Below are 72089 nucleotides of genomic sequence, written 5' to 3' on the forward strand. Positions count from 1 at the left end.
CAAACTCAACAATCCCCGGCAACGGCGCCAAAAACTTGGTGCACGAAATTGCAATCACACTTTTGCAATCCGCACAACTAACCAACAAGTGCACTGGGTCGTCCAAGTAATACCTTACGTGAGTAAGGGTTGATCCCACGGAGATTATTGGTTTGAAGCAATCTATGTTTATTTTATTATTCTTAGTCAGGATATCAATTAAAATTATCAGTAGGAATTATTAGAAAAATAAAAGAGCGTGAAATAAATAATTGTTACTTTAATTATGGAGAATATGTTGGAGTTTTGGAGATGCTTTGTCCTCTGAATTTCAACTCTTCCTTGAAATCCTTTTTCCACACGCAAGGCTCCTTCCATGGCAAGCTATATGTAGTGTGTCACCGTTGTCAATGGCTACTTCCCATCCTCTCAGTGAAAACGGTCCAAATGCTCTGTCACAGCACGACTAATCAGCTGTTGGTTCTCGATCATGTCGGAATAGAATCCATTGATTCTTTTGCGTTTGTCATCACGCCCAACACTCACGAGTTTGAAGCTCGTCACAGTCATCCAATCCCAGAATCCTACTCAGAATACCACAGACAAGGTTTAGACTTTCCGAATTCTCATGAATGCCGCCATCAATTCCAGCTTATACCACGAAGATTCTGATTAAGGAATCTAAGAGATACTCATTCAATCTGATGTAGAACGGAGGTGGTTGTCAGGCACACGTTCATGGATTGAGGAAGGTGGTGAGTGTCACGGATCATCACCTTCTTCATGTTTAAGCGCGAATGAACATCTTAGATAAGAACAAGCGTGTTTGAATGAAAAACAAAAATAATTGCATTAATTCATCGAGACGCTGCAGAGCTCCTCACCCCGAACAATGGAGTTTAGAGACTCATGCCATCAAAGAGTATGTAGTTCAGATCTGAAAAATGTCATGAGGTACAAAATAAGTCTCTAAAAGTTGTTTAAATAGTAAACTAGTAACCTAGGTTTACAAAATATGAGTAAACTAAGATAATTGGTGCATAAATCCACTTCTGGGGCCCACTTGGTGTGTGCTGGGGCTGAGACTTAAGCCTCTCACGTGCTTGGGCTGTTTCTGGGGTTGAACGCCAGGTTGTAACGTGTTTTGGGCATTGAACTCCAACTTGTAACCTGTTTCCGGCGCTGGACGCCAGACTATAACATGGAACTGGCGTTGAATGCCAGTTTACGTCATCTATCTTTGCGTAAAGTATGGACTATTATATATTGCTGGAAAGCCCTGGATGTCTACTTTTCAACCCAATTGAGATCGCGCCAATTGGACTCCTGCAGCTCCAGAAAATCCATTCCGAGTGTAGGGAGGTCAGGATCCAACAGCATCAGCAGTCCTTTTTCAGCCTAAATCAGATTTTTGCTCAACTCCCTCAATTTCAGCCAGAAAATACCTGAAATCACAGAAAAACACACAAACTCATAGTAAAGTCCAGAAATATGATTTTTTCCTAAAAACTAATAATATTCTACCAAAAACTAATTAAAACATACTAAAATCTACATGAAATTACCCCCAAAAAGCGTATAAAATATCCGCTCATCAGATTTCCTTGTTCTTATCTTTTTGTTTTTCAGTTTTTATGCTTTATGTGTTATATATGTTTGTGTCTTCACTACATGATCATTAGTGTCTAGTATCTATGTCTTAAAGCTATGAATAATTCCATGAATCATTCACCTTTCTTAATTGAAAAATGTGCCTAATTACAAAAGAACAAGAAGTACTTAAATTTCAAATTTTATCCTGAAATTAGTTCAATTATTTTGATGTGGTGGTAATACTTTTTGTTTTCTGAATTAATGCTTGAACAGTGCATATTTTTTTGATAGTGAAGTTTATGAATGTTAAAATTGTTGGCTCTTGAAAGAATGATAAACAAAGAGAAATGTTATTGATAATCTGAAAAATTATGAAATCGATTCTTGAAGCAAGAAAAAGCAGTGAAAAAGAAAAAGCTTGCGAAAAAAATGGCGAAAAAAAAGAAAGAAAAAGAAAAAGCAAGTAGAAAAAGCCAATAGCCCTTTAAATCAAAAGGCAAGGATAAAAGGGATCCAAGGCTTTGAGCATTAATGGAAAGGAGGGCCCAAGGGAATAAAATCCTGGACTAAGCGGCTAAATCAAGCTGTCCCTAATCATGTGCTTGTGTCATGAAGGTCCAAGTGAAAAGCTTGAGACTGAGTGGTTAAAGTCATGATCCAAAGCAGAAAGAGTATGCTTAAGAACTCTGGATACCTCTAACTGGGAATTTAGCAAAGCTGAGTCACAATCTGAAAAGGTTTACCCAGTTATGTATCTGTGGCATTTATGTATCCGATGGTAATACTGGAAAACAAAGTGCTTAGGGTCACGGCCAAGACTCATACAGTAGCTGTATTCAAGAATCAATATACTGAACTAGGAGAATCAATAACACTATCTAAATTCTGAGTTCCTATAGATGCCAATCATTCTGAATTTCAAAGGATAAAGTGAGATGCGAAAACTGTTCAGAAGCAAAAAGCTACTAGCTCCGCTCATCTAATTGGGACTAAGTGTCATTGATATTCTGAGATTCATTGTATATTCTCTTCTTTTTATCCTATTTTGTTTTTAGTTGCTTGGGGACAAGCAACAATTTAAGTTTGGTGTTGTGATGAGCGGATAATTTATACGCTTTTTGGCATTATTTTTAGGTAGTTTTTAGTATGATTTAGTTAGTTTTTAGTACATAATTATTAGTTTTTATGCAAAAATCATATTTTTGGACTTTACTATGAGTTTGTGTGTTTTTCTGTGATTTTTAGGTATTTTCTGGCTGAAATTGAGAGACCTGAGCAAAAATCTGATTCAGAGGCTGAAAAAGAACTGCAGATGCTGTTGGATTCTGACCTCCCTGCACTCGAAATGGATTTTTTGGAACTACAAAAGCCCAATTGGCGCACTCTTAATTGCATTGAAAAGTAGACATCTTGGGCTTTCCAACAATGTATAATAGTCTATACTTACATGGTCCTTTGTAAGGAGATCCGGAGAAAGGCAGCAGGAAGAGGAGGATGACAAGCACGACCAACAGACTGTCGAACCTAGCCCCTCTACTCCCGAGAAAAGTCAAGAAGCTGAGAACGCAAGAAGGATAGAAGTGGAAATGCCAGGATCCTGTGTTGATCAATACCACTCCGTTTCACTCTTCCATCCTCAAGGTCTGCCTACCCAAAAACTTTGATAAACCGACGGACATGGGGTATGATGGCACCAAAGATCCACAAGAGCACATCACAACTTGTAAGACTAGGATGAACATGGAAGGCATAGGAGATATGGTGAGATGATGGGCATTCCCCGTAACTCTGGTTGGGCCAGTAATTCGTTGGTTCAATTTCCTCCCACAAGGCTCCATAACCACCTTATTGGATTTTCTCTAAAGTTCTAGCCCATTTCATTACTCGCATCGCCAAGACAAAGCACTCGATTAACCTCTTTGGCATAACACAATGGGTTGGTGAACCCACTAGAAAATACTTAGATTGTTTCAATGATGAATGCTTAGAGATTGACGGTTTCACAGACTCTGTGGCCAGCTTGTGCCTTACTAACGGCCGAGTGAACGACGACTTCTAGAAACACTTGACCACCAAACTTGTTTGGATAATGCAGGAAATACAGGATGTGGCAAAGAAGTACATAAATGATTAAGAGGTTAGCCAGGTGGTAGCTGCCAACAAACGGTAACTAGCCATTCCACCTACCTGTCAGGCCATCAACACAAAGAAGGAAAGAGAGAGAGCATTTTGAAGAGGATCGAAGTCGGACGATCAAGCTGAGGCAAGACCCTCCCGAGAATCCGGACACAACCCCAAAGTCAAGATCTGCAACAAAGAAAGATACCAAGGTACTTGCCGTGATGTCGGGAGACAACAAACTATCTCCCAAAGAGGTTCTCGAAATATCGTTTGGCTTTGGAGACCACTGGTGTGACGACCTCTAGGAAGACCCACCTATGGTGATTATAAGGAGAATCAGGATCGGTCTGGTCAAACGAATCTTTGTTGACACAGGGTCCGACTCAAACATCATGTTTTAAAAATTTTTTGACGCCCTAGGTTTCAAAGAAAGAAATCTCAAGGACCACCATCATGGAGTCATAGGATTGGGTGACAACTACATCAAGCCCGAAAGTTCCATCGTCCTACTGATCTGTGTGGGTTCCGGGACGAGCAAGAAGTACTCCATGGCTGAGTTTGTAGTTCTAAGAGACTCAATGGTGTACAACGTCATCCTTGGAAGGATAATTATCAATGAACTGTTGGTGTTCATTTACACGAAGTTCCTGACAATAAAGTTCGTAGCAGACGACGGGTTGGTAGGGACGATCTGGGGTGACTTGGAAATGGTTGTCGCTTACAATAACGCTAGTTTGTTCCTCTAAAAAAGGTCCAAGGAGGCAGCCAAGGTGTTCTTAGCAAATCTGGACAACAAGATTAACGAGCACCCTAGTCCAGAAACCCAGGGCGACCTGGAAAAGTTCTAGGTTAGAAAAATGAACGACAAGTTTACATTCGTGAATTGACACCTCCACATGAGTTGAAAGGACCTCTGATTGAAGCCATCCGAGCTAATGGAGACCTCTTTGCATGGATCCCGGTCGACATTCTAGGGATAGATACGGACTTCATGTCTCACCGGCTGACTGTGAGAGCGGATGCGCATCCTGTCGGACAGAGGAGGAGGAAGATGTCGTTAGAAAGGACAAACAAAGTGGCAGAGCAAATGACTAGTCTGTTGGAAGCCAATTTTATCAGAGAACTTGACTATTCCACATGGTTATCAAATGTGGTTCTTGTGAAGAAGGCAAATGGAAAACGAAAAATGCGCGTGCATTACTCGGATCTTAATAAGGCATGCCCAAAAAATGCATTCTCCCTTCCTAACATTGATGCCTTAGTGTAGGAATGGCAAAAATCCCTGGCGGACCTGGTACCCGCGGGGATTTACCAGCCGGGGGGAAAGTATGGGGGGTAATTTCTACCCGCGGGGATGGGGGACGGGGCCCCGTATAATAAACGGGGTGGGGCCGGGGTAAAGGTCCTCGCCCCGTGGAGACCCGTTAAATCACCGTGTATATAAAAAGACAAAAATGACCTTGGTATATATATAATTTGTGATTCATTGTTGGAGAAACCCTAGCCGTCACATTATACTCACACATGCTTTACTGCTTCAGAGACATACTCCTCTCCTCTTCACTCCTCACTGTGAAACCATCAGTCTCGTCTCCTCTCCTCTCCTTCTCGAACATCGCCGACCGCCGACCGCTAACCGCTGACCGCCGCGTCTCCTCTTCTCTCCTTCTCGAACATCGCCGACCGCCGACCGCTGACCGTCTCCTTTCCTCTCCTTCTCGTCTCCTCTCCTCAATGCCGCCTCCCAATCCCTGAGTGGCTCGGTCGTTCACTGCAGGTCTCGATCTCACTATCACAGCCACATCGTCCTCTCCTCATTGCTGGTCTTTGGCTCTTCACTGGTCTGCCCCCTTTTCTCCGTCAAGTAAGTCAGTCTTATGGCTTTGGAATTTATGTTTCTGAGTTCTGAATTTTCTAATTTTGATTTCTATTTAGGATTGATTTGATTCTAAATTTCTGATTTAGGGTAATCAGGTTTAGAGTTCTGAATTTTCTGATTATGATTTCTATTTAGGGTTGATTTGATTCTGAATTTTTTATTTAAGGTAATTAGGTTTAGAGTTTTGAATTTTCTGATTCTGATTTCTATTTAGGGTTGATTTGATTCTGAATTTTTGAATTAGGGTAATTTGGTTCTGAGTTTTAAATTTTCTAATTCTAATTTTTAATTAGGGTTGATTTGATTATGAATTTCTTATTTAGGGTAATTAGGTTCTAAGTTCTAAATTTTCTAAATCTGATTTCTATTTAGGGTTATTTGATTCTGAATTTCTGAATTTGGGTAATTTGGTTCTGAGTTCTGAATTTTTTTATTCTGATTTCTATTTAGGGTTATTTGATTCTGAATTTCTATATTTGGGTAATTAGGTTTTGAGTTTTGAATTTCTGATTCTAATTTCTATTTTGGTAATTTGACTTTTTTATAATGTTCTGGTGATTATTACCGGGTCAATGTGATTTTTGAATCTAAAAAGTTTGCAACATTCATCTTGGGTTTGATGTCAACATGCAATATTTTCTGTTTAAAAAATATTTAAAAAATTTATGAATTCCAAAAATGTTGTTTACCACTGAAACGATCACAGACAAGATTTTATTAAGATAAAAACAAAAATTTGTTGTACATTATCTAACATCTTCAATTTTTCAATGAGCCATAAAATTGGTCCCTGATTATTACTTAATAATAACATATATATTTATTGATTTTCTAATTCCATTGATTTCCTTTGAAGCATGCTTAAAGAATATTCATCCATCTCTTTAGTTACATGAATAGCAATTGTTAATTTCAGGTATCAATTTTAAATTTTAGCATTAGGCTTTTAATCTATGTGTCTTCAAAAACATTTATAATATAGGTAACGTAATTGACAATTGTAACTCACGATTTTATTTTATTTGATTTTGGATTAAAGTAATTTTGATTGATGATTTATATTTCATGATTTATAGAATATCTTCTTCGGATGCATTGAGTAATACTCTTGAGAAGAGTACTCTATCGAAAGAACTTATAGGCATTAATATTCAAACTACACAAGAGGCTCCTCAATCTCAACCTCAAGAATCCCAACGGATACCGCAACTACTAATGAAGGAACGACAAACTCTACAAGTGGTGTTTGAAAGAGAAAGTTAACCTCCGAAGTGTGGAATCACTTCAAGATTGTGGAAATCAAGGAAAAATTAAAGGTTGAATGCAATTATTGCAAATCGAAGCTAATTGGTGACCCAAAACAATGCACTTTGCACTTACGTGATCACTTCAAAAGCTGCAAGCTCCGCACCACTAGAAATATAAGACAATGTATGATGAAGACAACTCCAACAACTAGTGGGGAAATAGTTGTGGTTGGTGCATATAACTTCGACCAAGAAAATGCAAGGAAAGAGTTATATGTTATGGTTTGTCTTCACGAGTATCCGCTATCTATTGTGGATCACATTGGGTTTCGACGATTTTGCAATGCTTTGCAACCTCTCTTCAAGGTGATTACTCGCAACACTTTAAAGAGTGACATCTTGAAGCTCTAAAATGATGAGAGATCGAAAACAATGAATGTCCTTGAGCGTAATAAAAGTCGAGTTGCAATTACAACTGATATGTGGATAGCAAGCAACCAAAACAAAGGTTATATGGCTATCTTGGCTTATTATATTGATGATTCTTGGAAATTACAAAGTCGTTTTGTGAGGTAATAATATTATCATTATAGGTTCTTCCGAATGTTTATAAGATTACAAAGCTGTCTTGTTTATAATTGCAAAGCTGTCTTGTTTATAATTGTACTAAATTATCATTACAGGTTTATATATGTGCCGGCTCCCCACACGGCTGAGGTACTTCAGAGGTTCTTGTGGATTATTTGATGGATTAGAATCTTGATAGGAAGGCATCCACTTTGGCTGTTGATAATTGCAGTACTAATGACGTTGAGAATATTTTGACTAAAATGTCAAATAAAAACTTTATCTTGGGTGGTAAATTATTTCACATGCGATGTTTTACGCATATATTAAATTTGATTGTCAAGGATGGGTTACAACTTATTTCACATGCTATTGAAAGGGTGAGGGATAGTGTTCATTATTGGACTGCAACACCTAAAAGAGAAGAAAATTTTAAGAAACATGTGCGCAACTTAAAATACCCTACACAAAAAATCTTTGTCTTGATTGTAAAACTAGGTGGAATTCAACATTTTTTATGCTTGAAGTTTCAATTATATATAGAGATGTGTTTGAAAGATTGTCATTGCGTGAGAGTCAATATAAATCTTTGTCTAGTGAGAAGGATTGGGATATGGCGGATGAGATTTTTCAAAGATTGAGGGTATTTTTTTATGTGACTGAATTGTTTTCTGGAACAACTTATCCTACATAAAATCTTTATTTTCCTAAGATTTGTGTGATTAAGTTGCCTTTAATGGAGTGAAAAAATTGTGGAAATGAGATAATTGAAATGATGGCTACTAGTATGATAACTAAGTTTGAAAAGTATTGGAGTGTGATTAATACAGTTATGGCTATTGGGACTCTTTTGAATCCTAGGTACAAGATGTATTTATTAAATTTCTTTTTCGTAAAATATATGGTGAGATGGAGGCATATGTTTTAATTGGTCAAGTGAAAAGGGTAGTGCAAGATTTAGTTTTAGAATATGCAACAAAAGGAAGAGAGAGAGACCAAGCTGCTCAATTAGATATGCCGTCACCACCATCAATTCCTTCAAGTTCAAAGGGGAGGAAGTTCAGTCATGAAGACTGGCAAGCTGATTTTGCTGCACATGTAAGTGAGGAATCCACATTTATTGATACAAAGAGTAAGTTGGATTATTATCTTGAAGAGAGACCGGTACTATAAACTGAACATGATTTTGATATCTTAAATTGGTGGAAGTCAAATGGAGCGAAGTTTCCTACTTTGCAAGCTATTGCTAGGGATTTTTTGGCGATTCTTATCTCTATCGTTGCCTCTAAATCTTCATTTAGTATGGGTGGTCAATTTGTTACACCACATCGTAGTAGGTTGCGTCCGGACACATTAGAGGCTCTAATGTGTAATCAAGATTGGCTTTGGAATGAATTTGGCACCACAACTAATATAGGATTTGAGTGCTACACAATTCATAAAATTGAAGGAGATGCTGATGTAAGTAAACTATTAAATTACATATAACACACAATGTTTTTATATTATTGACTTATTGAGTTATTATATGATTTTAACTTTAAATTGTTTTCTTGTCAATGTAGGATTCAAGTAAGTCGGAATATACCATCACTACCATTACGGGATGAAAGGAAGATTGAGATGGTGGAATTATGTTTTTATGATGTCATGAACTTTATTTGGTTGTTTATGAATATGGTTGGTTGTTTATGTAATATTTGGTTGTTTATGGATATGTTGGATGTTTATATTTGTTGTTATTACTATTTAAGTCTTTAAAGACTATGGATATTATGTTTGTAATGGAAATTGAGGATTACCTTTGATTTTCTCTAATTTTTTTCATTTTTTTCAATTTTTATTAATTTTTACAAAAATTTGCGGATATCCGCGGAGATCCAGGTCCCTGGCGGATACGGGGTTCCCGTTACCTATCATGGGGATGGGGACAGATATTGGGGGCGGCATGGGGACCCGTTGCCATCCCTACCTTAGTGGATGCAGTGGCGGGATACAAGTTTTTAAGTTTCATGGACGTTTACTCAGGATACAACCAGATCCCAATGCACCAACTTGATGAGGAAAAAATAGCGTTCATAACGCAGAAGGGATATATTGTTACAAAGTAATATGGTTCGATCTGAAGAATGCGAGAGAAATCTACCAAATGTTATTGAATAAGGTCTTCAAGGACCACATAAGCAGGTCGGTAGAAGTCTACAGTGACGATATGCTAGTTAAAATGGCTAAGCCGAGCAGCTTGGTAGTTGACTTGCAAGTGATGTTTGACTCTCTTTAGAAACACACATGAGAATGAATCCCTTGAAATGTGCTTTCACCGTAGAAGCAGAAAAGTTTCTGGGATTCATGATAACCCAAAAAGGGGTAGAGGCAAACCCGGACAAATGTGAAGCCATGCTTCGCATGGCAAGCCCCGAATACGTGAAGGATGTGCAAAGACTAGCAGGAAGATTGACATCCCTATCTTATTCCCTCGGTGCATCGGTAGCTAAAGCATTACTTTTCTTCAACTTAATGAAAAAGGGAATGGCTTTTGGGTGGACTCTGTCTTGCGACGAGGCTTTTAACCATTTCAAGAAGATTTTTTCAGAGCCACCCATTCTCGGAAAATCGAAAGAGAGGAAACCTTTGTACCTATACGTAGCAGTGACGGATGAGGCCTTGGCAGCTGCTTTAATGCGAGAGGAAGGCAAGCAACAACAATCCATGTACTTCATAAGTAAGGTGCTCCAAGAGGCGAAGCTAAGATATACGAGGCTGGAAAAATGGCTTTTGCTTTGTTGGTCTCCTCTTGAAGGCTGAGGCAGTATTTCCAAGGGCACTCGATCTTAGTGAGAACCGACCAAGCGATCAAGCAGATCTTGCAGAAGCTTGACCTATCCGAGCCGATGATGGCCTGGGTAATAGACCTGTCTCAGTACATCATTCAATATGAACCCTGCCATGCCATTAAAGCCCAGGCAAAGGTCAATTTCTTGGTCGAAGTGGCTAGCAAAACTTTTAAGTCCCCAAGCACACGGTAGAAGTTTCATGTTGACAGAGCATCCAACCAAGCATTCCGTGGGGTAGAGATCATATTAGAAATCTCAGAGGGAGTGACTTATGAGCAATCCATCAAGTTCCAATTCTCGGTCTCTAATAATCAGGCAGAGTATAAAGCCATGATTAAAGGTTTGATACTAGCAAAAGAGGTTGGTGTAACAAAGCTCGAAGTCAACAGTGATTCCCAGATCATGACGGCCCAAGTAAAAGGGACGTACTAAGCTCGGGACCCACAACTGTAAAAGTACTTGGAAAAAATCAAACAATTATGCAATGGCTATGAGGAGGTGATCTTGAGAAAAATCAAATAATTATGTCAACGATCTTGCCATCTTGGATCATCTTAAAGGCACCAACAGCTGAGGTGTCGAATCCAGGGACAAATAGCGAGGCTTGGGCTTTGATCGCCTCCTCGGTAGCAGCTATTGCGTCGCGAGCATCTTTGATAATATCTTTGTTCTTTTTCTTCATATTTGTGGCCTCGAGGTGAGCTGTATCTGCTAATCTCATGGCCTCCACTAGCTCCTTTTCCAGTTCCTTCACCTTACTCTCAGCTGCCTCGACCCGACCTTGAGTGGCGCTGAGCTGTTTTGAAAGGGAAAGGTCCCGATCAACAAGGAGCGGGATCTCGTCGCCTACCTCCTTTATTTTCTTCTTGACTTTGCCCAGTTTGGCCTCTAAGGTCTCTCCTTTAGCTTTAAACTTTGCAGTTTCACGCTGAGCGGCTCTACCTTCCTCTCATTGGCAGCATCTCAAAGAAGGCTCTGGTACGTCCACCTCGCTTGGGTGGCCAGGTCCTCATCCAGGAAGAAATTCTCAGCGCTTGGAAACATCTAGAAATCAATAAAGAAGCCCGCGTTGAAGTTCTTTTCCAACAAGGAGAGCACCTGACCCGGGCTAGAGCTGGATTTTCTTTTCTTGGGGTTGGGGATCACGATTACCTCGGGTTCCTTAACCTGAGCACCCAAAGACTGAGCAATCCCCGCCGTTTGGCCATGGTCGACCTCACCACCAGCACTGAGCCTGGAAGGTGGCCTAGGTGGAGGCTGAGATTAAACGTCTGGCTCGTCGGCTTGAGGGACCTCGACTTGGGGAGTGGAAGGATCAAAGTTGTTATCATCCTTAGGGAAGAAGTGGGTCATCAAACGGCTAATCGAAGTATTCCCAGCAATCATTTCAACTACAAAAGAAAAAAAACCAAGTTACAAAATCAGCAATAAAGTAGCAATCTACAAATCGAAAAAATGGAGGAATAACAGTAGTAAGCATGAATTTAGCTAACACATTCCTGACTGGCTTTCCGGTCACCCATTAGAAGGTGGGGTTAATGTTGTTAGATACCAAAGATTGCCAATAAGACATCGGCAATTCAATGGTTCTGCCAACCTATAACATCATAAGTGACCTTAATCATATAATTAGAGCCATCATCAAAGCTCCAGTAGGTTGGGATACACATTTTTTCTTCAAGGGTGAGTCAGAAGGGGTGACAATCTCAAGCCAGTCTCACCTTAAAGAAAGTTTCCTTAAAGTCATGGAAAGAGTCTTCGAAGAGATTGAAAATTCTCTAATTTTGCACGGCTTAGAAAGAGAGGTATCCCTTCTTGTGTTTACCCTCCCGAGAAGGATTTGTAAGGAGGAAGAAATAGAGAAAAACCTCCACTGTGGCCTGGAGGTCCAAGTAGTTACAAAACATCTCGAAAATAGCGGATGGCGGCCCAATTATTTGGGTGGAGCTGCGAAGGAGCGACCTCGTATATGTTCAAAAGCGCCATGATAAAAGGGGAGAAGGGAAGCCAAACACCCAATGAAGTGAACATGGGTTTATACCCCCACATCTAGTCCAAGACATCAGGAGCCTCCAGGTTAAGCTGGCAAACGTGTTCCTAGGGGCTCCGTACTAAGACCTCGTAATTTGCCTCCTCAGCGCCATTGCTGCGCAATGCTTCTAAATCACGGAGCTCTTGTAACTCCTCCGCGGTCACTTTGGAGCACGTGCTTGTGACTTCGGTAGTACACCAGGCATAACGATTCATGGAGGATCGCTGCAGCACACCTACAGTGAAGGTATTGCTTAAACCGTGAGGCTGGGAGAAGGTCCTAAGCCAGAAACTAAGTTATCCTACACCTAAACTAATATCATTCTGTACTAAACCATTCTAATCTAAACCGCAAGAAAAGGAACTTACGGCACCCCCTTAGAAACTATCTAACAAAGCCAGTTTTCAAACTCAAAAGCCAAAAGCAATGGATAAATCATGATTGCAATGGAAAAAAATGAAGCAAAATAACGAAAACAAGATTACTTATCAGAAAAAATGAATGAAAAAAGTTGCGGGAGAACACGTGATGGTACTACCATGGCAGAGTGAATCCGGCAACAAAGAAGAAGGCAAGGAAGGAATGATAAAGTTAGTAAGCGAAATGAGGAAAGCTAAGGTGGTGGCAGTTATGAAGGAGAAAAGGGAATGGAGAAAATGAGATGGTAACCGTAACTGAGGAAGAAGAAGTGCGAAAGGCCTAGGGGCAAAATGGACTTTTCTATGCCTTTCAAATCACCCATAAAGAGCATTGAATGCTCTTGGCACGAAAACCGAAGCGACTTTTCCAAATAACAGTTGGGGGCAACTCACGTGCACGGAAAAAGCGCGAGAAGCGCGAGTCCTGCCGACGAGGTTGCAATCAAAAAAAGACAACTACACACAAAGACACGAGTCAGGTTAATGCACCAACCGCAATTCTTATTACTTGTCATACTGGGGGTACTGTTCCGGCTCAGCCTAATAAGAGTCAGAGGTTCATCCGACGGCCTCACAGCCCGATGGATTCCCGATCTACTTAAGTCAAGGTGTCCCTCGCATAACACAATTCCCTAGCAGAGGTTTGGACAGTTGGCGGAAGCTTCCAGACAAATAGGCCTAAACAGACAACCTAAAAACCAAGAATAAAAGAAAGAGTCCTACCCTTTTCCAGGTACATCATTTTTACCTTAATTAGTTGTCTCTTTGTACAGACAGTTACTTTGACATCGAAGTGTCCTTATAAATGACTCTATCTGCCGACCCACCAACAGTTCTTGGCTCCTCTCAACTCCCACATTTAGGTTTCGCTACTCACCTTCAACAATTCACACTCCACCAATCCCACGAACAACCAAATATAATTCAATAATTGACATTAATTAGCTTACATTTTCAAAATTATATTTTACGTCAATATAAAATAGCGTGATGAATAGCAAATTGCTTCTAAGTTTTATGAAAGTTAACAATCTAATTAAAATATATTAGTTGAATGTCCTAATTCAACGGTTCGAAAGTTAAAAATCTATAACAAGTTATTATTATTATTATTATTATTATTATTATTATTATTATTATTATTATTATTATTATTATTATTATTATTATTATTATTATATAGTACGAACGGATATTTTTAGTGAAAATTAATTGTATCGACGGAAGGTACACTCATTTTACCATTTATACTAAAAAGACTTCAAATTGATAGACATTTTTTCCGGGTAATTTCATTCGAGTAGTTTCGGCTACCAAACTTGGTTTTGTCTTTTCTTATTTTTTTATTGGTATTTGTTATGATATTTAAAAGAGGTTGTCTATTTATTAAAATAGGTTAAATAATTAATTTTAAATTTAAAATATAAAAATTAAAAAATTTTAAATATTTTAAAATTATTATAAAAAATAATTTAAATAAAAATTAGATATCAAACAAAAACACTATAAAATTAGCCTTTTTTTTTTATTTCATGGTTTTTCGTTAGGCACTACTCTTCTCGTACGAACTATTTTTAACTCGACGAAATGCAGCGTACATATGCATATGCATATATATAACATCACATGCACGTATTTTATTAAAGAGTTATATTACTTATATATTAAAATTAGCCATGAAAATTAACTATCAGTGTAAAATATATGCTAAAATATAAATATTTATTAAAAATAAATTAAACTACATATGTATTTATATACAGATATATTAGTGACTGATTTTAATAATTAATTTTAGTCTACAAATAACATTTTTTATTATGAAAATCCCAAAACGGTCCTAACAACCTGAATTTGAATTAAGCCACACCAAATAAATTTATTCCTTGAGAAGAAAAGAATATAAAATGCCAACTTGGCGTGTTGACCAGAAAATGAAGTAAAGCCACCATGCTTATAAATAGTTGGAAGTAGAATCACTCATTCATGCATCTCAAAATATAACTAATTAGTTCATAGTTATTGCTTTCTCTCATTTTCTTTTATCTCCATTAGGGCTAAAAAATGGCACCCTGTACTGAAACCCAGATATGGAACTCTTATTCAGCTTTTGATGATGAGATACCCACTGTTGATTACGCTCTCCTGTTTTCTCATGACCCTGCTCAACGATTCATGGCCCTCGAATTCCTTCGCCATGCCTGCGAAGAATTTGGCTTCTTTTATGTAAAATACTTTCTCTTGAACTCTTCTCTTGTATCTACAAGCATTACACCATTTCTCATGCATTCTCTTTTTATCTTTTCTAAATTTATTCTGATAACCGTTAGCGCGTGCGGGTATATATATATATATATATATTGACTTTAGTTTTGGTGAGTAAGGCTAAATAATGAGACATAGTAAGAAAATCAAATCTAACACTAAAATAATTCTCTCTTTTTCTTATAATTTTTTATAATTATTTTTATCAAAATAATTTAAAAAAAAATAACACCAAAATAATTTTTTAATTATATTTATAATTATTATTTTATTATTATTTTTATTTTTTAATTATTTTTTATCATTATTATTTTTAATAATTTTTTATAATTATTATTTTTATCAAAATGATTTTTTTATAATGATTTTTTTTGCAATTTCAAAAAACTAACACTAAAATGATTCTCTCTTGTCATTTCTTATGATTTTTATCAAAATAATTTTTTATAATTATTTTTATAAAATAAATTCAAAAAACTAACACTAACATGATCCTCTCTTTTATTATTTTTTATAATTATTTTAATCTAAATAATTTATTATGCTTTCTACTTGTCTAATTTTAACGAGGGTTGTGATTTCATAAATTTGTCTAAATATTTTTAATTTTATATTCAAAATGACAAATCATGGAGACAAAATTGTGAAATCACAACTTTCATTAAGATTGGACAAGTGAAAAGTATAAAAATTTATTTTGATAAAAATAATTATAAAAAATTATGAGGGAGAGAATTATTTTGGTGTTAGTTTTTTGAAATTATTTTATAAAAATAATTATAAAAAATTATTTTGATAAAAATAATCATAAGAAATTATAAGAGTGGGAAAATTTTATTTTAATGTTAGTTTTTTGAAATTATAAAAATATAAAAAAATAATTTTGGTAAAAATAATTAAAAAAATTTTGATTTTATTTTTAGAAATTATTAAAAATAATAATAAAAAATAAAAATAATTATAAAACATCATTTTAATAAAAATAATTATAAAAAATCATTTTAATAAAAATAATTACAAAAAAATATTTTAAAAAAATAATAATTATAAATATAATTAAAAAAATATTTTGGTGTTATTTTTTAAAAATTATTTTGATAAAAATAGTTATAAAAAATTATAAGAGAAAAAGAGAATCATTTTAGTGTTAGATTTGATTTTCTTGTTATGTGTCAATATTTTACTTGTAAATCAAATTCATGCCACCCTTAATCACCAAAACTAAGGCCACAAAAAAACTCTCATATATATATAATTGTTGACTTTTGCTAGAGAATCAACTAGGGATGAAGTCAACTCTAACCAATTAATTGAAAAATAGATCTATTACAACAAAAAAAAAAAACTTTTCACTATCCTAAGTTTTTGAATTTCAAAATCAAAAATAAAAAAGAATTAACTTAGTTGGTTTATATTGTAGTTGATTTTCTAAACTTTTTCATAATCGCTACAGAAAATTATATTTTAAAGTATAATATATTAGAAATATAATCATTCATATACTTATTTAAAATTTTTATAATCTAAAAATTTAGATTTTCATCCTTATTAGTACAAAAAATAGTATAAAATAAATAAAAAAATAAAAAAAATTGCGCAATTTTACGTAAATTCAAAAAAAAATCTATGTAAAAAAATATACCAAAAATATAATTACTAATATATCTTTACTCTTTCGTTTAAACTTAAAAAAAAAAAAGTAATTTCATATTTTATAAACTGTAGAATTAATTTTACACAACTAATTGGTGAGTTGAAATTAACGTGGGTGGACAATACTTTCTTTGTTATCAAATAATTGCCTATTTTTAAATTTTTTATTTTTTATTTTTTAACAAATTATTAATCGTTCATTTAAGAGTCTGAGTAACATCAATATTTTTCTATCGCCGTTATTTATTGTGCTTTTATTCTATTTCAAACAACTATATTATTGTAAATTACTTTTATAGATGTTTTACTATTTTAATATCTCAATCATTTTCCTTAATGTGGGAGGGAGTACTAATTAATGTAATTTCCTTTATATAAAAAATGACCATATGCATGCAGCTAGTAAATCATACAATCCCAGACGCGGTTTTCGACGGCATTTTGAAGGGAATATCTAATTACTTTGATCCAACAACTTTAAATGAAAGAAATATCTACAGAAAAAAGGGGCCATTAGATACAATCCGATGGGACCAAAACTCCTCTTCCGGTGAAAACAGGGAATATCTCAAGTTGTTTGCGCACCCCAAATTCCATGCTCCGGCCAAGGCATCAGGTTTTAGGTGTGTACATGAATCAAGTTAAACACATTTACTTACGATAAATATAGTTTCCATTTTGTTAAAACAGTTTTGATTTGTTTACACTACAATATTTTTTAATTAGCCTTTTAAACACTGTGACTATAGATATAAAAAACTGTAACCTTTGATTTATAGTAATTTTTTTAGTAAAATCGATCACAGTTTTCCCTGTGATTAATACCTCTGGCTATAACTCAATGGTAACGGAATTTTAAAAAAAAGTCATGATCATTTCTTTAAAAACTAAAAAACATGATTATAGATCAAATATCACGTTTTACAACCGTAATTTTAGTATTTTTATAGTCACTATTTTAACTATTCTTTTAACCCTTCTATAATCATGTTCTTATATAGAGATGTTCATGAATCGGATCTAATCCGCATATCTGCAGCATTTATCCGAATATATATGATTCAAAAATTGCGTATATAGATCCGATCTGCAATATTATCGGATCAGATCTGATCCGCACACTAATAATTATCATATATATTATATTATTTTATTTATTATTTTAAAAAAATATTTAATATTATTTTAAGAATAAATATATTTAAAAGAATAAAAAAATAATTTTATTGAGATATTTTTTAATAATTTTTTTTAAAAGAAAAAAGCTCAACACGTTGTGAAGCATAAAAAGACAACAAATAGAATAACCTAAAATAAATAAAGAAAAACAACCAACGCAAAGAACAATAATAAATATCCCCTTATCATCTTAGACATTGTTATAAACAACAAAAATGATCTACACTTAATCACTCCTTATAGTTCATAAAGGACAAATGGATAATATCGTCAATCCCTTTTTCTCTATTTTGAAAAACTCTTCTATTCCTTTTTTAACCAAATGTTCTAAATAATCGTACAAAAACATATTATTCATCTCTTGCGCTTCTCTTTACTAATTGATAAAATTGTTGTGGGTTAGTAATTTTTAGTATTTTATATTTTATAAACTGTAAATAAAAAAAAGTAATTTCATATTTTAAAAAAGTAAATGTGCGGATCAGATCGAATCAGATCCAAATTTAAAAACTGCGGATATTGGATCCAATCCAATCCGATGATTTTAGTACAGATTGGATCGAAATTTTGACCATATCCGATCTAATTTGATCCGCGTTTACCCCTATTCGTATATGGATATCATCATGTTATTTGTATAGGACTAAATAAATCACAAGGTAAAAGTATTAACAATAAAATTAATCTACTCTTTCATTTTTTGATAAGTAATATTATACTTCATGTATATTTAATTTAATTTTTCTATTTTGTTTATCAGCAAAATTATAGAAGAATACTCCAAAGAAATGAGAAAATTAGTGGATGGATTAGCAAAGGCTATTTCTAAAACCTTAGGGTTTGAAGAACACTACATAGAAAAGGCATTCAACTTGAAGTCAGGGTTTGATGTGATGGCCATGAATCTTTATCCACCAAATTCAACATCAAAGGGGCCTGTTGGTCTTCCTGAACACACTGACCCTGGATTTATGATCACACTCATCCAAGATGTAAATGGTGGTCTCCAAATCCTGTCACATAAAGGAAAATGGATTAACTCTTATATTCCACATCATGGTATCCTCATTCAGCTTGGTGATCATCTTGAGGTACGCTTTTAATCAATTCCATTTAATTTCTATCTAGATTATATGAGTGAGATCGATCTATCGAGTGTATAAATTTACACTGTCAAATAACCTTTTATACAGATCCAAATTAGTTTTTAAAAAATTCTAGATTGGATATTTTGGTTCGTAACAAATTTTTATTTTTTTAAAAGAAATAAAAAATTAATTCTATTAATCATATTATTGATCTCTTCGTGGTTTTGATTGAGGAGTAATTTGTCTTAGAGTAATATGTTTTAGAATCTAATTATTTTATATATAATAAAATTTGTTTAGAATTTATTTGCTCAACACCCATATTAAAATTTCGATTAAAAAACGACTAAGGAATCAATTTATTGTTCGATGAAAATAATGTTTAAAATTTTTTTAAAAATAAAAATTTATTAAAAACCAAAATGTCCAACCTAAAATTTTTTAATTTAAAGATCAATTTGGACATTTACTAATTTATATATTGATAATTTCATCGATTGAATTGTTGAATCATGCATATTATAAGATCTTGATAATTATGTTCATCAAATTTTAAAAAATTTTAAAATAGATATATTATCCAATTTTAAATACATAATATATGTCATCAGTATAAAGTGGTGCCATTATAAAATATCAAATTGATTTCAAATTTTATGAAATTTTGGTTAATTATCAACGTTAGTTTTCTTGAACTTCTTTATATTTTTCAAAAATTTTAAATGTGACTCAGTATTTTCTTCACAGTTAACAACGTCAATAATTAAGCAGAAGTGATGAGATATACAATAAATATTGTATTGAATAAACTCTTATAATATACACGTTGTGAAAAATTTTAAAAATTTTTAGTATCTTTTATTATTATTTAATCAACATAAATACTAAATTATTAACAAATAAATTTTACTAATTTATGTGTATAAAATTTTTATAAATATGAATATAAATTATTGTTCGTTAAATACTAACAAAAAATAATAATATTTACCAATCATATAATATTATTTAAATTTTATTATATATAAAACATCATTCAAATTTCACTCTCTAGTTATTTCAACAATGGTTTTCTACCTTATATTTAACTTTTTTTTTTTCTTTTCAACCATAAATTGTAGATATTGACGAATGGGAAGTACAAGAGTCATATCCATCGAGTGATTGTTGACAACAACAAGGTTAAGAGGATCTCCGTGGTGAGCCTTCATGGACCATCCTTGGACAAAGTCATTAGCCCAGGGAAAGAGTTTGTTGATGATGAACACCCAAAGGAATACCATGGGACCACCTACAAGGCTTCATTGGAAGCCAATGGATGTCATCTCATAGATGTGCAATCATCACTTCAAGATCTGAGAATACTGAAACCCTAGACTATGTTATTTGCCATATTTGCCAGCGGTACTACTTTTGGTGGCAGCGGTTCTGCTGGTGGCGTACGGACATCACCACCTTTTGCGCCGCCTATTCAGGGCCACGGGACCGATGACAACAACGATAATGACGACTACCTGGATCTATAGTTATTAGTTTTCGTTTTATTGTTTGATTCTATTTATTTGATGTATTTAAATTTTAATTTATTTGAACATCGTATTATTTATTTTAAATAAATATTTTTCTTTATTTACGAATGGACCACTAATTTTGTAAAAAAATAAATTTAAAATTAAAATTAACCATTTATTTTAAATTTAAAAAAATTGACATTACCGTCGGAGTAGTCCGACAATAATAGTGTGTGAAAAAACATTCTTTGGCACCAACAATACCGTCAGAAGAATCTGATAGTAACTAATTGATTTTCTGAGTTGATAATCCATCGTAAAATCTAATGGTAAGTAACGTCAGATGAAAAAATTTCGACAGTAAACATTTACCGATGAGGTTTATGCCATCTGGTTATTTCTGACGATAATTAAATTACCATCAGATTTTATTCATTTTTTTAACGATGAATTCAATAATACTCAGTATTTTTCTTGTAGTGAATGTTAAACAAGGATAACATGTACACTTAAAGATTTTCAAGAAAGAATAATCTGGTTTATGATTATTAAAAAATTCATAGGGTGATAAATTGTGAGTATTAGGAGAGGGAAATTTGTTTATCAAATAAGTGGTTGAGAGGAATGCTTTATCCCAGTAAAGGAGAGGAAGTGAGACACTGGCCAACATGGCTAAACCCATTTCAGCTACATGTCTATGCTTTCTTTCAGCCTTTCCATTTTGTTGATGGTATAGTTGCAAGAAAAATGGTGAATAATGCCATTAATGATAACCAAGAATCCAATGAATTTAGATGACAAATATTTATCTCATGATATGTTTGGAGAGCTTTTTTTAAACCTGTATGAGTTTCAATTGTAGCTTCAAATTGTACATGCAACAATGAATGAAATGTAATAACCAAAGTCACGGTAAGATGTAATACGTGTAGGGTCTCAAATGTCTAAGTATATCAAAGTTATAGTCATCATGTTTGAAAGGTAAATTATGTATTTTAGCCTCACAACAGAATTGACAAAGAGATTTATTTAATACATTTTCTAAAAAAAAATACATTGATTCATCACTGCATACACAACTTTAGATGCAAAGTGACCTAATCTCCTATGTCATAGAGAGTTAAAATCTGAAATAGCATTACAAAGAAGAGGTACAGTAATATGTGTAGAATCAATAGGCATCTGATGAGCGGATATTTTATACGCTTTTTGGGGGTAATTTCATGTAGATTTTAGCATGTTTTAATTAGTTTTTAGTTAAATATTATTAGTTTTTAGGCAAAAATCATATTTCTGGACTTTACTATGAGTGTGTGTATTTTTCTGTGATTTCAGGTATTTTCTGGCTGAAATTGAAGGAGCTGAGCAAAAATCTGACTTAGGCTGAAAAAGGACTGCTGATGCTGTTGGATCCTGACCTCCCTGCACTCGAAATGGATTTTCTGGAGCTACAGGAGTCCAATTGGGGCGCTCTCAACGGCGTTGGAAAGTAGACATCCAGGGCTTTCCAGCAATATATAATAGTTCTTACTTTGCGTCTTGAACGCCGAGTTCATGCTGCTGTCTGGAGTTAAACGCCAGAAAAACGTCATGATCCGGAGTTGAACGCCCAAAACACGTCATAACTTGGAGTTTAACTCCAAGAAAAGCCTCTACTCGTGGATAGCTTTAGTCTCAGCCCCAGCACACACCAAGTGGGCCCCTGAAGTGGATTTCTGCACCAATTACCTTAGTTTATTCATATTCTGTAAACCTAGGTTACTAGTTTACTATTTAAACAACTTTTAGAGACTTATCTTGTACCTCATGACATTTTCAGATCTGAATTACATACTTTTTGACGGCATGAGTCTCTAAACTCCATTGTTGGGGGTGAGGAGCTCTGCAGCATCTCGATGAATTAATACAATTCCGTTATTTTCCATTCAAACACGCTTGTTCTTATCTAAGATGTTCATTCGCGCTTAATTATGGAGAAGGTGATGATCCGTGACACTCATCACCTTCCCCAACCATGAACGTGTGCCTGACAATCACCTCCGTTCTACATCAGATTGAATGAGTATCTCTTGGATTCATTCGCAGAATCTTCGTGGTATAAGCCGGATTGATGGCGGCATTCATGAGAATCCGGAAGGTCTAAACCTTGTCTGTGGCATTCCGAGTAGGATTCTGGGATTGAATGACTGTGACGAGCTTCAAACTCCTGAAGGCTGGGCGTTGGTGACAGACGCAAAAGAATCAATGGATTCTATTCCAACCCGATTGAGAACCGACAGATGATTAGCCGTGCTGTGACAGAGCATAGGAACGTTTTCACTGAGAGGATGGGAGGTAGCCATTGACAACGGTGACACCCTACATAGAGCTTGCCATGGAAGGGACTTTTCGTGTGTTGAAGGATTTTAAGGAAGAGTTGAAGTTCGAAGGACAAAGCATCTCCAAAACTCCAACATATTTCTCATTACTGCACAACAAGTAACGCTGTTATTCTCTTTTATTTTTCTAATCAAATCTAGTAATTTCACTTATAATCCTATTGGCCTCCTGACTAAGATTAATAAAATAAATATAGCTTGCTTCAAAATGTTTTTGGATTTTTAATAATCAAAATGCAACAAGAATCAATAACAATGCATGCAAGACACCAAACTTAGCAGTTTGTATACTACTGACACTATATGAGACACATAAACACTCAAGCCAAAAGAATTCAAAGATCAGAGTAAGAAATCATCAAGAATTACTTGAAGATCCTTAAGACACATGAATGAATGCATGCAATTGACACCAAACTTAAGATGAGACACTAGACTTTAAGCAAGAAACATCAATTATTTTTTTGGTTTTTATGATTTTGTGATTTTTTTGTGTTTTTCGAAAATTAGGTGGAAAAAGGTATCAAAATTCTTAATGAGAATTCCAGGAATCAGTGCAATGTTAGTCTAAGACTCCGGTCCAGGAATTAGACATGGCTTCACAGCCAGCCAAGCTTTCAAAGAAAGCTTCGGTCCAAAACACTAGACATGACCAAAGGTCAGCCAAGCCTTAGCAGATCACTGCTCCAAAAGCAAAATTGATGAAAATCAACAAGCTTTTGTGGTGATGAGTTGAAACCTCGGTCCAATCAGATTAGACATGGCTTCTCAGCCAGCCAGATTTCAACAAATCATCATGAAACTCTAGAATTCATCTTCAAGAATTTCGAAAAAAAAAATAAATACCTAATCTAAGCAACAAGATGAACCGTCAGTTGTCCAAACTAGAACAATCCCCGGCAACGGCGCCAAAAACTTGGTAGCGCGAAATTGTGATCACTACAACTTCACACAACTAACCAGCAAGTGCACTGGGTCGTCCAAGTAATACCTTACGTGAGTAAGGGTCGATCCCACGGAGATTGTTAGTATTGAAGCAAGCTATGGTCATCTTGTAAATCTTAGTCAGGCAGACTCAAATGTATGATGGTGATGAACGAAAATAACATAAAAGATAAAGATAGAGATACTTATGTAATTCATTGGTAGGAACTTCAGATAAGCGCATGAAGATGCCTTCCCTTCCGTCTCTCTGCTTTCCTACTGCCTTCATCCAATCCTTCTTACTCCTTTCCATGGCAAGCTCGTGTAGGGTTTCACCGTTGTCAATGGCTACCTCCCATCCTCGCAGTGAAAGCTAATGCTCACGCACTCTGTCACAGTACGGCCAATCACCGGTTGGTTCCCGCTCCTACTGGAATAGAACCCATTGATTCTTTTGCGTTGTCACTACACCCAGCAGGTTACAAGTTTGAAGCACGTCACAGTCATTCAGTCATTGAATCCTACTCAGAACACCACAGACAAGGTTAGACCTTCCGGATTCTCTTGAATGCTGCCATCAGTTCTCGCCTATACCACGAAGACTCTGATCTCACGGAATGGCTGGCTCGTTTGTCAGGCGAGCACTCGGTTGTCAGGCGATCAACCATGCATCGTGTATCAGAAATCCAAGAGATATTCACTAAGCCTCAGATGCGTGTAGAACAAGAGTGGTTGTCAGTCACTTTGTTCATGAGTGAGAATGGTGATGGGCGTCAATCATCACCTTCATCATGTTGAAGAACAAGTGATATCTTGGACAAAGAACAAGCGGAATTGAATAGAAGAACAATAGTAATTGCATTAATACTCGAGGTACAGCAGAGCTCCACACCTTAATCTATGGTGTGTAGAAACTCCACCGTTGAAAATACATAAGAACAAGGTCTAGGCATGGCCGAATGGCCAGCCTCCCAAATGATCTAAGATAGCATAAAACGAAGATAGCTACCAAAGTCTCCTCATACAATAGTAAAAGGTCCTACTTATAGATAACTAGTAGCCTAAGGTGTACAGAAATGAGTAAATGACATAAAAATCCACTTCCGGGCTCACTTGGTGTGTGCTTGGGCTGAGCAATGAAGGAATTTCGTGTAGAGACCTTTTCTGGAGTTAAACGCCAGCTTTCATGCCAGTTTGGGCGTTTAACTCCAAATTTTATGCCAGTTCCGGCGTTTAACGCTGGAATTTCTGTAGGTGACTTTGAGCGCCGATTTGGGCCATCAAATCTTGGGCAAAGTATGAACTATTATATATTTCTGGAAAGCCCAGGATGTCTACTTTCCAACGCCGTTGAGAGCGCGCCAATTGGGCTTCTGTAGCTCCAGAAAATCCACTTCGAGTGCAGGGAGGTCAGAATCCAACAGCATCTGCAGTCCTTTTTGGTCTCTGAATCAGATTTTTGCTCAGGTCCCTCAATTTCAGCCAGAAAATACCTGAAATCACAGAAAAACACACAAACTCATAGTAAAGTCCAGAAAAGTGAATTTTAACTAAAAACTAATAAAAATATACTAAAAACTAACTAGATCATACCAAAAACATACTAAAAACAATGCCAAAAAGTGTACAAATTATCCGCTCATCACCCACCACTGGCATTCAAATGCCAGTGGGGAATCAGTCACATACAAGTGCTGATAACAACCCTTCTAAAAAGGCATCCCAACCCACTTCTGTAGGTAATAAACCTTCAGCAACTAAAGTTGAGGAATACAAAGCCAAAATGCCTTATCCTCAAAAACTCCGCCAAGCGGAACAGGATAAGCAATTTGCCCACTTTGCAGACTATCTCAGGACTCTTGAAATAAAGATTCCGTTTGCAGAAGCACTTGAGCAAATACCCTCTTATGCTAAGTTCATGAAAGAGATCTTAAGTCATAAGAAGGATTGGAGGGAAACTGAAAAAGTTTACCTCACTGAAGAATGCAGTGCAGTCATTCTGAAAAGCTTACCTGAGAAGCTTAAAGATCCTGGGAGCTTTATGATACCATGCACATTAGAGGGCAGTTGCACCAAGCAAGCTTTATGTGATCTTGGGGCAAGTATCAACCTAATACCTGCATCTACTATCAAAAAGCTTGGTTTAACTGAAGAAATCAAACCAACCAGGATATATCTTCAACTTGCTGATGGCTCCATTAAATACCCATCAGGCGTGATTGAGGACATGATTGTCAAGGTTGGGCCATTTGCCTTTCCTACTGACTTTGTGGTGCTGGAAATGGAGGAGCACAAGAGTGCAACTCTCATTCTAGGAAGACCTTTCCTAGCAACTGGCCGAACCCTCATTGACGTCCAAAAAGGGGAAGTAACCTTGAGAGTCAATGAGGAGGAGTTCAAGTTGAATGTTGTCAAAGCCATGCAACATCCAGACACCCCAAATGACTGCATGAGTGTTGATATTATTGACTCTCTGGTAAGAGAGGTCAATATGGCTGAGAGTCTCGAATCAGAGCTAGAGGACATCTTTAAAGACGTTCAGCCTGATCTGGAGGAGTCAGAGAAAATAGTAGAACCTCTGAAAATCCCTCAGGAAGAGGAGAAACCTCCTAAACCCGAGCTCAAACCATTACCACCTTCCCTAAAATATGCATTCTTGGGAGAAGGTGATACCTTTCCTGTAATCATAAGCTCTACCTTAGAGCCACAGGAAGAGGAAGCACTAATTCAAGTGCTAAGGACACACAAGACAGCTCTTGGGTGGTCCATCAGTGATCTTAAGGGCATTAGCCCAGCTAGATGCATGCACAAGATCTTGCTGGAAGGTGACGCCAAGCCAGTGGTTCAACCACAAAGGCGGCTGAACCCAGCTATGAAGGAAGTAGTGCATAAAGAGGTCTACTAGAGGCTGGGATTATTTATCCTATTTCTGACAGCCCCTGGGTGAGCCCTGTCCAAGTCGTCCCTAAGAAAGGTGGCATGACCGTGGTTCATAATGAAAAAAATGAACTGGTTCCTACAAGAACAGTTACTGGGTGGCGTATGTGTATTGATTACAGAAGGCTCAATACAGCGACCAGAAAGGATCATTTTCCTTTACCATTCATAGACCAGATGCTAGAAAGACTAGCAGGTCATGAGTACTACTGCTTTCTGGATGGATATTCAGGTTATAATCAAATTGCAGTAGATCCTCAGGATCAGGAGAAAACGGCATTCACATGCCCATCTGGAGTATTTGCATACAGAAGGATGCCATTTGGCCTTTGCAATGCACCTGCAACCTTTCAGAGGTGCATGCTCTCAATTTTCTCTGATATAGTGGAAAAATTTCTGGAAGTCTTCATGGATGACTCTTCAGTGTTTGGAGACTCATTCAGCTCCTACCTTAACCATTTAGCACTTATTCTAAAGAGATGCCAAGAGACTAACCTGGTTTTAAACTGGGAAAAGTGTCACTTTATGGTGACTGAAGGAATTGTCCTTGGGCACAAAATCTCGAACAAGGGAATAGAGGTGGATCAAGCTAAAGTTGAAGTAATTGAAAAATTACCACCACCCACCAATGTTAAGGCAATCAGAAGCTTTCTGGGGCATGCAGGATTCTATAGGAGGTTCATAAAGGATTTTTCAAAAATCGCCAAACCTCTAAGCAACCTGCTAGCTGCTGACACGCCATTTATCTTTGATAAAGAGTGTCTGCAGGCATTTGAAACCCTGAAAGCTAAATTGGTCTCAGCACCAATCATCTCTGCACCAAACTGGGCATTGCCATTTGAATTAATGTGTGATGCCAGTGACCATGCCATTGGTGCAGTGTTGGGACAAAGGCATGACAAGCTTCTACACGTCATTTACTATGCCAGCCGTGTTTTAAATGACGCTCAGAAGAATTACACAACCACAGAAAAAGAGCTACTTGCAGTGGTTTACGCCATTGACAAATTCAGATCCTATTTAGTAGGATCAAAAGTGATTGTGTACACTGATCATGCTGCTCTTAAATATCTACTCACAAAGCAGGATTCAAAACCCAGACTTATAAGATGGGTATTGCTTCTGCAAGAGTTTGATATAGAAATAAGAGACAGAAAAGGGACAGAGAATCAGGTAGCAGACCACCTGTCCCGAATAGAACCAGTAGAAGGGGCATCCCTCCCTCTCATTGAGATCTCTGAAACCTTTCCGGATGAGCAACTCTTTGCCATCCAGGAAGTGCCATGGTTTGCAGACATTGCAAACTACAAGGCAGTGAGATTTATACCCAAAGAGTACAGTAGACAGCAAATAAAGAAGCTGATCACGGATGCAAAGTATTATCTTTGGGATGAGCCATATCTCTTTAAGAGATGCGCGGACGGAGTAATCCGTAGATGTGTGCCTAAGGAAGAAGCACAGAAGATCCTATGGCACTGCCATGGATCACAGTATGTTGGATATTTTGGAAGTGAGCGAACAGCCACAAGAGTCCTCCAAAGTGGCTTCTACTGGCCTACTCTCTATAAAGACTCCCGAGTGTATGTACTTAATTGTGACAGTTGCCAAAGATTTGGCAATCTACCTCACAGTTACGCCATGCCTCAGCAAGGGATCTTGGAGATTGAGTTGTTTGATGTATGGGGCATTGACTTCATGGGACCCTTCCCACCATCATACTCAAACACTTATATTCTGGTGGCAGTGGATTATGTATCCAAATGGGTAGAGGCTATTGCAACACCCACCAATGACACTAAAACAGTGTTAAAATTCCTCCAGAAATACATCTTCAGCAGATTTGGTATCCCTAGAGTGTTAATTAGCGATGGGGGCACTCATTTCTGCAATAAACAGCTTTATGCTGCTCTGGTTCGTTATGGAGTTAGCCACAGGGTAGCTACTCCATATCATCCACAAACTAATGGGCAAGCTGAAGTCTCAAATAGAGAACTCAAAAGAATCCTGGAACGGACTGTAATTAACCGTAGAAGGGATTGGGCAAGAAGCTTGGATGATGCTCTGTGGGCATACAGAACAGCATTCAAGACCCCTATAGGGACCTCTCCATACCAGCTTGTGTATGGAAAGGCATGTCACTTGCCAGTGGAACTGGAACACAAGGCCTATTGGGCAACCAGATTCCTAAACCTTGATGCCAAGTTAGCCGGAGAAAAACGATTGCTCCAGTTAAACGAGCTAGAGGAATTTAGACTCAACGCTTTCGAAAATGCAAAGATTTACAAAGAGAAAGCGAAAAGATGGCATGATAAGAAATTGTCATCCAGAGTCTTTGAGCCGGGGCAGAAAGTTTTGCTATTTAATTCTAGGCTCAAATTATTCCCCGGGAAATTAAAATCCCGGTGGAGAGGTCCATATGTCATTACAAACGTATCACCATATGGATACATAGAGCTTCAGAATAATGACTCTAACAAAAAGTTCATTGTTAATGGACAAAGAGTCAAACATTATCTTGAAGGAAATTGTGAGCAAGAATGCTCAAAGATGAGACTTGATTAAAACTCAGTAATAGTCCAGCTAATGACATTAAAGAAGCGCTTGCTGGGAGGCAACCCACCCAATCACAAAATTTAATTTTATTCGTATTGATTAATTAATTGAATTTTTTCAGGTATATGTCAAGGTATCTTCAAGGTAAAATAGCAATTGGTTGGATTCACAGAGTTATAAGGGAAATTGGAAGCTCACTGACGTGAAAAAGCCAGTAAGAAACATTTTGGGCGTTGAACGCCCAAAAGAAGCACCCACTGGGCGTTCAACGCCAGTAAGGGTAGCTTTCTGGGCATTAAACGCCAGAAAGGAGCATCTTCTGGGCGTTAAACGCCAGAAAGAAGCACCTTCTGGGCGTTTAACGCCAGATTGACAGCATCCTGGGCGTTTAGAAAAACGCCCAGTAACAAAGGACTTCCTGGCGTTCAACGCCAGAAAGATGCATCAGCTGGGCGTTGAACGCCCAGGAGAAGCAACATTTGGGCGTTAAACGCCCAAACCATGCAGCAGTTGGGCGTTTAACGCCAGGATGGTGGGGAGGAGGTAAAATTCGTTTTTCCTTACAAATTTTCTAATTTTTTATGTTTCAATTCATGATTTCTTGCATAAACATATTTCAAATTATCATCCCTCAAATCAAATTAGTGTTCTAAAAATCCTAATTTCTAAAATCCCTTTTTCAAAAATATCAAATGTATCTTAATCCATAAAAGACAAATTATTTTTCAATCCAATCAAACTCTTTTAAAATTTGTTTTCAAAACTCAATTATCTCTTTAAAAATCTTTTTCAAAATTAAAAATTCAAATCTATCTTTTTAAATATTATTCATATCTTTCTCTTTTTAAACTATATCTTTTTCTTATCATATCTATCTTTTATAAATCATATCTTCTATCTTATCCTCTTCTTATTTTCGAAATTTCCCACCCCCTCCCCATATATTGAGTTCGGCGCCCCACTCTTCATCACCTTGCCACCCTTGCTCTCTTCCTACCCCTCTTCTTTCTTCTCTTTTGCTTGAGGACAAGCAAAGCTCTAAGTTTGGTGTGGTTATCCGTGATCACAAAAACATACTCATTAAATTCATGGCCCCTAAAGGAAAGCAACCCACCCCAAGGGGCAAGAAAGAGAGTGCTCCAAAGCCCCTTTGGAATCAAGGGAAGTTCTTAACTAAAGAACATTCAGATCATTACTACAAAATAATGAGTCACAGATCAGTGATCCCGGAAGTCAAATTTGATCTGAAAGAAGATGAATATCAAGAGATTCAAGAGCAAATTCGAATCAGGAATTGGGAAATTCTGACCAATCCTGAAACGAAAGTGGGAAGAAACATGGTTCAGGAGTTCTATGCTAATTTATGGCAGACAGACAGGCAGAGAATAATTGGAGCTGCTCTCTATGACCATCGGACCTTAGTCAGAGGAAAGATTGTTCATACTCATCCTGACAAGATCAGGGAAATATTTAAGATTCCTCAACTAAAAGATGACCCAGACTCCTTTAACAGGAGAATGATGAGGGTAAACAAAGGTCTAGACAAGATTCTAGAGGACATATGCATCCCTGAAGCCAGGTGGACTACCAGCACCACTGGCACCCCAATTCAACTCAAAAGAGAAGATCTAAAACCAGTAGCCAGAGGCTGGCTGGATTTCATTGGGCGTTCCATATTGCCCACCAGCAACCGTTCTGAAGTAACCATCAAAAGAGCTGTCATGATTCACTGCATCATGTTGGGAAAAGAGGTAGAAGTCCATCAATTGATCTCATGTGAGCTATATAAAATAGCAAACAGGAATTCCAAGGACGCTAAATTGGCCTATCCAAGCTTAATTTCTATGCTCTGCAAAGATGCCGGAGTGAAGATGGGAATAACAGAGTATATTCCAGTTGAGAGGCCAATCACTGGAATATCAATGGTCAGACAACAGCAACAAGATGATTCTGCCAAGAGGAGAGCACAGGAAGCCCTCCCAGAACTACCTCAATTCGAATACTGGGAACATCTTGAGGCTTCTATTTCCAGATTGCAAGAAGCTATGGACCAAATAAAGGAAGAACAGAACAATCAAAGTAGCATGCTTTGCAAACTGCTTAAGGAACAGGAAGAGCAAGGGCGTGATCTAAGGGAGCTAAAGCGCCAAAAATTAATCCTTGAAAAGCACCCCACAGATTAGAGGGACATCTACTCCTCAAAATAACAGGTTGCTGAGTTCCAATTTTTCTGCTTTAACTTAGTGATAGTAGTATTATAGAAATTTACTTTAGGAGATATTTAGTAGTAGTAATTAGTATGTCTATTTTGATTTTATTTCCAATTAAGCTATAATTTATTTTTCTCATCATCATCAGGCATAAATAAAGTAGTAGAATTTTTTTTGAATAAAGAAGTAATCTATATTTTTCGAGTTCTTAATAATAAAAATTATAATTAATTATGAGTGGTGGCAATACTTTTTGTTCTCTGAATGAATGCTTGAACAGTGCATAACTTGTACTTTGAATTTGATGAATATTGGCTCCTGAAAGAATGAGGAACACGAAAAATATTATTGATGATCTGAAAAATCATGAAATTGATTCTTGAAGCAAGAAAAAGCAGTGAAAAAGAAGAAGCATTCGAAAAAAAAAAAGAGTATATAGAAAAAGAAGGAGCAGTAGAAAAAGCCAATAGCCCTTAAAACCAAAAGGCAAGGGTAAAAAGGATCCAAGGCTTTGAGCATCAATGGATAGGAGGGCCCAAGGAAATAAAATCCAGGCCTAAGCGGCTAAATCAAGCAGTCCCTAACCATGTGCTTGTGTCATGAAGGTCCAAGTAAAAAGCTTGAGACTGAGTGTTTAAAGTCGTGATCCAAGGCAAAAAGAGTGTGCTTAAGAGCTCTGGACACCTCTAACTGGGGACTCTAGCAAAGCTGAGTCACAATCTGAAAAGGTTCACCCAGTCAAGTGTCTGTGGCATTTATGTATCCGGTGGTAATACTGGAAAACAAAGTGCTTAGGGCCACGGCCAAGACTCATAAACTGACTGTGTTCAAGAATCAACATACTACACTAGGAGAGTCAATAATACTATCTGAATTCTGAGTTCCTATGGATGTCAATCATTCTGAAATTCAAAGGATAAAGGGAGATGCCAAAACTGTTCAGAAACAAAAAGCTACAAGCCCCGCTCATCTAAAAGAATCTGAGCTTCATTTAAAACTCTAAAATATTATTACTTCTTAATTTCTGTTAAAACCTATTTTATTTATCTAGTTGCTTGAGGACAAGCAACAGTTTAAGTTTGGTGTTGTGATGAGCGGATATTTTATACGCTTTTTGGGGGTAATTTCATGTAGATTTTAGCATGTTTTAATTAGTTTTTAGTTAAATATTATTAGTTTTTAGGCAAAAATCATATTTCTGGACTTTACTATGAGTGTGTGTATTTTTCTGTGATTTCAGGTATTTTCTGGCTGAAATTGAAGGAGCTGAGCAAAAATCTGACTTAGGCTGAAAAAGGACTGCTGATGCTGTTGGATCCTGACTTCCCTGCACTCGAAATGGATTTTCTGGAGCTACAGGAGTCCAATTGGGGCGCTCTCAACGGCGTTGAAAAGTATACATCCAGGGCTTTCCAGCAATATATAATAGTCCTTACTTTGCGCGAAGATAGACGACGTAACTTGGCATTGAACGCCGAGTTCATGCTGCTGTCTGGAGTTAAACGCCAGAAAAACGTCATGATCCGGAGTTGAACGCCCAAAACACGTCATAACTTGGAGTTTAACTCCAAGAAAAGCCTCTACTCGTGGATAGCTTTAGTCTCAGCCCCAGCACACACCAAGTGGGCCCCTGAAGTGGATTTCTGCACCAATTACCTTAGTTTATTCATATTCTGTAAACCTAGGTTACTAGTTTACTATTTAAACAACTTTTAGAGACTTATCTTGTACCTCATGACATTTTCAGATCTGAATTACATACTTTTTGATGGCATGAGTCTCTAAACTCCATTGTTGGGGGTGAGGAGCTCTGCAGCGTCTCGATGAATTAATACAATTCCATTATTTTCCATTCAAACACGCTTGTTCTTATCTAAGATGTTCATTCGCGCTTAATTATGGAGAAGGTGATGATCCGTGACACTCATTACCTTCCCCAACCATGAACGTGTGCCTGACAATCACCTCCGTTCTACATCAGATTGAATGAGTATCTCTTGGATTCATTACGCAGAATCTTCGTGGTATAAGCCGGATTGATGGCGGCATTCATGAGAATCCGGAAGGTCTAAACCTTGTCTGTGGCATTCCGAGTAGGATTCTGGGATTGAATGACTGTGACGAGCTTCAAACTCCTGAAGGCTGGGCGTTGGTGACAGACGCAAAAGAATCAATGGATTCTATTCCAACCCGATTGAGAACCGACAGATGATTAGCCGTGCTGTGACAGAGCATAGGAATGTTTTCACTGAGAGGATGGGAGGTAGCCATTGACAACGGTGACACCCTACATAGAGCTTGCCATGGAAGGGACTTTTCGTGTGTTGAAGGATTTTAAGGAAGAGTTGAAGTTCGAAGGACAAAGCATCTCCAAAACTCCAACATATTTCTCATTACTGCACAACAAGTAACGCTGTTATTCTCTTTTATTTTTCTAATCAAATCTAGTAATTTCACTTATAATCCTATTGGCCTCCTGACTAAGATTAATAAAATAAATATAGCTTGCTTCAAGTCAATAATCTCCGTGGGATCGACCCTTACTCACGTAAGGTATTACTTGGACGACCCAGTGCACTTGCTGGTTAGTTGTGCGGATTACAAATTCGTGCACCAGCATCAAAATAGAATTGAAAGTATTAACATTCTTAGGAACACTTTTAATAACAGCAACATTTTTAAATTGATACACCCCAATTTTTAAGAATTCCTTGATTTCCTGATATTTGACACAACAAAAATCAGCATAAAATTCAAAGAAACATTGGTTATCTTTAGCAGATTTGTCCACACTAATAAGGTTGCGAGCAATATCAGGTGAGCACATTAATTGATCTAACAAAAAATGCTTATGAGAGTGAAGATTAACAAGAAAGGATTTACTGATGAGCGGATAATTTGTATACTTTTTGGCATTGTTTTTAGTATGTTTTTAGTATCTTTTAGTTAGTTTTTATTATATTTTTATTAGTTTTTAGTTAAAATTCACTTTTCTGGACTTTACTATGAGTTTGTGTGTTTTTCTGTGATTTCAGGTATTTTTTGGCTGAAATTGAGGGACCTGAGCAAAAATCTGATTCTGAGACTCAAAAGGACTGCAGATGCTGTTGGATTCTGACCTCCCTGCACTCGAAGCGGATTTTCTGGAGCTACAGAAGCCCAATTAGCGCGCTCTCAACGGCGTTGGAAAGTAGACCTCCTGGGCTTTCCAGCAATATATAATAGTCCATACTTTGCCCAAGATTTGATGGCCCAAACCGGCGCTCAAAGTCACCTACAGAAATTCCAGCGTTAAACGCCGGAACTGGCATAAAAATTGGAGTTAAACGCCCAAACTGGCATGAAAGCTGGCGTTTAACTCCAGAAAACGTCTCTACACATAAAAGCTTCAATGCTCAGCCCAAGCACACACCAAGTGGGCCCGGAAGTGGATTTTTATGTCATTTACTCACTTATGTACTAGTTTTCTATAAGTAGGACCTTTTACTATTGTATTAGGGAGAAGACTTTGGTAGCTATCTTTGTTTTATGCTATCTTAGACCTTTGGGAGGCTGGCCATTCGGCCATGCCTAGACCCTGTTCTTATGTATTTTCAACGGTGGAGTTTCTACACACCATAGATTAAGGTGTGGAGCTCTGCTGTACCTCGAGTATTAATGCAATTACTATTGTTCTTCCATTCAAATTCCACTTGTTCTTTATCCAAGATATCACTTGTTCTTCAACATGATGAAGGTGATGATTGACGCCCATCACCATTCTCACTCATGAACAAGGTGACTGACAACCATTCTTGTTCTACACGCATCCGAGGCTTAGTGAATATCTCTTGGATTTCTGATTGCATGATGCATGGTTGATCGCCTGACAACCGAGTGCTCGCCTGACAAACGAGCCAGCCATTCCGTGAGATCAGAGTCTTCGTGGTATAGGCAAGAACTGATGGCAGCATTCAAGAGAATCCGGAAGGTCTAACCTTGTCTGTGGTATTCTGAGTAGGATTCAATGATTGAATGACTGTGACGTGCTTCAAACCTGTAACCTACTGGGCGTTAGTGACAGACGCAAAAGAGTTATTCTATTCCGGTAGGGGAGGGAACCAAACCGGTGATTGGCAGCACTGTGACAGAGTGTGTGCATTAGCTTTCACTGCGCGGATGGGAGGTAGCTGCTGACAACAGTGAGACCCTATACGAGCTTGCCATGGAAAGGAGTAAGAAAGGATTGGATGAAGGCTGTAGGAAAGCAGAGAGACGGAAGGGAAGGCATCTTCATACACTTGTCTGAAGCTCATACACCAATGATATACATAAGTATCACTATCTTTATCTTCTATGTTATTTTCGTTCATCACCATATATATCTGAGTTTGCCTGACTAAGATTTACAAGATGACCATAGCTTGCTTCATTACTAACAATCTCCGTGGGATCGACCCTTACTCACGTAAGGTTTATTACTTGGACGACCCAGTGCACTTGCTGGTTAGTTGTGCGAAGTTGTGTACTGCCATGGTATTGAGCGCACCAAGTTTTTGGAGCCATTACCAGGGATTATGAGAGTTGTGAAAAAGTATAGTTCACAATTTCACGCACCAAGTTTTTGGCGCCGTTGCCGGGGATTGTTCTAGTTTTGAGCAAGCCTTTGGTAACATCAGAGCCAAGATCCGGCAACAACATCAAATTTTTGGTGTTATTGCCCGGGATTGTTTAGGCTGGACAACTGACGGTTCATCTTGTTGCTTAGATTAGGTATTTTTTTTCGAAATTCTTGAAGATGAATTCTAGAGTTTCATGATGATTTGTTGAAATCTGGCTGGCTGAGAAGCCATGTCTAATCTGATTGGACCGAGGTTTCAACTTATCACCACAAGAGCTTGTTGATTTCGTATCAATCTTGCTTTTGGAGCAGTGATTTGCTAAGGCTTGGCTGACCTTTGGTCATGTCTAGTGTTTTGGACCGAAGCTTTCCTTGAAAGCTTGGCTGGCTGTGAAGCCATGTCTAATTCCTGGACCGGAGTCTTAGACTAGCATTGCACTGATTCCTGGAATTCTCATTAAGAATTTTGATACCTTTTTCCACTTAATTTTCGAAAAAAATACAAAAAAAAAAAATTTGCAAAATCATAAAAATCCAAAAATATTTCTTGTTTGAGTCTAGAGTCTCATCTTAAGTTTGGTGTCAAATACATGTTTTTGTTATATTTTTCGAATCCATGCATATATTTTGTGTTCTAATCTTTGAATTCTATTGACTTGAAGTATTTTGTGTGTCTCATATGCATTCTCATATTGTTAGTGTCAGTAGTACACAAACTGCTAAGTTTGGTGTCTTGCATGCATTGTTATTTGATTCTTGTTGCATTTTGATTATTAAAAATCCAAAAATATTTTTAAATTTGTGTCTTTTCAAGTCAATGATACAAGGAATTGAAGATTTAGAACATACTGCAGAGGAATTATACAGAAAAAGCTGAGCATTCAAAAATGCCCAGTGAAGAAGGCAGACTGGCGTTTAAACGCCAGCCAGGGCACCTGGTTGGGCGTTTAACGCCCAAAAAGGTAGCATTTTGGGCGTTAAACGCCAGAATGTATACCATTCTGGGCGTTTAACGCCAGGATGGTGCCAGGGGGAAGATTTTGTTTTCAAAATCAATTTTTTTCAAGTTTTCAAAGTTTTTCAAAACCAAATCTTTTTCAAATCATATCTTTTCAATCAAAATGTTTTCAAAATCAATTTCTTTCCTTTTTCAAAGATACTTACTAACAATTAATGATTTGATTGAACATTTTTTGCCTTTTCTATTAAGGAAGGTTTTATGAATCATATCTTTTCTTGTTAGGCAAGTCATTAGTTTTTAAAATCAAACCTTTTCAAATTATTTTCAATTCATATCTTTTCAAATTGTTTTCAAATCATATCTTTTAAAATTGTTTTTAAACCATATCTTTTAAAATTGTTTTCAAATCATATCTTTTCAATCATATCTTTTTAAAACCATAACTTTTCAATCAATTTTTTTCAATCACATCTTTTTCAAAATAGTTTTCAATCAAATCTTTTTAACTTATAATTTCAAATTCTTTTTCAAAAATCACTTGATTTCTTTCTCACTTTGAATTTTCGAAAATTATCAATCAAATTTTCAAAATGTTTTCAAAATCTTTTGATTGAATTTTCGAAAATTTTCTTCCCTCCTTCCCACATCCTTCTATTTATGGAGTACTACTCCTTCTAAATGCACAATTCGAACCTTATCTAATTAAAGTTCGAATTCTCCTTCTCCTTCTTCTTTCTATTTCTCTTTTCCTCTGACATTTCAAGGAATCTCTATACTGTGACATAGAGGATTCCACATTCTCTTTTTCTCTTCTCTTTCTTATGAGCAGAAGCAGAGACAAAGGCATTCTTGTTGAAACTGACCCTGAACCAGAGAGAACCTTGAAGCGAAAGCTAAGAGAGGCCAAAGCACAACTCTCTTTAGAGGACTTGACCGAATTCTTCAAGGAAGAAGACATGGCAGCCGAAAACAACAACAATGCCAACAATGCAAGGAAGGTGCTGGGTGACTTTACTGCACCTACTCCTGATTTCTATGGGAGAAGCATCTCTATCCCTGCCATTGGAGCAAACAACTTTGAGCTAAAGCCTCAATTAGTTTCTCTAATGCAACAGAATTGCAAGTTCCATGGACTTCCAATGGAAGATCCTCATCAGTTTTTAGCTGAATTCTTGCAAATCTGTGACACAGTCAAGACTAATGGGGTTAACCCTGAAGTCTATAGACTGATGCTATTCCCTTTTGCTGTAAGAGACAGAGCTAGAATATGGTTGGATTCTCAACCTAAGGAAAGCCTGGACTCTTGGGAAAAGCTAGTCAACGCCTTCTTGGCAAAGTTCTTTCCACCACAAAGATGGAGTAAGCTTAGAGTGGAAGTCCAAACCTTCAGACAGAAGGATGGAGAATCCCTCTATGAAGCTTGGGAAAGATACAAACAATTAATCAGAAGATGTCCTTCAGACATGCTTTCTGAATGGAGCATCATAGGTATTTTCTATGATGGTCTCTCTGAACTATCCAAGATGTCCTTGGATAGCTCTGCAGGAGGATCTCTTCATCTGAAGAAGACGCCTGCAGAAGCTCAGGAACTGATTGAAATGGTTGCAAATAACCAATTCATGTACACTTCTGAAAGGAATCCTGTGAACAATGGGACTAGTCAGAAGAAAGGAGTTCTTGAGATTGACACTCTGAATGCCATATTGGCTCAGAACAAGATATTGACTCAACAAGTCAATTTGATTTCTCAAAGTCTGTCTGGAATGCAAAATGCACCAAACAGTACTAAGGATGCTTCATCTGAGGAAGAAGCTTATGATCCTGAGAACCCTTCAATGGAAGAGGTGAATTACCTAGGAGAACCCTATGGAAACACCTACAATTCTTCATGGAGAAATCACCCAAATTTCTCATGGAAGAATCAAGAGAGACCCCAACAAGGTTTCAATAACAATAATGGTGGAAGAAACAGGCCTGGTAACAACAAGCCTTTTCCATCATCTTCTCAGCAACGGACAGAGAGTTCTAAGCAGAGTACTTCTGACTTAGCAACAATGGTCTCTGATCTAATAAAGACCACTCAAAGTTTCATGAATGAAACAAGGTCCTCCATCAGAAATTTGGAAGGACAAGTGGGTCAGCTGAGCAAGAAAGCTACTGAACTCCCTCCTAGCACTCTCCCAAGTAATACAGAAGAAAATCCAAAGGGAGAGTGCAAGGCCATTAACATGGCCGAATTCTGGGAGGAAAGAAAGGAGGTGGACGCCACTGAGGAAGACCTCAGTGGGCATGTACCAACCTCCTCTGAGTTCCTCAATGAGGAACAATGGGAATCTGAGGCTCAAATTGAGACCATAGAGATTCCATTGGACTTACTTCTGCCATTCATGAGCTCTGATGAGTATTCCTCCTCTGAAGAGGATGAGTATGTCACTGAAGAGCAAGTTGCTAAATACCTTGGAGCAATCATGAAGCTAAATGACAAGTTATTTGGAAATGAGACTTGGGAAGATGAACCTCCCTTGCTCACCAAAGAACTGGATGACTTGTCTAGGCATAAACTGTCCCAAAAGAGGCAGGATCCTGGGAAGTTTTCTATACCTTGTACCATAGGTACCATGACCTTCAAGAAGGCCTTGTGTGACCTAGGGTCAAGTGTAAACCTCATGCCCCTCTCTGTAATGGAGAAATTAGGGATCCTTGAGGTGCAAGCTGCAAGAATCTCATTGGAGATGGCAGACAATTCAAGAAAACAAGCTCATGGACTTGTAGAGAATGTTTTGGTGAAGATTGAAGACCATTACATCCCTACTGACTTCATAGTCCTAGAGACTGGGAAGTGCATGGATGAATCTATCATCCTTGGCAGACCCTTCCTAGCCACAGCAAAGGCTGTGATTGATGTTGATAGAGGAGAGTTGATCATTCAAGTGAATGAAGAATCCTTGGTGTTTAAGGCCCAAGGATATCCCTCTGTCATCATGGAGAGGAAGCATGAAGAGCTTCTCTCAAAACAGAGCCAAGCAAAGCCCCCACAGTCAAACTCTAAGTTTGGTGTTGGGAGGCCACAACCAAACTCTAAGTTTGGTGTTGAAACCCCACATTCAAACTCTAAGTTTGGTGTTGGGAGGTTTCAACAAGGTTCTGAGTGTTTCTGAGGCTCCATGGGAGTCCTCTGTCAAGCTAATGACATTAAAGAAGCGCTTGTTGGGAGGCAACCCAATGTTTTATAATTAATTATTTTCTTTTGTTATTTTATCTTTTTTGTAGGTTGATGATCATAAGAAGTCACAAAATAATGAAAAAAGCAAAAACAGAATGAAAAACAGGAAGAAAAACAGCACACCCTGGAGGAAGAAGCTGCTGGCGTTCAAACGCCAGTAAGCCTTGCTGTTGGGCGTTTAACGCCCAGTCTGGCACCATTCTGGGCGTTTAACGCCAGAAAGGGGCACCAGACTGGCGTTAAACGCCAGTAAAGGGCAAGAACCTGGCGTTAAACGCCAGGAATGGGCACCAGCCCGGCGTTTAACGCCAGAAATGGCTCAAAACGTGATTTTGAGCAAATTTTGGTGCAGGGATGACTTTTCCTTGACACTACAGGATCTGTGGACCCCACAGGACCCTACCATCACTCTCTCTCTTCCCCAAAAACCCCTCACCCATCAAATCCCATCTTTCTCTTCACCACTCACATCCATCCTTCATAAAACCCCACCAACCTCACCCTTCAAATTCAAACCACTTCCCCTCCCAAACCCACCCTAATGGCCGAACCTTTACCCCCCCTCTTTCCTATAAATACCCTTCTTCAACCCTTCATTTTCACACAACCTAAACACCCTTTCTTACCCTTCTTGGCCGAAAACACTACCACCTCCCCTCTTCCTCATTTCTTCTTCTTTTACTCCCTTCTTTCTCCTTTTGCTCGAGGACGAGCAAACATTTTAAGTTTGGTGTGGTAAAAGCATTGCTTTTTCGTTTTTCCATAACCATTTATGGCATCCAAGGCCGGAGAAACCTCTAGAAAGAGGAAAGGGAAGGCAAAAGCTTCCACCTCCGAGTCATGGGAGATGGATAGATTCCTCTCAAGGGTGCATCAAGACCACTTCTATGAAGTTGTGGCCTTGAAGAAGGTGATCCCCGAGGTCCCCTTTTCACTCAAAAAGGGTGAATATCCGGAGATCCGCCATGAGATCCGAAGAAGAGGTTGGGAAGTTCTTACCAACCCCATTCAACAAGTCGGAATCTTGATGGTTCAAGAGTTCTATGCCAATGCATGGATCACAAAGAACCATGACCAAAGTGTGAACCCGAATCCAAAGAATTATCTCACTATGGTTCGGGGGAAATACTTGGATTTTAGTCCGGAGAGTGTGAGGGTGGCGTTCAACTTGCCTATGATGCAAGGAGATGAGCATCCTTACACTAGAAGGGTCAACTTTGATCAAAGGTTGGACCAAGTCCTCACAGTCATATGTGAAGAGGGCGCACAATGGAAGCAAGATTCAAGAGGAAAGCCGGTCCAATTGAGAAGGCATGACCTCAAGCCCGTGGCTAGAGGATGGTTAGAGTTCATACAACGCTCAATCATCCCCACTAGCAACCGGTCCGAAGTTACCATAGACCGGGCCATCATGATCCATAGTATCATGATTGGAGAAGAAATAGAGGTTCATGAGGTTATAGCCCAAGAACTCTATAAGGTGGCGGACAAGACCTCCACCTTGGCAAGGTTAGCCTTTCCTCATCTCATCTGTCACCTCTGTTATTCAGTTGGAGTTGACATAGAGGGAGACATTCCCATTGATGAGGACAAGCCCATCATCAAGAAAAGGATGGAGTACACAAGAGACCTCACTCATCATGAGATCCCTGAGATTCCTCAAGGGATGAATTTTCCTCCACAAAACTATTGGGAGCAACTAAACACCTCCCTAGGAGAGTTGAGTTCCAACATGGGACAACTGAGGGTGGAGCATCAAGAACACTCCATCATCCTTCATGAAATTAGAGAAGATCAAAGAATCATGAGGGAGGAGCAACAAAGACAAGGAAGAGACATTGAGGAGCTCAAGCACTCCATAGGACCTTCAAGAGGAAGGAAGAGCTGCCATCACTAAGGTGGACCCGTTCCTTGATTTCCTTGTTCTTTATTCTTCTGTTTTTCGATTTTTATGCTTTATGTTTATCCATGTTTGTGTCTTGTGATCATTAGTGTCTTAGTGTCTATGCCTTAAAGTTATGAATGTCCTATGAATCCATCACCTTTCTTTAATAAAAATGTGCTTAATTGAAAAGGAAAGAATTGCATGAATTCTGAATTTTATAACAGTTTAATTATTTTGATGTGGTGGCAACACTTTTGTTCTCTGAATGTATGCTTGAACAGTGCATATGTCTTTTGAATTTGTGGTTCATGAATGTTGGCTCTTGAAAGAATGATGAAAAAGGAGACATGTTACTGAGGATCTGAAAAATCAATAAAATGATTCTTGAAGCAAGAAAAAGCATTTCAAAAAAAAAAAAAAGAGAAAAACCGAAAAAAAAAGAAAGAAAAAGAAAGAAAAAAAAAAGAGAAAGAATAAGAATTGTGATCCAAGGCAAATAAGAGTGTGCTTAAGAACCCTGGACACCTCTAATTGGGGACTTTAGCAAAGCTGAGTCACAATCTGAAAAGGTTCACCCAATTATGTGTCTGTGGCATGTATGTATCCGGTGGTAATACTGGAAGACAGAGTGCTTTGGGCCACGGCCAAGACTCAATAAGTAGCTGTGTTCAAGAATCATCATACTTAACTAGGAGAATCAATAACACTATCTGGATTCTAAGTTCCTAAAGAAGCCAACCATTCTGGATTACAAGGGATAGAGTGAGATGCCAAAACTATTCAGAGACAAAAAGCTAAAAGCCCCGCTCATCTAATTAACACTGATCTTCATAGATGTTTTTGGAGTTCATTGCATATTCTCTTCTTTTTTATCTTATTTGATTTTCAGTTGCTTGAGGACAAGCAACAATTTAAGTTTGGTGTTGTGATGAGCGGATAATTTGTATACTTTTTGGCATTGTTTTTAGTATGTTTTTAGTATCTTTTAGTTAGTTTTTATTATATTTTTATTAGTTTTTAGTTAAAATTCACTTTTCTGGACTTTACTATGAGTTTGTGTGTTTTTCTGTGATTTCAGGTATTTTTTGGCTGAAATTGAGGGACCTGAGCAAAAATCTGATTCTGAGACTCAAAAGGACTGCAGATGCTGTTGGATTCTGACCTCCCTGCACTCGAAGCGGATTTTCTGGAGCTACAGAAGCCCAATTGGCGCGCTCTCAACGGCGTTGGAAAGTAGACATCCTGGGCTTTCCAGCAATATATAATAGTCCATACTTTGCCCAAGATTTGATGGCCCAAACCGGCGCTCAAAGTCACCTACAGAAATTCCAGCGTTAAACGCCGGAACTGGCATAAAAATTGGAGTTAAACGCCCAAACTGGCATGAAAGCTGGCGTTTAACTCCAGAAAACGTCTCTACACATAAAAGCTTCAATGCTCAGCCCAAGCACACACCAAGTGGGCCCGGAAGTGGATTTTTATGTCATTTACTCACTTATGTACTAGTTTTCTATAAGTAGGACCTTTTACTATTGTATTAGGGAGAAGACTTTGGTAGCTATCTTTGTTTTATGCTATCTTAGACCTTTGGGAGGCTGGCCATTCGGCCATGCCTAGACCCTGTTCTTATGTATTTTCAACGGTGGAGTTTCTACACACCATAGATTAAGGTGTGGAGCTCTGCTGTACCTCGAGTATTAATGCAATTACTATTGTTCTTCCATTCAAATTCCACTTGTTCTTTATCCAAGATATCACTTGTTCTTCAACATGATGAAGGTGATGATTGACGCCCATCACCATTCTCACTCATGAACAAGGTGACTGACAACCATTCTTGTTCTACACGCATCCGAGGCTTAGTGAATATCTCTTGGATTTCTGATTGCATGATGCATGGTTGATCGCCTGACAACCGAGTGCTCGCCTGACAAACGAGCCAGCCATTCCGTGAGATCAGAGTCTTCGTGGTATAGGCAAGAACTGATGGCAGCATTCAAGAGAATCCGGAAGGTCTAACCTTGTCTGTGGTATTCTGAGTAGGATTCAATGATTGAATGACTGTGACGTGCTTCAAACCTGTAACCTACTGGGCGTTAGTGACAGACGCAAAAGAGTTATTCTATTCCGGTAGGGGAGGGAACCAAACTGGTGATTGGCAGCACTGTGACAGAGTGTGTGCATTAGCTTTCACTGCGCGGATGGGAGGTAGCTGCTGACAACAGTGAGACCCTATACGAGCTTGCCATGGAAAGGAGTAAGAAAGGATTGGATGAAGGCTGTAGGAAAGCAGAGAGACGGAAGGGAAGGCATCTTCATACACTTGTCTGAAGCTCATACACCAATGATATACATAAGTATCACTATCTTTATCTTCTATGTTATTTTCGTTCATCACCATATATATCTGAGTTTGCCTGACTAAGATTTACAAGATGACCATAGCTTGCTTCATTACTAACAATCTCCGTGGGATCGACCCTTACTCACGTAAGGTTTATTACTTGGACGACCCAGTGCACTTGCTGGTTAGTTGTGCGAAGTTGTGTAATGCCATGGTATTGAGCGCACCAAGTTTTTGGAGCCATTACCAGGGATTATGAGAGTTGTGAAAAAGTATAGTTCACAATTTCGCGCACCATTTACCAAGATGAAGAATACAACTACGTAAGTCATCACCTAACATAATTTGATTTGGACCATGTATTCTGATGCTGAGTACGAATATGATAAATTTGGTGTGACATAGTGACTAGCATCCGTGTCTGATAACTACGAAGAACCAGATAATGTAAAAGGAGTAGCAAGATATGTACGAGGAGTATTAAATGTTGCTGGTGGTGGTGACGGGGCTGAGCTTGAAGATCGACTTGTTTGGGAAGAAAGGATGGAGGACTGAAAATTATTATCAATCGGTGGAAGCATGAAATAGCAATATGTCCCATTTTAGCAACACTTGACATTAAGGGCAAGAATCTCAATTCGAGAAGCGGCCTCCTCTGCCAGTGCGTGCACCACGTGTAACACTCTAACTATTAAAGCTCACGCTTTCGGCTGCGCAACTCTGATAGCTCGGACATTACGACAACACTTATACTATTTAATACTAAAATATGAGCCTGTTTAAAACTTTAAACCGCAATACCGCTCCCAAAAATACTTTTGCTATACAATGTACATCCATACATACCATACAACTTTAAGAAACTCATAAAGAGTACATCCATATATATATACATACATATATATAAATAATATTACAAACATTATCCAATACAAATCCTATCCCTCTTATAGAGTATATCAAGATAAAGGTGAGGGTACAAAAATAATAATCTAAAGCAATACAGAGCATCTCAATAACAAATAAATAAACTCTTCGTAACTTCAGCGCCCATATCCTGAAAGGGAAAAAATGTAGGGGGTGAGAACATCATCCTCGAAAGGGTTCTCAGTAGAGGATTTTTGGTAAATTACTGTAATAGGATACGTGAAGATAAACCGTACCAGTGATTAATAACCGTCTTATGCCTCTTTTCAAAAACAACGGTTTACAATAAAAGAGAAATCTGAAATCCTTTTTCGAAAAAGGAACCATTCAATTCTCAAAAACTCAAAAGTCTTTCAAAATGGTTTATCTATACCGAACCAAAATAGTCTTTCATATTTTATTCCAAACCAGAAACACAAAACCGAAATCAACCATCGATTCATCTCATTCCAACCACGGCCCTAGGCCCAAACAATCCAACCACAACCAATCCACCATAATCCAACAGAGTTCCAGATGCAAACACAAGTAGGAAGATACAAACACAAACAAACAGTTATTGCAAGTAGAACAATTAGCAGATAATCACATAGGCAAACCAAGTACAATATGCATACCCAAACAATGTCACATAGATGCATATGATGCATGCCTGTCCCTAGTGGCTGATGATATCATCTGTCGGTTACCAAGCCAACCCGACGTGTCTGGTAGCTAACCCGGACACAGTCTCTCTGTTGCGCATTAATATCATTAGAGGGTATCTGTGCCCTGTCGCCATTAGAGGGTATCGGTGCCTTGTCACCCTTACAACCAGATAGAAAACACAAGCATACTCGCTTACGACATTCATCTCAGCCATTCGGCTTAAATTCACAATTCATTCAATTGCATACATGCATATATATTCAACCATGGATCACCATCCATCTCAGCCATCCGGCTCACGGTTCAATCCAGAACCAACCAACTTATCAATAAATACAGCCCTTTGGTTTAAATTTATAAATTCATAATCAGCCATACGGCTCACAACTCATTCGGCAGTCAGCCATAGTTCAATAGCATACACAGCCATTCCGGCTTATAACAAAAATAGCACTTCCACCATTCAACATCATCAAATTCATAAAACCGGCATTTAAGCCATAAATCACTTTTCTCAAGCCATTTCACTTTGAAATCAAATTTCAACTCTTTTCAGCCTTGGCTTTAAAGATCTCATTTCTCAAATCATCTCAGGCTCATAAGCCAAATTTACTCAAAGTGAATTCCCTTTTTAAAATAAAGCCACTCTCGGCATTCTCTCTCCAAAACTCCCAAAACCATGGCAAGTTAAGGATTTATTTCAAAGTATTCAAAACTACCCATCCAACAATGGAATTTTATAACAAAAGTTTCTCGGCAGAGTTCCAAGTCTTTAGGGAAGGTCAACTTGCATCAATTCCTTAAAATTCATTGAAACTCTTAAAATCATAGATTCTCGGTTCAAGTAAATAAAATTGAATTTATTATGAAATCGAGCCATACAAAATCACAAGTTCCAACCCGGTCCAAAAATCAACTCATTTGAAACAGAACCGGTTCATTTGAATCAAACCACTTTCAGGTTTCTTTTTGGAACCCATTTTTCTAACTCTTCCAAGATGCCTCAAACTTAATTACTCAATCAAAAGTCTAGATTCCTTTAAAATCACTAAAAACCCCTTTTTGTATTAAAATCAACATTTAAGCGTCATTCTTTCCATCAGTGATTCAAACGGTAAAAATAGTTCATTTCTAAATAAACCGAACTCAACGCATAAAGTTCATTAAATAAATTAAGCTTGCAAAACATAAATATTCTCTTAATAAATCAAATAATACAATTTCTCAAATACAACCCTTTTTAAATAACTTTTCAAACAAGACTATGATTTTTGTAGAAATTTTGACAGCACCTCCCCTAAAACTTGGACTTTTGCCACCCGGTCCGGGTCCCAACTAAACCGTTTCTCATTCCTTTTCAACAGCTCAAAACCAGAAATCAATTCAAAGCAAGCTAAATCCAACGGTCGCCTCAGTGGCATATCTCAGAGAAACCATTTCAAAATCAACTCAATATTAACTGTTTTAACTCATTTCCAAAGCTTTAAGGAAATGGCTCAATAACAAATCATTTGTCCAAAACCAAGTCAATTAAAGTAAACCAGGCTGAATTTCAAGAGTGTTCTATCTTTCATATCATCAAAATAATTGACTCAATTCAAACCAATCCTCAATGGATTAAACTCATTTCAAATATTTAAAGAATCAACTTCAAAAGATTACATTTCACAAAGCCGCACAACAATTCAGCCAAACAAACATTCATAATCATTCGATACAATCAAATTATACATAAGGCCGATACAATCACCAAATACACATTTTCTCACAACAGTATCCACATGTAATAATTCCAATACATAAAATATAGTTTTTGGAAAGCGCCCCTACCTCGACAAAATGAAACTATACTCCAAACACCTTTCAAAAATCCATTCATCTCGACTCGAAACCAAGGGCAGCTTCAAAGCACTGCCCTACACATTTTCGTAGCAGCATAATCAGCTCTAATTTACAACAAGCAACCTCAGTTACTAAACTCTAGGAACATTAATTTTGTAAATGCTTCAATATACGCACAGAACAATAACGCGAGGATTTCCGAAACATAAATACCTACTGGAATGACAAAATGAGGCAGCTGCAAACTCCGAGCACGAAATGCAAACACAAATCCAGAACCCTATGATGGACAACACCGTAATGCCTCAGCACAAGTTCACAAAGCAGTGACAACAGGATTTTCGAATCGGAAACGCTTACCGATACCGAGGACTCAGCGACTATTTTCGGCGGCAGAGGCGGCGAAGGCAAGGTGTGGCGACCCCCAGCGGCTCTTCCTCCCTCCACACGACTTAGATGACCGCGGCAGTGTTCTTCCAACGATAGCGGCGTGGTTTCTCGGCAACCCATCACCAGTGGAAGTGGCGTTCTGGCCAGATTCCAGAAACCAGAAGTAGGAACAGATTTGGTAGCGGGAGGAGGCACTATCGACGGCAGTTTTTCCCCCCTGCTCCACCAGCTTGGGTTTTCTTCTCCCGCTCCTCTTCACTGGCGGCGCAACTGCAACCCTAAATGGCGAAGACTGATGGCGAGGCGTGAAGCAGCACCCTTCCCTCTTCGCGACGGCTCTAACGGCGGCGACAGCAGCACCGTCCTCCACGCGCATGCGCTCTCTGTTCGTGAGCCGCCAAGGACGGCGACGAAGGAGGCCTTGGAAGCAACAACGACGCGGATCCAAGGTGGCGGCAAGAACCTCGAAGGCGTTCGGCCTCCACCACGATGGCGAGCTCATGGCGGCGCGGCGCTCTTCTCTTCTCCTTCTTCTGGCGACGACACTCTTGGCCGGCGTCGTACCGTCCCACGTCTCCGGTTCCCCCTCCTCTAGCTCACCCCTGACTCCTCACTCTCCCTCTCTGTTCTATTCCTCCTTTCTTTCTACCATGGAGAAGAAACGCTGCTGCTGGGTTAGGAAAAAAGGATTTCGGCTGCAGCTGGGACATGGGGAAGCAATGGGTTACTGGGTAGGGTTTTCAGAGTCAGGATCTCTTGAGAAAATTTAGGGTTAGGGGCATTTTAGTAATTTTATCCAAAAATAGGTATAATGTAGTAATTAGAAATAAATTCTAATCTAACAATAATAGTGTATAAAAATACTATTTGCTCATCAATTTCACAATTTATTTTCAATAAAATGCCCAAATCAAATAATTAGAAATAGTATAATTAATTTCTCTATTTTCCAAAATAACTGTATTAATATTTAAAATATTAATTATTTAATCCAAATCATATAGAAATCCTTATTATTTCACAACTATCAACTTTATAATTTGAATATAGAGAATAATCCAACAATCATAAAAGTGGATAATAATCATAACTTATCTCAAATCCAATAAATCAAAACTTGCCTTATTTACCTTTAATAAAATAATTTTTGAAATTAAGACTATAAATAACCATAGGATTTGAGACTTAATTATAATAAGACTTTTCAAAGATTTTGGGTCTTACACCACATCCTTTCTTTCTCCAAAAATTTGATTTGAAGTTACCACAACCAAATTGAAAAGAGGTCTGAACATAATTTGCTTGAATTGCAGCTAATTTTGTCTTCTTGAATCTTTCAATCATTTCTTCATGTGCAAGTAAAAGAGCTTCAACCTCAATCAAGGATAAGGATTCAATTTTGCCTATGACAGTTGACATAATTCATTGATTACATGGAGAGCTAATTGCTGCCATGTCTTGAATGTATCCTCTATCAATTTATCTAAGACTGGAGCATGAAACGTGGAATGAGATGATTATTGAAATAGAACTATGGATGCCATGAATACTCAATCAGTGGCTCGTGATACCATGAAGGAATGAGTGTTGAGATGATGAAAGAACAGAGCTATGAGGCAGGGAGAATAAAATATGAGAAGAGATTCTATTATTAAATGATCTTGTGTATTACAACATGCATATGAAAGCTTATATAGAGAGCTAATACAATTTAGTCATAACAGACTTATAACAAAAATTAATTATTTGACAGTTAAGTCACAAAATAACTGCAAAATACATATAATACTAATTAATCTCTTTTTTCTTATTGATTATCACAAATTTTGAGCTACTGTCATTTTTTATTTATTGTTGGAAAGTCTTTGTATATGTTACATTGAATAATGCTAGCAATGATGAATATTCACTCTTAGTTTTAAATGTTTAAATTGAATTATTTTAAATCGACACATTAATTTATTTATATACGAATACAAGATTCAAAAGTTACATATATAAAAGGGTATATGGTTAAGGATTTAGATTTAGAATCTACAATTTAAGATAAATATAATTTTTAAAAAGTGAATTAATATTAACTAAAAAGAATTAATTACCTAATATTATTCATTTAATAAAAAACTCATTTGAACACATTCTTATGTTTTTCAAAGACGTCCTTATGTGATCCTTAAAATATTTATCTAAATTTATCTTTGCACTCTAAAATTTATTGTAGTTCTTAAAGCATCTTTCATCCATCGTTTGCTATCAAAAAAATGAATTGGACTGATCTCTGTTATGCTGGCACTATAATAATTAGCTAATGTGATGAAGAAAATTTTACTTTTACAATTTACTTTCCTTTCTAAAATTATAATTCTCAACTTATCTTCGCTATCTCCAGACCTTCTCTAAATTTGGTCCCATGTACCATCACTAGACGGATTGGTAGTAGAGGTTGAGATTAGAAGCTAGACAAGAAGTGTCGTGGTATGGGTCAGTTGGTTGAAGAATGATGATGAAAAAATTTTTTATATAAATAAATCAAATATTTTATTTACTAATATATATAATTTAGGAGGTATTACCAATTTTAAGTAACATTATTTATCTCATTTACCATGTAAACGAGATAATTATAAATGTATCTCGTTTACTGTGTAAACAAGATAAGTGACACTTTTATTTGGCTTTATCTCGTTTGTAAACGAGATATGTGAAGTTTTAGAAAATACACATATCTCGATCGTTTACAGTGTAAACGAGATACATTCATAATTATCTCGTTTATACTGTAAACGAAATATGTATATCATTATTGTTACAAGAATGAATAGCCAGTGATAGAACTTCACAGTAGTTGAGAATCTTAGTAAAAACACTAAGCAATTAGTTTTTGGTTAAAAACGCAATATGAGGAAGAGAGAGAGAGTTATCTCACAAAACAGAATTGATCACTTCATATAATTTTTCATACATTGAAGATATATATATATATATATATATATATATATATATATATATATATATATATATACTCACTAGAGCAGAGGAGCTAGTAAAGCTACTGAGGTGGACAAAACAAAATAATAGAATACCCATCTTTAGTGACTACTAACTAACACTAGTTACAATTGGCTAACAAACTATATTCTATTTGTTTGGTTATCTTCAATACCCCCCCCCCCCCTCAAACTTAGTGAGGGATGAATTCCTATCCTAAGTTTGCTCTTAAATCTAGTAAAAAAGGTGATTGAGAGGGGTTTTGTTAACAAGTCTGCCACTTGGTCAAGAGCAGGGATAAGAACCACAAAGAGTTGTTTACAATTAACCAGGTCTCTGATAAAATATAAATTCATCTTCAAATGCTTGCATCTACTGTGAAGTATAGGATTGGCAGCAAGTAAACATGTTCTATGATTGTAGCAATAAATTGTTGGAGATATTGGTTGTGAAACTCCCAATTGTTCTAATAGCTGTTGGATGCTCATGATCTCAATCCGAGCTGAGGCTATTATTCTATATTCTGCTTTAGTTGTAGACCTGCTAATCTTGGATTGTTTGCCACTCTTCCAAGCTATTAAATTTGTATTAAGCTAGATACAATAGCTTGTATGTAGTTGACCTCCGATCATCTAAGCCCGAAGCCCAATCCGAATATGCAAAAGATAGAATACGATAGTCAGTGTATTTGGAAAAATTAAACTTTCATGAAGTGTACCTTGTAGATAACTATGTATCCTCTTGCCTGCCTTCCAATGTTGAATGGTTGGTCAGTGCATAAATTGAGAAACTTTGTTCACAGCGAATGCTAAATCTGGTCTTGTAATTGTGAGATACTATAAGGCTTCTACAATGGATCTGTATTGCTTAGGTTCTTCATAAAGATCTCAGTCGCTTTTGCTCATCTTTAAAGATGTCATCATAGGTATAAGCATAGAATTTGAATTATGCATTCTTGCATGATTTAGCAAGTCTTTTGCATATTTTATTTGAGTGAGCAACAATTTCTAGTCAGATAAATAATAAGCTTCAAGGCCTAAAAAGAAGTGAAATAAACCAAGATTCTTCAAAGGAAAAATACAGCTTGATTAAGTTGTCTATCGCAATAGAGTTTGACCCTGTGAAAATATTATCGTCCACATATATCAGCATGTAAGTGACATCAGAATTTATTTTTTTTATAAACAATGCCACATAAGATGTTTTATTTTGAAAGCCAAGATTTTTTAAGGTAGAAGCAAGAGTATTATACCAAGCCCTTGGAGTTTGCTTGAGACCATAGATGGCCTTGTGCAGTTTGCAAACTTTCATTGGTTGCCTGTAATTGTATCCAACTGGCTATTGCATATAGACATTTTCTAATAATGCCCCATTTAAGAATGCATTATCAAGATCAAACTGTCTTAAGCACCAATTACGGGTGAGTGCAATAGTGATTATGATTCGCACTAACACTAGCCTCACCACAGGGCTGAAAATTTCTTCAAAATAAATTTTCTCCACTTGGTGAAAACCTTTAGCAATTAATCGTACCTTATACCTGAGGATTTTACCTTTTGCACTCTTTTTAATGGCATATACCCATTTGCAACCAACAATGGTTGCATTGGGTGGAGGATCAACTAGGGACCATGCCCCACATTTAGTTAGAGCCTCAACTTCGTTGTTCATAGCCTACTTCCAATAAGGACAGGTGAGGGCCTGTTTAACAATTTTTGGTACTTGATTGACTAAATCAGGGGAGTTAGCAATAGCCACCAGATTTTTTGACTTTATAACACTAAATTTTAGTCTAGTAGTCATTGGATAAATATTGGAAGAAAGAGATGGAGTTGTGGTAGCAGTAGCTATACTAGGAGGGAGTTGAATATCTATCCCAGAGATTAGGATAGTATTAGTTGCTATAGTTAGATCAATGGTAAATGAACTACAAATATCATCATTCACTAATGTAGTGTTGGTGGTGGTTGTGAGAGTGGGAGTGGGAGTTGAAATATTAGTGTGAGAGTTTGGAGGACTGACAGTAGGAGATAAGTGTGGATTAGATAAATAGAAGGGTTGTATATTATAAATAAAAATAGAATCGGATTGAATAGATTGACTACACAAGGGGATGACTCCAGCAGCTGCATTATTAGGAGAGGGAGGTGAGTATAGTGCAGCAGAATGTGAAGGTTTCTATCTCTGAAAGGGAAAAATAAGTTCATCAAATAGTACATTTCTAGAGATAAAAATTGTGCCTTCCTGATTAATACATTTATAACTTTTATGGTTCGAATCGTAACCCAAAAACACACACATCTCAGATTTAAAATTGAACTTTCTTTTATTGTATGGTCGTAGCAAGGGATATCAAGCACATCTAAATATCCTTAGAGACATATAATCTGGTGGTTTGTGAAAAAGAGCTTTATAAGACTTTGAAAATTTAGTTTTGCTATAGGTAATCTGTTTATAAGAAAGCATGCAGTAGTAAAGACAGCATCCCAATATTCTAAGGGCATGGATGCAGCAGCCAAAAGAGATAAACCAGTCTCAGTGATATGTCTATGCTTTCTGGTGGACGAAATTGTGATCACATCAATGTAGTATTCTTTGTTGTTGTATGGAATCATTATTATGGCACCTATGTGTGGACACAACTCCGTTCAACTTAACCAGCAAGTGTACTGGGTCATCCAAGTAATACCTTACGTGAGTAAGGGTCGATCCCACGGAGATTGTTGGTATGAAGCATACTATGGTGACCTTGTATTTGTCAGATAGGCAGATTAAATAGTTATGGGTTTCGAAAATTAATAATAAAAAGAAAATAAAAGGGATAGAAATACTTATGTAAATCAATAGTGAGAGTTTCAGATAAGTGCATGGGGGGCTGTGCTCCTCTTGAATACTTTTAATCCTCTCGGGAAAATGGTCCTATGCGCTGTCATGCACGGCTAATCGTCTGGAGGCATCACCCTTGGTTGATAGCTACATCCCATCCTCTCAGTGAAAATGGTCCAAATGCTCTGTCACAGCACGGCTAATCATCTGTCGGTTCTCAATCAGGTTGGAATAGAATCCATTGATTCTTTTGCGTTTGTCACTAACGCCCAGCCTTCAGGAGTTTGAAGCTCGTCACAGTCATTCAATACCGGAATCCTACTCGGAATACCACAGACAAGGTTAGACTTTCCGGATTCCCAGGATCCTACTCGGAATACCACAGACAAGGTTAGACTTTCCGGATCCTCATGAATGCCGCCATCTATCTAGCTTATATACCACGAAGATTCTGTTGGGGAATCTAAGAGATATGCGCCGGCCTAAGGTAGAACGGAAGTGGTTGTCAATCACGCGTTCATAGGTGAGAATGATGATGAATGTCACGGATCATCACATTCATCAAAGTGTTGTGCAACGTATATCTTGGAATAAGAATAAGAGAGAATTGAATAGAAAGTAATAGTAATTGTATTGAAACTTGAGGTACAGCAGAGCTCCACACCCTTAATCTATGGTGTGCAGAAACTCCACGTTGAAAATACATAAGTGAAAGGTTCAGGCATGGCCGAATGGCCAGCCCCAAAAATATAAAATAAGAGAGAATTGAATAGAAAGTAATAGTAATTGTATTGAAACTTGAGGTACAGCAGAGCTCCACACCCTAATCTAGGTGTGCAGAAACTCCACCGTTGAAAATACATAAGTGAAAGGTTCAGGCATGGCCGAATGGCCAGCCCCAAAAATGTGATCACAGGATTCCAAATACAATCTAGGATCCAGGATGAGATTATGATAGTAGAAAGTTCTATTTATAATAAACTAGCTCCTAGGGTTTACATGAGTAAGTAATTGATGCATAAATCCACTTTCGGGGCCCACTTGGTGTATGTTTGGGCTGAGCTTGATCTATCCACGAGCTGAGGCTTCTCTTGGAGTTGAACTCCAAGTTATAACGTGTTTTGGGCGTTCAACTCCGGATCATGATGTTTTTCTGGCGTTTAACTCCAGACAACAGCATGTACTTGGCGTTCAACGCCAAGTTACGTCGTCAATTTCCGAATAAAGTATGGACTATTATATATTGTTGGAAAGCTCTGGATGTCTACTTTCCAACGCCGTTGAGAGCGCGCCATTTGGAGTTCTGTAACTCCAGAAAATCCATTTCGAGTGCAGGGAGGTCAGATTCCAACAGCATCAGCAGTCCTTTTGTCAGCCTTTTTCAGAGTTTTGCTCAAGTCCCTCAATTTCAGCCAGAAATTACCTGAAATCACAGAAAAACACACAAACTCATAGTAAAGTCCAGAAATATGAATTTAACATAAAAACTAATGAAAACATCCCTAAAAGTAGCTTGAACTTACTAAAAACTACCTAAAAACAGTGCCAAAAAGCGTATAAATTATCCGCTCATCACAACACCAAACTTAAATTGTTGCTTGTCCCCAAGCAACTGAAAATCATTAGGATAAAAAAGAAGAGATATACTAAATTCCAGAATATCAATGAATATTAATTATAATTAGATGAGCGGGACTTGTAGCTTTTTGCTTCTGAACAGTTTTGGCATCTCACTTTTTCCTTTGTAGTTTAGTGATTGGCGTCTCTTAGGAACTTAGAATTTGGATAGTGTTATTGATTTTCCTAGTAAGCATGTTGATTCTTGAACACAGCTACTTATGAGTCTTGGCTGTGGCCCTAAGCACTTTGTTTTCCAGTATTACCACCGGATACATAAATGCCACAGACACATAACTGGGTGAACCTTTTCAGATTGTGACTCAGCTTTGCTAGAGTCCCCAGTTAGTGGTGTCCAGAGCTCTTAAGCACACTCTTTTTGTTTTGGATCACGACTTTAACCACTTGGTCTCAAGCTTTTCACTTGGACCTTCATGACACAAGTACATGGTTAGGGACAGCTTGGTTTAGCCGCTTAGGCCTGGATTTTATTTCCTTGGGCCCTCCTATCCATTGATGCTCAAAGCCTTGGATCCTTTCTACCCTTGCCTTTTGGTTTTAAGGGCTATTGGCTTTTTCTGCTTGCTTTTTCTTTTTTTTCTATTTTTTTTTGCCATTTTCTTTTTTTTTTCGCAAGCTTTCTTTTTCACTGCTTTTTCTTGCTTCAAGAATCAATTTCATGATTTTTCAGATTATCAATAACATTTCTCTTTGTTCATCATTTTTTCAAGAGCCAACAGTTTTAACATTCATAAACAACAAGATCAAAAGACATATGCACTGTTTCAAGCATTCATTCAGAAAACAAAAGTATTGTTACCACATCAATATAATTAAATCAAATTCAAGGATAATTTCAAAATTCATGTACTTCTTGTTCCTTTGAATTAAAACATTTTTTATTTAAGAGAGGTGAAGGATTAATGGATTTTATTCATAGCTTTAAGACATGGTTACTACATACTAATGATCATGAAGTAGAGACATAAAACATAGATAAACACAACATTAAAAACCGAAAAGCAGAATAAGAACAAGGAATGAATCCACCTGAGTGAAGGTGGCGCCTTCTTGAAGAACCAATGGTGCTCTTTGAGCTCCTCTATGTCTCTTCCTTGCTTCTGTTGAATGATTCCTAGTAATTTTGGTGTTCCTCCCCTTAGTTGCTTCCAATATTTGTGTGGAGGACAACTTATCCCCTGAGGTATCTCAGGGATCTCTTGATTTGCAGCCACATGTTCTACCACTGAGCTATGACGGCTTTATATGAGTCTTTCCATCTCCCAAGACTCAGAGGTGGAAGCTTTTGTCTTCCCTTTGAGGTTTCTCTGGCCTTAGGTGCCATTAATGGTAATGAAAAAGCAAAAAAAAAGCTATGCTTTTACCACACCAAACTTAAAATATTGCTCGCCCTCGAGCAAGAGAAGAAAGAAGAGAAAAAGAAGAAGAAGAAGAAAATGGAGGAGAGTGAGTGGAGATGGATTCGGCTATATGGGTGGAATTGGGTGGGAAAGAGAAGTTGAATTGTAAAGGTAGGTGGGGTGTATGGGGAAGAGTGGATAGATGTAGGTGGTAAATGAAAAACAGAAGGGATGACCATGAATGGAGAGAGAGGGCGAGGTAGGTGGGGATCCTGTGAGGTCCACAGATCCTGAGGTGTCAAGGAATTCCATCCCTGCACCAAATAGGCATGTAAAATGCCTTTGCACACCATTCTGGCGTTTTAAACGCCCATTGGTGCACATTCTGGGCGTTCAACGCCCATGTAAAGCATGTTTCTGGCGTTGAACGCCAGTTTCATGCTTGTTACTGGCATTCAGCGCCAGCTTTTCTTCTCTAGGCACATTCCTGGCATTCAGCGCCAGAATGTTGCTTGTTTCTGGCGTTCAGCGCCAGAATGGTGCTCTGTTCTGGCGTTGAACGCCGGCCAGATGCATCTTACTGGCATTGAACGCCAGCCTGTGTGTCCTCCAGGGTGTGAATTTTTTTCTTCTGCTGTTTTTGATTCTGTTTTTAATTTTTATGATTTTTTCGTGACTCCTCATGATCATGTACCTAATAAAACACAAAATAACAAAAAAAATAAAAATTAGATAAATAAAATTGGGTTGTCTCCCAACAAGCGCTTCTTTAATGTCAATAGCTTGACAGTGGGCTCTCATGGAGCCACAAGGTGATCAGGTCAATGTTGTATAGTCCCAACACCAAACTTAGAGTTTGGATATGGGGTCTTGACACCAAACTTAGAGTTTGGTTGTGGCCTCACAACACCAAACTTAGAGTTTGACTGTGTGGGTTCTTCTTGACTCTGAACTGAGAGAAGCTCTTCATGCTTACTCTCTTTTGTCACAGAGGGATGACCATGTGCCTTAAACACAAGGTAGTACCCATTCAATTGAAGGACTAATTCACCTCTGTTGATATCTATCACAGCTCCTGCTGTGGCTAAGAAAGGTCTTCCAAGGATGATGCAATCATCCTCTTCCTTCCTAGTGTCTAAGATTATGAAATCAGCAGGGATGTAAAGGCCTTCAACCTTTACTAACACGTCCTCTACTATTCCATAAGCTTGTCTCAATGACTTGTCTGCCAATTGTAATGAGAACAAGGCAGGTTGTACCTCAATGATCCCCAGCTTCTCCATTACAGAGAGTGGCATAAGATTTATCCCTGACCCCAGATCACACAGAGCTTTTTCAAAGGTCATGGTGCCTATGGTACAAGGTATTAGGAACTTGCCAGGATCTTGTTTCTTTTGAGGTAAAATTTACTGAATCCAGGTATCCAGTTCACTAATGAGTAAGGGAGGTTCACTTTCCCAAGTCTCATTACCAAACAACTTGGCATTCAGCTTCATGATAGCTCCTAAGTATTGAGCAACTTGCTCTCCAGTTACATCTTCATCCTCTTCAGATGAAGAATAGTCTTCAGAGCTCATGAATGGCAGAAGGAGATTTAATAGAATCTCTATGGTCTCTATGTGAGCCTCAGATTCCTTTGGATCCTTAATAGGAAACTCCTTCTTGCTTGAGGGACGTCCCAGGAGGTCTTCCTCACTAGGATTTTCGTCCTCCTTCTCCCTTGTGCATTCGGCCATATTGATTATATCAATGGCCTTGCACTCTCCTTTTGGATTCTCTTCTGTATTGCTTGGGAGAATACTGGGAGGAGTTTCAATGATTTTCTTACTCAGCTGGCCCACTTGTGCCTCCAGATTTCTAATGGAGGATCTTGTTTCACTCATGAAACTGAAAGTGGCCTTTGACAGATCAGAGACTAGATTGGCTAAATTAGAGGTGTTTTGTTTAGAATTCTCTGTCTGTTGCTGAGAAGATGATGGATATGGCTTGCTATTGTTCAGCCTGTTGCGTCCACCATTGTTAAAGCCTTGTTGAGGCTTTTGTTGATCCTTCCATGAGAAATTTGGATGATTTCTCCATGATGAGTTATAGGTGTTTCCATAAGGTTCACCCATGTAATTAACCTCTGCCATGGCAGGGTTCTCAGGATCATAAGCTTCTTCAGAAGCTGCCTCTCTAGTACTGTTGGATGCATGTTGCCATCCATTCAGATTTTGAGAGATCATGTTGACCTGTTGAGTCAACACTTTGTTCTGAGCCAATATGGCATTCAGAGTATCAATTTCAAGAACTTCTTTTTTCTGAGGTATCCCATTATTCACGGAATTCCTCTCAGAAGTGTACATGAATTGGTTGTTTGCAACCATGTCAATGAGTTCTTGAGCCTCTTCAGGCGTTTTCTTCAGGTGAATAGATCCACCTGCAGAATGGTCCAATGACATTTTCGAAAATTCAGATAGACCATAATAGAATATATCTAATATGGTCCATTCTGAAAACATGTCAGATGGACATCTTTTGGTCAGCTGCTTGTATCTTTCCCAAGCTTCATAGAGGGATTCACCATCTTTTTGCTTGAAGGTTTGAACATCCACTCTCAGCTTGCTCAGCTTTTGGGGAGGAAAGAATTTATCCAAGAAGGCAGTGACCAGCTTATCCCAAGAGTCCAGGCTATCCTTAGGTTGTGAATCCAACCATATTCTAGCTCTGTCTCTTACAGCAAAAGGGAAAAGCATGAGTCTATAGACTTCAGGATCAACTCCATTCGTCTTTACAGTCTCACAGATCTGCAAGAACTCAGTTAAAAACTGATAAGGATCTTCAGATGGAAGTCCATAAAACTTGCAGTTTTGTTGCATCAAGGCAACTAGCTGAGGTTTCAGCTCAAAGTTGTTGGCTCCAATGGCAGGAATGGAGATGCTTCTTCCATCAAACTTGGACGTTGGCTTTGTGAAGTCACCAAGCATTCTCCTTGCATTATTATTATTTTCGGCTGCCATCTCCTTCTCTTGTTCGAAAATTTCTGAAAGGTTATTTCTGGATTGTTGTAATTTAGCTTCTCTTAATTTTCTCTTCAAAGTCCTTTCAGGTTCTGGATCAATTTCAACAAGAATGCCTTTATCCCTGTTCCTGCTCATATGAAAGAGAAGAAAACAAGAAAAGAAAGAGGAATCCTCTATGTCACCGTATAGAGATTCCTTTATGTTAGTAGAAAAAGAAGGGAGTAGAAGAATTCGGATTTTTAGATGGAGAGAGGTGAAGAGAAGTGTTAGTAAATAAATAATTAAATAGAAGAAGAAAAGAGAAGGGAGATTTCGAAATTAATTTTTAAAAAAAAGGGTTAGTAATTTTCGAAAATTAAAGATAAAATTAAAATTAAAATTAAAATTTGAAACAATTAATTAAAAAAAAAATTTTGAAAAAGGGGTAAGATATTTTCGAAAATTAGAGAGGGAAAAGTAGTTAGGTAGTTTTGAAAAAGATAAGAAACAAACAAAAAGTTAGTTAGTTGATTAAAAAAGATATTGAAATTAAATTTTAAAAAGATAAGAAGAAAAGAAGTTAGATAAGATATTTTGGAATCAAATTTTGAAAAATATAAAATTTTGAAAAGGATAAGATAAAAAAGATAAGATAAAAGTTTTAAGAAAAAGTAACAAATTTTTAAAAAGACTTAACTAACAAGAAACTACAAGATAAGATTCTAGAATTTAAAGATTGAACCTTTCTTAACAAGAAAGTAACAAACTTCAAATTTTTGAACCAATCACATTAATTGTTAGCTAATTTTTGAAAATTAGATATAAAAGATAAGAAAAAGATTTTTGAAAAAGTAATTTTTAAAATTTTCGAAAATAAGAAAAAAATGGAAAAGATATGATTTTTGAAAAAGATTTTGAAAAGATAAGATTTTTAAAATTGAAATTTTGACTTGACTTGTAAGAAACAACTAATTCTAAAAATTTTTGACCAAGTCAACCCAAAATTTCGAAAATTTGGAGGGAAATAAGGAAAAGATATTTTTTTGATTTTTGAATTTTTAATTATGAGAGAGAAAAACAACAAAATTATTCAATGCATGAAATTTTTAGATCAAAACAATGAATGCATACAAGAATGCTATGAATGTCAAGATGAACACCAAGAACACTTTGAAGATCATGATGAACATCAAGAACATAATTTTGAAAAATTTTTGATGCAAAGAAAACATGCAAGACACCAAACTTAGAAAACTTTAATGCATGGACTCTAACAAACAAAAAATGCATATGAAAAAAACAAACAACACAAAACAAGAAAACATCAAGATCAAACAAGAGGACTTATCAAGAACAACTTGAAGATCATGAAGAACACTATGAATGCATGGGATTTTTGAAAAATGCAAAAAAAAATTTTAAAAGCATGCAATTGACACCAAACTTAAAAATTGACTCAAGACTCAAACAAGAAACACAAAATATTTTTTATTTTTATGATTTTCTAATTTTTTTGGATTTTTATTATTTTTTTCGAAAATAAAGTTTAGAAAAACGAAAAATAAAAGAAAAATTTTGAAAAAGATTTTTGAAAAGAAAATTACCTAATTTGAGCAACAAGATGAGCCGTCAGTTGTCCATACTCGAACAATCTCCGGCAACGGCGCCAAAAACTTGGTGGACGAAATTGTGATCACATCAATGTAGTATTCTTTGTTGTTGTATGGAATCATTATTATGGCACCTATGTGTGCACACAACTCCGTTCAACTTAACCAGCAAGTGTACTGGGTCATCCAAGTAATACCTTACGTGAGTAAGGGTCGATCCCACAGAGATTGTTGCTATGAAGCATACTATGGTGACCTTGTATTTGTCAGATAGGCAGATTAAATAGTTATGGGTTTCAAAAATTAATAATAAAAAGAAAATAAAAGGGATAGAAATACTTATGTAAATCAATAGTGAGAGTTTCAGATAAGTGCATGGAGGTGCTGTGCTCCTCTTGAATCTCTACTTTCTCATTGCTTTCATCCAATCCTTCTTACTCCTTTCCATGGCAAGCTGTATGTAGGGCATCACTATCATCAATGGCTACTTTTAATCCTCTCGGGAAAATGGTCCTATGCGCTGTCACTGCACGGCTAATCGTCTGGAGGCATCACCCTTGGTTGATAGCTACATCCCATCCTCTCAGTGAAAATGGTCCAAATGCTCTGTCACAGCACGGCTAATCATCTGTCGGTTCTCAATCAGGTTAGAATAGAATCCATTGTTTCTTTTGCGTTTGTCACTAACGCCCAGCCTTCAGGAGTTTGAAGCTCGTCACAGTCATTCAATACCGGAATCCTACTCGGAATACCACAGACAAGGTTAGACTTTCCAGATTCCCAGGATCCTACTCGGAATACCACAGACAAGGTTAGACTTTCCGGATCCTCATGAATGCCGCCATCTATCTAGCTTATACCACGAAGATTCTGTTGGGGAATCTAAGAGATATGCGCCCGGCCTAAGGTAGAATGGAAGTGGTTGTCAATCACACGCGTTCATAGGTGAGAATGATGATGAGTGTCACGGATCATCACATTCATCAAAGTGTTGTGCAATGTATATCTTGGAATAAGAATAAGAGAGAATTGAATAGAAAGTAATAGTAATTGTATTGAAACTTGAGGTACAGCAGAGCTCCACACCCTTAATCTATGGTGTGCAGAAACTCCACCGTTGAAAATACATAAGTGAAAGGTTCAGGCATGGCCGAATGGCCAGCCCCCAAAACGTGATCACAGGATTCCAAATACAATCCAGGATCCAGGATGAGATTATGATAGTAGAAAGTTCTATTTCTAATAAACTAGCTCCTAGGGTTTACATGAGTAAGTAATTGATGCATAAATCCACTTCTGGGGCCCACTTGGTGTATGTTTGGGCTGTGCTTGATCTATCCACGAGCTAAGGCTTCTCTTGGAGTTGAACTCCAAGTTATAACGTGTTTTGGGCGTTCAACTCCGGATCATGACGTTTTTCTGGCGTTTAACTCCAGACAGCAGTATGTACTTGGTGTTCAACGCCAAGTTACGTCGTCAATTTCCGAATAAAGTATGGACTATTATATATTGCTGGAAAGCTCTGGATGTCTACTTTCCAACGCCATTCAGAGCGCGCCATTTGGAGTTCTGTAGCTCCAGAAAATTCATTTCGAGTGCAGGGAGGTCAGATTCCAACAGCATCAGCAGTCCTTTTGTCAGCCTTTTTCAGAGTTTTGCTCAAGTCCCTCAATTTCAGTCAGAAATTACCTAAAATCACAGAAAAACGCACAAACTCATAGTAAAGTCCAGAAATGTGAATTTAACATAAAAACTAATGAAAACATCCCTAAAAGTAGCTTGAACTTACTAAAAACTACCTAAAAACAGTGCCAAAAAGCGTATAAATTATCCGCTCATCACTTTCTCTCTGCACTCCTTTGTTGTTGGTGAGTGTAGGGACATGATAGACGATGAGAAATACCATGCTCTTGTAGAAATGATGTGAAAGATTTTGACATAAATTATATGCCATGATCACTTTTAATACTTTTTAGTTTCATGTTGGTTTGGTTTTCCATAAGTGTTTTGTAATTTTGAAGAGCAACAAAAGCATGTGATTTGTTGACAAGAAAAAAAATACATGAGAATTTTGTACATACATCAAGAAAACACATATAGTATTTAAAACCAGATTTTGAAATTAAAGGAGCTGGCCCCCAAATGTCAACATAGACCAGTTTTAGAGGATTATTATAAATAGAATTAGAGTATTTAAAAGGTAACTGGTGCATTTTGGCCATAGTGCAAAATTCACAAACTTGGTATGATAAATCAGACTTGAAAAAAGGAATATTACATTGGGACATGATTTTTTGGATAGTTCCTAGATTGCTATGGCCAAGTCTCTTGTGCCATAGTTCAGTAGGTAGGATAGGCCTATATTGAGTATTTAAAGTAATAGGAATGTAGTTATAATGCAGATTGCTAGTGGCCTCTTTTATTTTGGTAGAACTATCATTAATATGATGAATTTTATCAGCAGAAATAAGAGCACAATTCTTAACAAAAGATGCAGGTATATGCAAATTGTCACACAATATAGGTATATGTAAATTGTCACACAATACAGCATCAGAAGCAATAGTATTATGAAAAGTAGAAAAGGAATTATACTTGTTATACAAGGGATCAGAGTTAAGACTAGGAGATTGTATACGGTTGATAGAAGAATTAGTGTCATTTTTTTATCTTAGTATCTTTATTGATAGCACTACAAATGTGATTATTAGAAGTAATAGATTTTTTTAATTGAAAGAAGTAATAGTTTTTTTTAATTGTCTTAATTAGCTAAGCATTTGGAATTAATAGCAGTAGATGTAATCATTCCATTTTACAAATGTGATTATTACACGCAGCAACATAATTGAAAGAAGTAATAGATTTTTTTGAATTGTCTGAACTAGCTAAGCATTTAAAATTAACAGTAGTAGATATAATCATCCCATTTCTTGGAACAACTAATTGCTCAAAACAATAGATTCCTCCTTTAACTATTTCTTGAAGAAGATGATCCTGAGTAACCTGATAATGAATCACACAAAAGTCAGGCCAGAATTCAAAAAAGACATTATTGTCTTTTGCAAATTGAAAAACACTTAATAAGTTTTGAGAAGTATTAGGAACATGTAAAAGAGTATTTAATTTAAAACATATATTGCGACATTTACCATATAAAAGAGATGAGCCATGGTGCAAAATTGGAATCCCATAGACTTACTCTAGGCATGTTGAAGTGTCTGATGTATTGAGAAGATTAGCATGGTCAGCAGTAAGATGATGGCTAGTGCCTGAATCAGGGTACTATGCTGTATTTGGGAGAGCTGAATTTGTTGAAAGATAGGCTCTTGGTTGGTGGAATGATAAGGAGGGTGGTGGTGGGAAAGAATTTCTATAAGGAACTTGTGTAGGAGGTTGTGTATTGGACGAGACAAAGTTATTCAAATTCTAGTATTAAGGATTGGAGGGTACAGAGTTATTTGAGGTCTGATATTGAGGATCATATCTGAAGAAGCAATTCTGCAGCATATGGCCAAGTTTGCCACATAATTGGCACTGTGGCCGCTAAGTACCAAACCTTCCACAACGTCCAAGCCTACATCTACATCTTCTTCTTCCACCAGCCCCTCTATTAAAATTTTACCAAAGAGTTGAAGGAGTTTGTGCGAAATTGGCCAAAGCAATTTTCTGGTAAGGCTTTTTATATCTTTCAAGTAAATCTTCATAAACAAGTAAAAATGACTCAGCTTCTTGAACCGTAAAATTTGACATGCGCGACACTATCTATGTAACATATCCATGATATTCTTCTGTGAGACCATCTAAAATAGCTTGAATATGATCATCCTCAGTGAGAGGATATCCAATGGCTAAAAGAGAATCCACAAGCTTTTGAATTATAGCCAAATATTCAGTTACACTTTAAGTTTTCTTGACAGATCAGAGTTGTGTCTTTAGACTTTGAATTCAGGTTCGTGAAGTTGTAATGAAATAAGAATGAATTCTATTCCATATCTCATAAAATTGTTTATAGTTTACCACTTTTATAATAAAAAAAATAAGATAAGACATTTTGTTCAATAAAATTATTAATTTAGTTTCACAGGTATTATTACCAATGTTCTAAAAAGCAGTTCGAATCGGCCGGTCAAACTGGTCAAACCGTAAACCGTTGACAAGCACGGTTCGAACAGAAGACAACCGCAGAATTTGAAAATTGAAGTTGGCCCGCCGAACCAGTCGAGAACCGGTTGGTCGAACCGAATCGTGACTCGGCCAGTTTTTGAAATTTTTTTCCCAAAACACCGTGTTTTGCATGCTTGAAGGGCTAAAGGGAACCCTAGTCATAGAGGCACACAGACCCACTCACTCACCCCTCTCCTATCTCGAGCCTCCACTCTCACCTCTCACGTTTTCAGTCTCCACTCTCACTCTCTGTTGAGCCACCACCACTTCCGTCTAGCCACTGCTACCGTTGGAACATCCATTGAGCCAACGTCAGCCATTTCTGTTCGCTCAACCACGAGCCGTCGCACAATCAGCCTTCGAAAATTGCAACCACCGTGACAAACCCCAATTTGACGGTTTATCTTGTATTGAATTTAGGGGATTTTATCACCTTTTACCCACATTTATTCAATGAAATAGCATGGTTTTGTATATTCTCCTTTAATTGTGCTTAAGAGTGAAAACATGCTTTTTAGGTCTTAAAATAGCTAAATCTAATTCTCTTTGATTCCATTAGATGCCTTGATATGTTTGTTAAGTGATTTCAGATTTAGAAGGCAAAGATTGGATCAAGGGAATGAAGAAAGAAAGCATGCAAAGTGGAGAAATCATGAAAAGTCAAAGAAGTTGAACTCGCCCATGGACGCACGCGCGCACTTGGCGCTTGCGCGCACCTGCGAATCACCCCATGGACGCGTACGCGTGATGTGCGCGTACGCGTCGGTGTTGGTTTATGATTTTTTAATGAAAACGTGGCCAACGAATTCTGAAGGGTTGTGGGGCCCAATCCTAACCAACTTTGGCGCCAAAGATGCTATTTAAAGCCAAGGATTGAAGAGCAAAGGGGATCCCATTCATTACAAACACATTAGGATTAGTTTAGAAGTAGTTTCTAGAGAGAGAAGCTCTCACTTCTCTCTAGAATTAGGATTAGGATTAGGTTTAGTTCTTAGATCTAGATTTTAATCTTTCCTTTCTTCTACTTCTACATTTCAATTCTTTGTTGTTAGATTCATTTTCTTCTACTCTTTTGTTATAATTTCCTTTATGTTGTTCTTACATTTTGTTGTAGATCTAGTATTGTTCCCTCTACATTCTTCCAATTCAATAAGAGGTAATTCATAATAATTGTTCTTCTTTGCTTTTCCATTGTTAATCTCTTGCCTTTGTTAGTTAGATCTCTCTTTAATTCTTGCAATTTATGTTGTTTACTTTTATTGCACTCTATGTGTTTGTTAAAATGTCTCTTTTAGTTTTAGTGTAGATTTTTGTTCCTCTTGGCCTAGGTAAAGTAATTAGTGACACTTGAGTTATCTAATTCCTTTGTTGATTGATAATTGGAGAGATTGCTAATTGGTTTGGAGTGCACTAAAGCTAGTCTTTCCTTGGGAGTTGGCTAGGACTTGTGGCTCAAGTCAATTCATCCACTTGACTTTCCTTTCTTTAGTAAGGGTTAACTAAGTGGTAGCAATGAACAATTCTCATCACAATTGAGAAGGATAACTAGGATAGAACTTCTAATTTTCATACCTTGCCAAGAGCCTTTTATAGTTGTTAGTTTACTTTCTTGCCATTTATCTTTCATGCTTCATATCAAAACCCCAAAATAACTCACAACCAATAACAAGACACTCTATTGTAATTCCTAGGGAGAACGACCCGAGGTTTGAATACTTCGGTTTATAAATTTAGGGGTTTGTTTTAGTGACAAACAACTTTTTGTATGAAAGGATTATTGCTTGGTTTAGAAACTATACTTCGACGAGATTTTATTTGAGAAATTCTAAACCGTCAAAAATCCAATCATCACACCGCCAACACCAGTTTCCGTCACGCAGTGTCCTGCCGCTCGCACCAGCTCTATTCGACACTTTTCGCTGCGCCACTGTCCCTGCTAGCTCTGCATTTTTCTAGTTTTCTAGCTTCTAAACCTAGGATTAAACTCCGTTGATTGTAATAATAATTGTTGAAGCGTGATTAATTCATTTAATTATTGAAGATGATTGCTAGTTATTAGAATATTTTCCAGAAACTGTTTGTAATGTTCTTCACATCAAAAGTGATTAATTGTTTGTTCTAAACCTTGCTTTTGATTGCTTGAAGCATGATTAATTGTTGAAGTTGATTGCTTAAAGCCAGAAGCATGATTAATTGTTGATAGATTTATTTTTTTTCTTGTCTCTGTTTCCAGGAAATCATTCAGCTATCCTTTTTCTCTCAACTTGATGGCCAAGTGATTGGAAATGGCTCCTTTAAATCGTCATTCTTATTTCCAGGGTATGAATGGATTTCTATTCCTTCATAACTGCCTACATTTGTATGTTTTCTTTTGTTGTCATGTTGACTTTTGTTTATTGATAGTATAAAAGAAGGATTTTATCTGGGTCCACCACCGAAAGATAAGCTTCCCAAGGTATATTCTTCTTTGTTAACCTTTTGGATATTACCACTGATAATATATAATCCTGTTTGTAATATTTGTGCAGAATTTTACACAAGGTTATGTATTGTTAGGGGCAATTTCATATGAGAAACTGTCATTTTCTGAAGGGGAGAATAAAAATCCAGAAAAACACCCTGCATCATATCAATTAACAATATACAAGGTTCTGTATTGCTAGTGATTAATTATTTGTTAGTTCTAAACCTTACTTCTGCTATTTTTTAATTTATGAGTATGATGTTTTTGAATTTTTATTGATTGATTTATTGATTTCAGAGTTTAGGGTGATTATTTGTTGCTGTGTTTTAATTTTAAACTAAATTGATGCTTTCAAAAAATTAACAAACAGCAAATGTCCCATGTTATTGATTTAGAGCAAGGAAATCATGAAGATGTTGTTGTTGTTGGAGGTCTTGGGAGTGATGATGATGATGGTAGTGTATTTCTCTAATGCAGAAGACGGTGGTTCAAGCCACTCTCATTTCTAATATTTTTTACTTCATTATTTAACTGCAAAAGTTGGTTTTTGATTTTTTTAATGCTGAATTTGATTGATTCTATGGATATTTAGACACATTTTTGTTTATGATTCATGAAATTGAGAATTGGATTGTTTGGTGTTGCTCTATATGTATACTTGTTCTATGTCTTAATGCTGAGTCTCACAAATATTCTCAATTACTTAAGCTATGGTTTCCTTCTTGAATGAGATTTTATTTTTCTAAAAGAAATCATAGAGGATTAGGGTTGTGGATTTTTTAATTGAGTGATGAGTGTAAAGCTGAAGATGATGATGACAAAAGTACTTGGAAACATATGATTTAAGAATGTTTTAAAAAAACTTTTGAGTTTGTAAATTGATAAGATCATATAATTTTGGTTTGTTTATTTATATTTTATCTATTATTTTATTGTAAAACGGTTTTCCAGTTCAACTACAGTCGAACAGCGGTTCAACCTGTAAACCAATGAACCAGTAACTAGAGTAGTTTGATAACCAGTTCGGTTTTCAGAACCTTGATTATTACGTACTCTCTCAATTTTAGTATGGTATCAAAGTTCCTAGTAGCTCTACTGATGACCATACATGGTTAAAACAACGAATCCAAACAATTCATCTTAACCATTAGTCTCTTCCGGTGGTTCACCTTCACCCACCATGGATGATGCCAACCCTTCTCAAAATCCAACTAGCCCTTTTTACATATATCCAAGTGAGAACCCTACCTCTGTTTTTGTTTCTCTTGTGCTCACTGAAAATAATTACCACTCTTGGAGCCGTTCTTTTTCCATGGCAGCTATTTCTAAAAATAAATATGAATTTTTTACCGGCACAATTTTTCTTCCCTCTTCTGATGACTCTCTGTTCTCTATCTGGGAGAGATGCAACAATCTTATTCTACCTCGGCTCTTTCATTCTTTATCACCATCCATAACCCATAGTGTAATTTACCTCTCCACTGCCTCTTCTATTTGGCAGGACCTTCGTAAAAAGTACCTTTCACAAACTAACCTTTTCCGCATTGCCAAACTCCAAAAGAAAATATATGGATTGAAGCAGTGTTCCATGTCTATTACTGAGCTTCTACATAGCGCTTAAACCTTTATGAGATGACATGGAAAACCCCCGATCCCTTTCTGTTTGTTCGTATCCTGCCAAAACTCATCGTCTCTAGGATTTTGTTATTTAATTTTTTGAAAGGGATTGACGAACAATTTTCAGTTGTTCGATCCCAATTACTTTTGCGCTATCTTATTCTTCTAGCAACTAAAGTCTTCGCCATGGTTATCCAACACAAACGAGAGTTGCTTGCATATTCTTGATGAATAGAAAATTCTGACCGCTACCATCATTAGTCGATGCCCTTCCTCAGGCCAGGGCGTGGTTCTTCCCTTGCTGGCGTAGGACGCGGAAGTGCTCGGTCAAAAATTTGTGCTCATTGTGCATGAATTGGCCACACCATTGACATCTGTTACACGAATCACGGCTATCCTCCAGGTCATCCGCATTTTCCTGGTCAACCGCGCATCCCAGATCACACCACTACCTCTGTCAATAGTGCAGCAGCCCCACCTCCTTAATCCTTCAGTACTCAGAATCAACGTAAGAAAGATGCTAAGGATAATCTACCAGAAACAGTTTCTGGCTTGTCACTAGCCTAGCATAACATTCTTATGACTTTTCTGAAGAGAAATGAGGCTCATGCATCAGCAACCATAGACGAGACAACTCTTTCTTCCTCTCAAATTAGGCTTCTCCCAAGCCCAACTTTGGGTATCCATCATTTATGCTTTTCTTCAACTTTCTCTATTTTAAATAATTCTTCATCTCAATCAATATTTAATGATGCTTGGATAATTGATTCAGGTGCTACTGACCATATTACTTTAAATTTGTCCAATTTTTTATCTTATTCTAAAATCAAATCCATCATCGTACACATGCCAAATGGATCCACCGCTATTGCTTCTTATGTTGGTGTAGTTAAATTTTTAAATTCTTTAACTCTCTCCAACGTTCTTTATTTGCCTCAATTTCATTTCAATCTAATTTCTGTATCTAAAATTACTTTTATGCTTCCCTATCAAAACACTTTTTCAAGATTTTCTTGTCTCTTTTAGGAATTGAACAGCTTGAGGATGATTAATTTGGGTAGCTTACGAGAAGGATTGTATGTTCTTACACAAACATCTTCTGTCAATAATTCGTTGTAATCACATTCCATTGTCTCCACTCATACCACTTATCTCACGTCTTTCAAAATTATGGTATTTTTGCTTAGGACATATTTCTGAACACAGACTTGACATATTACATAGACAATTTTCCTTTATTCCATCACACAATGATGAAGTTTGTGATGTATGTCATTTTTTCAAACAAAGAAAACTTTCTTTTTATATTAGTATAAATAAAACAACTGCTAATTTTAAATTATTGCATTTAGATATTTGGGAGCCCTTTTACCAAAACTCTATTCATAATTATAAATATTTTTTAACTATTGTGGATGATTTTAGCCAATTTACTTGGGCTATTTTACTAAAATCAAAGAGTGAGGTGTCACGACACATTAAGAATTTTATAGCTTTAGTAAAAACCCAATTTAATTCAATAGTTAAAATTATTCGTTCTGACAATGGGCCTGAATTTCTTTTACATGATTTTTATTCATCTCAAGGCATCATTCATCAACGAAGTTGCATTGAAACTCTCCAACAAAACAAAAGGGTCAAACGTAAACATCAACACATTTTGAATGTTGCACGCGCTTTTACGTTTCAATCAAATTTACCTCTTACTTTTTGGTGCTATGCCATTTATCATGCTGTTTATTTGATTAATGGAGTTTCATCCTCTATTCTCAAGTTTAAAACTCCTTTTTGAGGTTTTATTTGATAAACAACCAAACTTTAATGATTTAAGAATTTTTAGATGTTTATATTTTGTTTCCACTAACACTAATCAACGTTCTAAATTTGATCCTGGAGCACTCAAGGCTATATTTATAGGCTTTCAAAATGGTTTTAATGGTCATATTGTCTACATTTTGGATCATAAGAAAATTTTCCTATCCAGAAATATTATTTTTCATGAGTACATTTTTGCTTTGATAAAAAATCTTTCCCAACCCACTACCCACGGTCCAAACACTCCCTCACTTCCAAGTAGAACTAATACACTATTTCATGACCCAACACTTATTCCCTCTCCCTTATCTAACACGTCCTCACCTTCATCTTATCCAGACAGTATCTTTCCCCTATCACTTTTCCATCGCCACTATCTCTCCCATCACCACCCTCATCTCATGTCCTTTTCTCTTTCTTGTTTTCTGACCAAACCACCTCTCCAGCTACTTATGCC

The 72089-nt window shown here is 37.1% G+C and overlaps 2 protein-coding genes and 1 non-coding gene across 3 annotated transcripts; 2 read left to right on the forward strand and 1 right to left on the reverse strand.

Moving 5' to 3' along the window:
• Positions 1-4241: 4241 nt before the first annotated feature.
• Positions 4242-4960, forward strand: LOC130980640 (uncharacterized). The gene is made up of 2 exons (XM_057904299.1): positions 4242-4425; positions 4602-4960. Exons 1-2 carry the CDS (start codon positions 4242-4244, stop codon positions 4958-4960), a joined length of 543 nt encoding a protein of 180 aa, XP_057760282.1.
• Positions 4961-14667: 9707 nt separating this feature from the next.
• LOC130982672 (2-oxoglutarate-dependent dioxygenase 19-like) lies at positions 14668-20485 on the forward strand. The gene is made up of 4 exons (XM_057906721.1): positions 14668-14897; positions 16989-17212; positions 18529-18859; positions 19978-20485. Exons 1-4 carry the CDS (start codon positions 14736-14738, stop codon positions 20230-20232), a joined length of 972 nt encoding a protein of 323 aa, XP_057762704.1. The 5' UTR covers positions 14668-14735; the 3' UTR covers positions 20233-20485.
• A 17806-nt stretch (positions 20486-38291) lies between these two features.
• Positions 38292-38399, reverse strand: LOC130984051 (small nucleolar RNA R71). Its single transcript, XR_009088010.1, has one exon. It is a non-coding gene; the product is annotated as a small nucleolar RNA R71 (small nucleolar RNA).
• Positions 38400-72089: the final 33690 nt, after the last annotated feature.

Source organism: Arachis stenosperma, chromosome 5 (genome assembly GCF_014773155.1).
Source record: "Arachis stenosperma cultivar V10309 chromosome 5, arast.V10309.gnm1.PFL2, whole genome shotgun sequence".
In the NCBI taxonomy this organism is placed as follows: Eukaryota; Viridiplantae; Streptophyta; class Magnoliopsida; order Fabales; family Fabaceae; genus Arachis; species Arachis stenosperma.

What these genes read in the sequence shown, in the direction of transcription:
- LOC130980640 (XM_057904299.1), top strand. Translation starts at nt 4,242, where the DNA reads ATGGCTGAGTTTGTAGTTCTAAGAGACTCAATGGTGTACAACGTCATC. An exon ending in TGTCGCTTACAATAACGCTA is followed by an intron (nt 4,426 to 4,601) that starts GTTTGTTCCTCT and finishes ATGAGTTGAAAG; the next exon opens with GACCTCTGATTGAAGCCATC.
- LOC130982672 (XM_057906721.1), top strand. Translation starts at nt 14,736, where the DNA reads ATGGCACCCTGTACTGAAACCCAGATATGGAACTCTTATTCAGCTTTT. An exon ending in AAGAATTTGGCTTCTTTTAT is followed by an intron (nt 14,898 to 16,988) that starts GTAAAATACTTT and finishes ATATGCATGCAG; the next exon opens with CTAGTAAATCATACAATCCC. An exon ending in GCCAAGGCATCAGGTTTTAG is followed by an intron (nt 17,213 to 18,528) that starts GTGTGTACATGA and finishes TTTGTTTATCAG; the next exon opens with CAAAATTATAGAAGAATACT.